Source organism: Lactuca serriola, chromosome 9 (genome assembly GCF_051521515.1).
Source record: "Lactuca serriola cultivar US96UC23 chromosome 9, Lser_US96UC23_V15, whole genome shotgun sequence".
In the NCBI taxonomy this organism is placed as follows: Eukaryota; Viridiplantae; Streptophyta; class Magnoliopsida; order Asterales; family Asteraceae; genus Lactuca; species Lactuca serriola.
Window position 1 is genome coordinate 146,769,534 of NC_136416.1, and position 72,089 is coordinate 146,841,622.

Here is a 72,089-nt window from a genome sequence, read left to right on the forward strand (position 1 = left end):
TTTTCTTCAGTATCATCACTTTATTGCACGTTCCTCGAATAATCTTTCTATTTTTCATGTTTATCAACATAGAAAACAATGTTGTTGCCCTTTTACTTCATCTGTCACTAAAACTACTAGTTTATTTCAGTTGATTCACTCGTATTTATTTACATCCCCTTTTATAAGTGTTAGTGGTTATAAATATCATATTATGTACTTGGATGATGTTTATCATTTTTATTGGTTTTACCATTGCATGTTAAGTCTTTGGTTTTTGATATCTTTTTCACCTTTCATAAGTATTTTCAAAATTAATTTAAAAATGACATACAGGTTTTTAATATGACAATGTGTAACACCCATCACTTTGGCTATTTTAAATAACCTTTAATAAAATATTTTCAAAACATTTTTCAGAGTTTTAGTTTGCGGAAAATAGTCCTATAACATAAATTCCCAAAAATAAGGTTCAGAAAATGGGACAGTGTAACAATAGTTATAAAAATAACGTTTTAACAAGTCTTTCCAAACCTTTTGTTGATGAATTGGTCAGGTTATAAGAAGTGTAGTGAGTACAATTCTAGGGTTAGACATTATATGGATAACATATGAATGAACACTCAATTCATATTAAAATGTACAAACCTGTACCTTATCAAAATCAACAAAAGATTATTGAAACTTAAGTTAGGGGATAAAACACATTTCCATACATGTCAATTATCATATAAACTTCACAACTAAATAAACAATAAAAACTAATTGTAACAAAATTAGACATATCTCAACAATCAAAATCCAAACAATATCATATAGATCAATAAATACTAATGTGAGTTCAAAACATCATGCTTTGGAAGAAGTAAGTAACATTGCAACTTGATAAAAAAAATAGCATTTTAAGAATAAATCTTCTATGCAAGATGCTTCTAAAATCCAACCCAAGTCAATCTTAAGTCCAATTTATCACTATAAGTACTTTGAGTCCAATCTCTTCACCTTACCAATAATCACCACATAACATCACAGAACACCATATATCACCACAAAACACCACATATTATTGACATACTCTTTATGAGTCAGTACAAGTTATTATTACAGGATTTCCCTCATCTAATGATTGGGTAAGTCCCAACCCTTCCTAACATGAATTCATGCAATGAAGATTTTAGACTTAACAATATCAAATATCCGAACTCCAAATATAAATTCAAGTTATAATCAATCAAGGGTATGAGAACCGACATGAATCGAATTCAAGTTATAATAATTTGAGTCAATGGTATATAAACCCACAATCAAAGGCTAAGGGTGTAAAACCGATAATCAAAGTAAGAATGAAAACCATTGTAATTTAAACATCATTCAAAAACATGTACTTAATTAGTACGTCTCCGAATCATAACTATAATCTTCAAGAAAGGAAATCAAATTATAGATATATTAGCCAAATACAAGTCAAAATACATATATGATGGGGACACATATTTCAAGGTAAAAGTAGTCACTTAAGTCCAATGCTAGAAACACCATGTACTTCTTCACTTGAACAACACTTCTTTAAACTTATGCTTCCAAGTCAATACATAATATCATTATTATAAGGTTTCAAAATACTAAAACACCCATCGATGTCTTAACTCATCATTCTAAGATAACAATACTCCTTAAGTATCCCAATATGAGTTAAGGAGGCGAAAGAAGAGCGAATGAAAGAACTAGAACAAAAGAACAAAAAAATAGCAAAACGGAAAATAGGAAAACCCGTTGACGAACCGCGCTCCACCATGGGTCATGTCGTGTTTCTTGCAAAGCAGATCAAAGTTTTACCTTTATTTCTCATTTTGCCAACCAACTTGCAAATAAACGTCAAAAATGAATTCATTGACTCAATGGACTTAAAGAAAAGGCCATAAAAATTCAGTTGAACATAAGTAAGGATCCCTAATGGTTGATTTACTTGGGATAAACATCAAAAATCTAATTATTACACAAACTTCACCTTGAAGCTCAAAGAGCACATAAAGCTTAATTTGCACCAAAATCACTATGTATGAAAGATGGATTACAACCAAATGATCTAATACAAATATTGAAACTTAAAACATACAAAAATCATGAAGTCAAGGAAGCTTAGAAGTTAATCCATGATTAACATTGGGATCAAATCTTCACATGAACTCCAAACAAGCTTGGCATAAACAACATTCCAAGAAAACTTTGATCATGGAGGGAAGAACATGGTTGATTCGTGAATGAGAAAGGAGGATGGGAGAAAGGGATTAAACGCTCATAACTTTATTCGACTTGGCAAGATAGGTCTCTTCTTACAAATATCTCTTAAAAATGGCTCCAAACTAACTAAAGAACCAAAAGTAATTCACATATGGTCCCTCCCCATAAAAATCATTCCAAAATTAGTCCTAACACTTAATTGGTCAATTCTTCTTTTCCTTACTCTAGCTTTCATGCTCACCCCCTCAACTAAGTTAGACTCCATTTAGATGTTTCTCTATCGATCATCACTCTCTTTCACTGTAGCTGAACCTCTTAATGTGAGTTAAGTATCCCAATACGTGTTAAGGAGGCCAAAGAAGAGCGAATGAAAGAACTAGAATAAAAGAACTCAAAAATAGCAAAGTGAAAAATGGGAAAACCCGATGACGAACCGCGCTCCGCCATGGGTTGTGTCGTGTTTCTTGCAAAGAAGATCAAAGTTTTACCTTTATTTCTCATTTTGCCAACCAACTTGCATATAAACGTAAAAAACTGAATTCATTGACTCAATGGACTTCAAAAAATGGTCAAAAAAAATCAGTTGAACATAAGAAAGGATCCCTAATGGTTGATTTCCTTGGCATACACATCAAAAATCTAATTATTACACAAACTTCACCTTGAAGCTCAAAGAGCACATAAAGCTTAATTCGCACCAAAGTCACTATGTATGAAAGATGGATTACAACCAAATGATCTAATACTAATATAGAAACTTGAAACATACAAAAATCATGAAGTCATGGAAGCTTTGAACTTAATCCATGATTAACATTGGGCTAAAATCTTCACATGAACTCCAAACAAGCTTGGCATAAACAACATTCCAAGAAAACTTTATCATGGAGGGAAGAACATGGTTGATTCATTAATGAGAAAGGAGGAGGAAAGAAAGGGATTAAATGCTCGTAACTTTATTCGATTTGGCAAGATAGGTCTCTTCTTACAAATATCTCTTCACAATGGCTCCAAACTAACTAAAGAACCTAAAATAACTCACATATTGTCTCTCCACATAAAAATCTTTCCAAAATTAGTCCAAACACTTAATTGGTCAACTCTTCTTTTCCTTACCGTAGATTTCACGCTCCCTTCCTCAACTAAGTTAGAATCCTTTTAGATGTTTCTCTATCAATCCTCATTCCCTCTCACTATAGCTGAACTTTTCAATATGAGTGTAGTAACCCAATACGAGTTAAGGAGGCCAAAGAAGAGCGAATGAAAGAACTACAATAAAAGAAATCAAAAATAGCAAACGCACCGTGCTCCGCCATGGGTTGTGTCGTGTTTCTTTTAAAGCATATCAAAGTTTTACATTTATTTCTCATTTTGCCATCCAACTTGCAAATAAGCATAAAAAATGAATTCATTGACTCAATGTGTGACATCCCCATTTTCACGGCCAGAAAAGACCGATTTTGTTTATGCTTTATAAAAATCAGAGTACCTCTTTTAATAAAAATGTTGCAGAATTTGTTCCCAGTAAAACATGATAAATACGAGTGTGTCCAAATAATCATAAAAATTTCCCTAGACTCTACTAGGACTTCTTCCATGCGTATCTTCAATCATCAATTCTGCTTCACCTCGGTTGGTGATGGAAATTCCAGATGATAGGAAAACTTTAGGAATTACACCAATCGTTCTATCATCCCACCAATCAAATGTGTACATTCAGATGTATTGTACTTCTCTAGACGTACTGCTATTTTATCAGACGTATTCTAAACGCAAGATACCTCTCTTATGATATCTTCCGATAAGTATCATTCACTATCGTAAGCCATCTCATTTCCTCTATTTTCTCAGTCTATCATGGTTCGCATCACTTCCTGAACTTCTGTCATTGTGATAGGTTCGGGTGCAGGTCCAACGACCGATGCATGTCCCAACACATTCTTAGGCTCAGGTTGTGATCTTCCTCGGATATTTCCTAGTTTGTCTTCACCATGACGTTTTCTACACCCAAGCAGACGTTCGGTGTACCGAGGCGAGAATTTTAAGATAGGAATTTATTTACGATAGACATATAGATCTCCTTGTCACCCCAAAAAGTTATATGTCAGTCCTAATACCATAATCAAACGTATAAAAATCTGATCAGATAAAATTTCCTTATCCAGTCGGCAACAGACCATAGATCCAAACAAATAATAGCATATAAGACATATTTATAGCTATAACATAAAAGTTTTAGCACATAAAACATTTTAGACATCTCTCCTAAAATGAACTAGTGCTTGTGTCTAAATTATAGCAGACACTCATCTCACAATCATCGCTTAGCATTCTATGTTTAAGTCTAGAAATTTCCTACAAATTCCTAGTTCGCTTAAACTAATGCTCTGATACCAACTGTGACATCCCCATTTTCACGGCCAGAAAAGACCGATTTTGTTTATGCTTTATAAAAATCAGAGTACCTCTTTTAATAAAAATGTTGCGGAATTTGTTCCCAGTAAAACATGATAAATACGTTATCAAAGCATTTCCAAAGAAAAGTATTGTTATTCATTTTAAAACATTGGGATGTAATCATCAATATAGACACATAAGCATAAACGGAACTTACATTTATTTACACTAGTGATCTACATCTCTTTAATCTCTCAGTGTAATGTGACTTCATATCAACACCTATGACATAAATAAACTGAGTGGGTCAGGTTGGGAAACCTGGTGAGTACATAGGGTTTTCAACCCACAATAATATAATTATTATGTTTAATACAATCAAACAATCAACCCAATTACCCATCCCCATTATCTTCTTTACTCTTAAGGATCTATCCTAAGAGTCATCTATTCGTTTATTCCGAAGTCCCTTGCTTCCAGGGTTATAGGACTGGCACTAAATCCATAGCTGTCAATACTCTTTCATAAAGCACTAATTCCATAGCTGGTATAGTTTATTCATCGGGTAATAAATCCATAGCTACCAGTGTTTATCTAATAGGTACTAAGTCCATAGCTACCAATTCCTATCAGGGACTAAGTCCATAGCTACCAGTATTTGTCCAATAGGCACTAAGTCCATAGCTACCAATGTTTATAAGGCATTAAGTCTATAGCTGCCAAGGTTTACTCACATCATCTTTTATCTCTCATCATTCATCTACCCATGTCATACCCAACATATTCGTATATATAAAATACGTATACAGTTTAAATCATTTAAAACATGTATAAAAATCTTTCACCAGCATAGACAGCAAGTATTCAGACAATATGCACATATAGCACATAATTTATATTAAAATACTTCATATCTATGTGTAAGATAAAAGTAACTATGCACTCACTTGTTAAAGTGATGATTCCAAACTCGGGCAGCGCTTCGCTTTTAACAATTCTATTTTTCTTCGACGAAACCTAGTATTATTACCACTAGAGTTTAGTCTATTATTCGCCGAGACTAATTAATAGTCTAGCTATTATTACTATTATATAAGCGTTAAACAATACTTATATAACCCATAATAATAGCCCAATTACTTATTATTAGTTCTTAATAACGTTACTATAATTAAATAGAAGTTATATTAAAAATAACGTAGGCGTAGCTCACTTACAGCGGGTTTTATAGAAAACCGGGCATTGCTTGGAGCAGCAGTCCCGTGTGGAAAAGATCTTCTTCTCGGAGCCGTCAAGTACTCCGGGGCTTCCGCCTCGTGCTAGGGAGGTTCCCTAGGCTTTTCGGGGGGTTTCGGGGCTAGAGAGAGGTTCTAGAGAGAGAGAGAGTAAAAAGAAGAAAGAATAGGAAAGGTGTGAAGAAAATGAAGGTGAGAGAGGTTCTATTTATAGGGTGAAAATGGTTGAACTTGGTGCCACATATCACCATCAAGTGGCAAGACTTGGGGAGAAAGCAATGGCCAAGATTGTGACACATCACTCATTTTCGCACAGCACACTTCCAACTTCTAAAATCTGTAACTTTCACATACGACCTCCGTTTTTGACGTTCTTTATATCCACGCGTAGGTAAAAATACGATCTACAACTTTCATTTTGATTCTGACGGCTAGTTCTTGACAGATCTTAAATTTAACAGTACGAGGTGATTATACTGTTAAATGTCCGCGTAAAATTCATAACTTCTACATACGGACTCTGTTTTCGTCTGTCTTTTTACCGTTGAGTTCCTATTAATGAGATCTTCAATTCTCATTTAGGTCGTGTAGGACACAAACCACTCCATCTAAAATTCGAGTTTCGGGTTGTGCACTGCTAAGCCAAATCTTAGAAAATTCATAACTTACTCATACGAAGTCAGATTTGGGCGTTCTTTTTTTGTACGTTCTCGGTTTAACGAATACTACAACTTTTTTTTAGATCACTAAGGTTAAAAATTCCTTTATCAAAAATTCACTATTTACGTCTCCCGGTGTCGTGCCAGTTCCATCGCGAAACTTCGACGAGTCATAACTTCTTCGTTATAACTCGGATTTCGGCGTTCTTTATATGTACGGAAACCTTGTAACGTATCCTACAACTTGGTTAACATTATTTATTCTAAATAATCTTTTTCCGAAAAGTCATTTTCGACGCTTATTATCTCCAAATTAACTAGCCCGGATCTACGGGTGTTACAATTATCTCCCCCTTAGGATGATTACGTCCCGGAATCATCAATGAAACAGGGCTCACATGATGACTCCATACATTATCTCTTCATCCTAAGTAATAACCATAACTTTGATATTTCTTCAGACGATTATCTAACTCTAGGACTTCCTGATTGCAGGCGGTGCCCGATCTTGGACCGGCTCTCTATCTCATGTTAGACTTTCAGTCATGATCTTCATGTCACAATCTCAATCTTTATTGGAGACTCCTTCTTTAACAAACTTGAGATAAGTTTCTTCCTTCGATTATCATAATAGACCGATGGGTCAAGTTCTAATGGTCTCTCATCATATGATGCATTGCTTGGACTCAGATCTTTTAGAGTCAAGTTCCAGAACAGACTATACCTTCCTTCATGTTCTAATCATATCTTAAAAGGTAGCATTTCTAGCTACAAGCAACTTTTCGTGATACCTCTACTGATCGCTTTTCATTTCAATCTTCTGTCTTAAGTCAGATGTTACATCGAACTTGATTTTCTGAACCACATAACATACTCTACGTAGTCACACTCAATTTGATATGACCACTAGGGTCAGAATACCAATCATCTTCTTAGTCATTACCGAAACGATAGTAATGACATAATTAAATAAAACGGAATGAAATACTAACTTCTTGGAAACCTTATGACTTTCCCTGATCCAAGCGTGAGTCATGTGCTTCCAGTAGTATATGCATCTACTACCTTTCACACCTACTCATACTCGTCCCAAGTATTGTCTCGCAGTCCCTAAGTCCTAAAATCACAAAACAATTTAACACATACAAGTGTGTCCAAATAATCATAAAAATTTCCCTAGACTCTACTACGACTTCTTCCATGCGTATCTTCAATCATCAATTCTGCTTCAACTCGGTTGGTGATGGAAATTCCAGATGATAGGAAAACTTTAGGAATTACACCAATCGTTCTATCATCCCACCAATCAAATGTGTACATTCAGATGTATTGTACTTCTCTAGACGTACTGCTATTTTATCAAACGTATTCTAAAGGCAAGATACCTCTCTTATGATGTCTTCCGATAGGTATCATTCACTATCATAAGCCATCTCATTTCCTCTATTTTCTCAGTCTATCATGGTTCGCATCACTTCCTGAACCTCTGTCATTGTGATAGGTTCGGTTGCAGGTGCAACGACCGATGCATGTCCCAACACATTCTTAGGCTCAGGTTGTTATCTTCCTCTGATATTTCCTAGTCTGTCTTCACCGTGACGTTTTCTACACCCAAGAAGACGTTCGGTGTACCGGGGCGAGAATTTTAGGATAGGAAAGATTTTATTTACGATAGACATATAGATCTACTTGTCACACCGAAAAGTTATATGTCAGTCCTAATACCATAATCAAACGTATAAAAATCTGATCAGATAAAATTTCCTTATCCAGTCGGCAACAGACCATAGATCCAAACAAATAATAGCATATAAGGCATCTTTATAGCTATAACATAAAACTTTTAGCACATAAAACATTTTAGGCATCTTTCCTAAAATGAACTGGTGGTTGTGTCTAAAATATAGCAGACACTCATCTCACAATCATCGTTTAGCATTCTATGTTTAAGTCTAGAAAATTCCTACAAATTCCTAGTTCGCTTAAACTAATGCTGTGATACCAACTGTGACATCCCCATTTTCACGGCCAGAAAAGACAGATTTTGTTTATGCTTTATAAAAATCAGAGTACCTCTTTTAATAAAAATGTTGCGGAATTTGTTCCCAGTAAAACATGATAACTATGTTATCAAAGCATTTCCAAAGAAAAGTATTGTTATTCATTTTAAAACATTGGGATGTCATCGTCAATATAGAAACATAAGCATAAACGGAACTTACATTTATTTACACTAGTGATCTACATATCTTTAATCTCTCAGTGTAATGTGACTTCATATCAACACCTGTGACATAAATAAATTGAGTGGGTCAGGTTGGGAAACATGGTGAGTACATAGGGTTTTCAACCCACAATAATATAATTATTATGTTTAATACAATCAAACAATCAACCCAATTACCCATCCCCATTATCTTCTTTACTCTTAAGGATCTATCCTAAGAGTCATCTATTCGTTTATTCCGAAGTCCCTTGCTTCTAGGGTTATAGGACTGGCACTAAATCCATAGCTGCCAATACTCTTTCGTAAAGCACTAATTCCATAGCTGCTATAGTTTATTCATCGGGTAATAAATCCATAGCTACCAGTGTTTATCTAATAGGTAGTAAGTCCATAGCTACCAATTCCTATCAGGGACTAAGTCCATAGCTACCAATATTTGTCCAATAGGCACTAAACACATAGCTGCCAATGTTTACTGCCAATGTTTACTCACATCATATTTTATCTCTCATCATTCACCTACCCATTTCATACCCAACATATTCGTATATATAAAATACGTATACAGTTTAAATCATTTAAAACATGTATAAAAATCTTTCACCAGCATAGACAGCAAGTATTCAGACAATATGCACATATAGCACATAATTTATATTAAAATACTTCATCTCTATGTGTAAGATGAAAGTACCTATGCACTCACTTGCTAAAGTGATGATTCCAAACTCGGGCAGTGCTTCGCTTTTAACAATTTTATTTTCCTTCGACGAAACCTACTATTATTACCACTAGAGTTTAGTCTATTATTCGCCGAGACTAATTAATAGTCTAGCTATTATTACTATTATATAAGCGTTAAACAATACTTATATAACCCATAATAATAGCTCAATTACTTATTATTAGTTCTTAATAACATTACTATAATTAAATACAAGTTATATTAAAAATAACGTAGGCGTAGCTCACTTACAGCGGGTTTTATAGAAAACTGGGCATTGCTTGGAGCAGCAGTCCCGTGTGGAAAAGATCTTCTTCTCGGAGCCGTCAAGTACTCCGGGGCTTCCGCCTCGTGCTAGGGAGGTTCCCTAGGCTTTTCGGGGGGTTTCGGGGCTAGAGAGAGGTTCTAGAGAGAGAGAGAGTAAAAAGAAGAAAGAATAGGAAAGGTGTGAAGAAAATGAAGGTGAGAGAGGTTCTATTTATAGGGTGAAAATGGTTGAACTTGGTGCCACATATCACCATCAAGTGGCAAGACTTGGGGAGAAAGCAATGGCCAAGATTGTGACACATCACTCATTTTCGCACAGCACACTTCCAACTTCTAAAATCTGTAACTTTCACATACGACCTCCGTTTTTGACGTTCTTTATATCCACGCGTAGGTAAAAATACGATCTACAACTTTCATTTTGATTCTGACGGCTAGTTCTCGACAGATCTTAAATTTAACAATACGGGGAGATTATTCTGTTAAATGTCCACGTAAAATTCATAACTGCTACATACGGACTTTGTTTTCGTCTGTCTTTTTACCGTTGAGTTCCTATTAATGAAATCTTCAATTCTCATTTAGGTCGCGTAGGCCACAAACCGCTCCATCTAAAATTCAAGTTTCGGGCTGTGCACTACTAAGCCAAATCTTAGAAAATTCATAACTTCCTCATACGAAGTCAGATTTGGGCGTTCTTTTTTTGTACGTTCTCGGTTTAACGAGTACTTCAAATTTTATTTAGATCACTAAGGATAAAAAGTTATTTATCAAAAATTCACTATTTATGTTTCCCGGTGTCGTGCCGGTTCCATCTTGAAACTTCGACGAGTCATAACTTCTTCGTTATAACTCGGATTTCGACGTTCTTTATATGTACGGAAACCTTGTAAAGTATCCTACAACTTGGTCAAGATTATTTATTCTAAATAATCTTTTGCCGAAAAGTCATTTTCGACCCTTATTATCTCCAAATTGACTAGCCCGGATCTACGGGCGTTACACAATGGACATCAAAAAAAGGTCATAAAAATTCGGTTGTACATAAGAAAGGATCCCTAATGGTTGATTTCCTTGGGATAAACATTAAAAATCTAATTATTACACAAACTTCACCTTGAAGCTCAAAGAGCACAGAAAGCTTAATTTGCACCAAAATCACTATGTATGAAAGATGGATTACAACCAAATGATTTAATACTAATATACAAACTTAAAACATACAAAAATCATGAAGTCATGGAAGCTTGGAAAATAATCCACGATTAACATTAAGCTCAAATCATCACATGAACTACAAACAAGCTTGGCATAAACAACATTCCAAGAAAACTTTGATCATGGAAGGAAGAACATGGTTGATTCGTGAATGAGAAAGGAGGAGGAGAGAAAGGGATTAAATGTTAATAACTTTATTCTATTTGGCAAGATAGGTCTCTTCTTACAAATATCTCTTCAAAATGGCTACAAACTAACTAAAGAACCTAAAATAAGTCACGTATGGTCCTTCCCCATAAAAATCTTTCTAAAATTAGTCCTAACTTAGTTGTTCAACTCTTATTTTCCTTACTCTAGCTTTCATGGTCCCTTCCTCAACTAAGTTAGACTCCTTTTAGATGTTTCTTTATCGATCATCACTCTCTTTCACTGTAGCTGAACCTCTCGATATGATTTAAGGATCCCAATATGAGTTAAGAGGCCAAAGAAGAGCGAATGGAAGAACTAGAATAAAAGAACTCAAAAATAGCATAGTCGAAAATGGGAAAAAACACGTTGACGAACCGCGCTCCACCATGGGTCGTATCGTGTTTCTTGCAAAGCAGATCAAAGTTTTACCTTTATTTCTCATTTTGCCATCCAACTTGCAAATAAACGTAAAAAATGAATTCATTGACTCAATGGACTTCAAAAAAAAGGTCATAAAAATTGAGTTAAACATAAGAAAGGATCCTTAATGGTTGATTTCCTTGGGATAAACATCAATAATCTAATTATTACACAAACTTCACCTTGAAGCTCAAAGAGCACATAAAGCTTAATTTGCACCAAAATCACTATGTATGAAAGATGAATTACATCATAATAATATATCATAATAATATATCAGAGTACATCCTAGAAAATTCATAATGCGGAAAACATGAGTGTGTGTGTGTGTTACGCGGCTACCGCGCTAGCTCCTTTCCCTTATCTAAAGAGGTACCTGAAACCAAATAGTAAACTGTAAGTACAAAGCTTAGTGAGTTCCCCCACAATACCACACACCATACAATCATATAATGAACAACTAGGAGATACGGGCCTCGCCCACACTCATGGAGATACGGGCCTTGCCCACGCTCCGCTAGCTGGGAGATACGGGCCTCGTCCACACTCTACTATCTGGGAGATACTGGCCTCGCCCACACTCCGCTATCTGGGAAATACGAGCCTCGCCCACACTCCGCTATCTGAGAGATACGGGCCTCGCCCACACTCAGCTACTAAACCATAACATACAAGTATCACACAGACAACGAGTATAAACAATTCTACTACACTAGCATATATCATCATCAAACTCAACTATGAGATACGGGCTCTGCCCACACTCCAATACTATCATATCGTCTTTACGGGCCAGCCTTGGTGCCCTAGACTCGTTCCTACTGGAAGGAAACTCACCTCGAAAAGTAGTTGTTGAAAGTCTGCTTGCTAGACGTCTGACTGTTGCACCGGTAATCCTCCGGCTATAAATCCATAACATAGATTAGTCACTCATAAATACCCTTAGGTCAAATGACTGACATATACCTGGTCCAAGGTCAACTCCTTGGTCAAAGTCAACTTCCAGTTGACTGGACTCACCGAGTCATGGCACAGACTCGCCGAGTCCCTCTCCTATTAACCTAGTACTAACTTATCAAGTCCCTTTTCCACTCACTGAGTCACCCACAACTCACTACTTGGGACGATTGGACCGAATCACGATCCGACTCGCCGAGTTCGAGAACAACTCGTCGAGTCCCACGAGCAGATCTCCTACTCGATTCCAAATCCTCACCAGAGCATCCATCTGGAGGATTTGGGTTTCTAGGACAATTGCTACACGTTAAATTGCTAATTCCGCGTGCAGCTACGAAGGGTTGGACCTTCTACACTTAAACCCGTCTTAACTCAGTAATAGTTCATATGACTCGCCGAGTTTGAAGAACAACTCACCGAGTTCTAGGCAATCTTCATTGGACTCGCTGAGTTGTTTATCCAACTCGTCGAGTCTAAGACCATCTTCATAGAACTCGCCGAGTGCACTTTGGAACTCGTCGAGTCCCTTCAGCTCTCCTCCCATACAGACCAAATCTGAGACATGCAACGGTTCCAAACCATAGATCTAGGCTCCTAGGGCATGCTTATCACGTAAAGTTGCAAACTTTACGTGCATGCATGGCCCTATGAGCTCCAAAAGGCAATTCCAAGCTCTTTATGAGGTCATACACTCAATAGGGACCTTAATCACTTCAACCACAGAGACTTTATACTTCTAAGACGTCCATAAGGTCCAGATTTGAAGTCCTTTCAGCACATAGAACATAAACACATGGAGCTTGAGGTTTTAGGGCTTGAAAACCACTATTTAGTGACAAAAACGGGATCTAATGAAGTAGTGATCAAGATAGGAACTTTTCTACCTGAATGGAAGCTTCCCACAGTGTAGATTTCGGATCTACTCCCCCTTCTTGCACTCTTCAACCTCCTCCTTCTTCTCCTAAGCTCCAAAATTCCTTTACAAGGCCAAGATCACTCACAAGAGAAATATGGGGGCTAAGGTTTTGTTCTACAGCTCTCTGGAAGTGTTAGGGACAAAGGAGGCCAAGTTAGAGCGTTTAAATAGGGAGCAAACACCCGGTTTAGGGTTTTTGCCCAGACAGGGTCTACTAGACGAGTCTGGGAACCAACTCGCCGAGTCCACAGCTTAGACCCCGCAACTTATCCCGCTTCTACTCGGCGAGTTGGTCCTTCAACTGGCCGAGTCCAAGGCCAAAAATGCAATATTTAAAGAGTTATTTACAAAGAATACATACCAAGAACCAGGTGCTACAAATCTCTCCCACTTATTTTAGACTTCGTCCTCGAAGTCTGCTGCTCGTCCCTAAAACAGCTCGGGGTAGTGCTCCATCATCTTTTCCACCGGCTCCCAAGTCCACTCTGATCCTTTCCGGTGCTGCCATTTCACCTTCATGAGTTCCACCCTCTTGTTCCTCAAATCCTTCGACTTCCGGTCGAGGATCGTTATAGGCTGCTCGATGTAATTCAGGCTGCCATCAACCTGAATGTCCTCCAAGGGCACTACTGCTGAGTCGTCCACCAAACACTTCCGCAACTTAGAGAAATGGAAAGTGCTTTATATCTGACTGAGTTCGGATGGCAAATCCAGCCTAAATGCCACCTTGCCCACCCGGGCTATAACCCTTGACGGTCCAATATACCTTGGGCCCAACTTTCCCCGCTTCCTGAGTCGAGTGATGCCTTTCCAAGGCGACACTTTCAGGAGGACCATATCTCCGACCTGGAACTCCAGTTCTGATCGATGCTTATCGGCATAACTTTTCTACCGACTCTAAGCAGTTTGAAGCCTACTCCGGACCTGTTGAATCTTCTCTGTCGTCTTGAGCACCACTTCGGTGCTTCCCATGACCCTCTTGCCAACCTCTCCCCAACATATCGGGGTCCTACACCTCCTCCCATACAATATCTCGAAGGGAGGACGGTCTATGCTCGCATGATAGCTATTATTATACGAGAGCTCTGCCAATCGAAGGTAGGTATCCCAACTACCTCCGGAATCCAGAACACAAGCCCGCAACATATCCTCTAACGTTTGGATGGTCCGCTCAGTCTGACCATCCGTCTGCGGGTGAAAAGCAGTGCTGAAATGCAGACGAGTGCCCAACTCGTCATGAAACTTCTTCCAAAACCTGGAAGTAAAACGCAGATCCTGTCCGAAATCACTGACACTGGCACCCCGTGTCGTGCCACTATCTCCCTGATATAGATGTCGGCCAACTTTTCGGCCGAGATGCTCTCCTAAATCAGAATAAAATGGGCGCTCTTGGTCAATCGGTCCACGATAACCCATATCGAATCCACTCCTCGCGCGGACCTGGAAAGCTTCTTGATAAAATCCATCGTAATATCTTCCCATTTGCATAGCGGGATATCCAACGGCTGTATCTTACCGTGTGGTCTTTGGTGCTCGGCCTTGACCTTCCTGCAGGTCAAGCAACACTCCACGTACTAGGCTATATCCCACTTCATGCAGGGCCACCAATAATCTAGACGAAGATCCCTATACATCTTCATTGCCTCGGGATGAATGGAGAATCTAGACTTGTGTGCCTCTCCCATCAGAACCTGTCGCACGCCTCCATGGTACGGCACCCACACCGTACGGTGTAGTGTTAACAAACCTCGACTATCATAGTCGAAAGAGGATATCTGACCCACAATCTTCTCACTCTTCCGATGTTCCTCCTTCACCGCCTCCTGATGAGCCTCCCGAATCTGCTCCAGCAGCGGGGTCACCACTGTCATCCTCAGACAGACATCTCTGATCGGTGCTGCCTTGCGGCTAACCACATCGGCCACCACATTGGCCTTCCCCGGGTGGTAAAGTATCTCACAACCACAATCCTTCACCACATCAAGCCACCGGTGCTACCTCATGTTCAGATTTGGCTGATCCATAAGGTACCTCAAGCTCTAGTGGTCCGTGTAAATCGTACAGCGAACCCGTAGAGGTAATGACGCCAAATCTTGAGGGCGAACACCACAGCCCCCAGCTCCAAATCATGCGTCGGGTAGTTCTCCTCGTGAGGCTTCAGCTGCCTCGAGGCGTAAGCAATGACATGCCCTCTCTGCATCAATACCACGCCTAGAATTGAGATGGACGCGTCGCAATAAACAATGAAATCCACCACGCCCTCTGGTAGGGCTAAGATTGGCACCTCGCACAATCTCTGCCTCAACGTCTCAAACGCCGCCTGCTGCTCAGGCCCCCATAGGAAGACTACAACCTTCCTCGTTAGTCGCATCAAGGGTACAGCTATCTTGGAGAAATCCTGGATGAATCTCCGATAGTACCCTGCTAACCCCAGAAAACTCTGAATCTCAGATGGAGACTTCGGAACCTCCCACCTCATCACTGCCTATACCTTGGTTGGATCCACTGAAATCCCGTCTTGGTTGACAAGGTGCCCAAGAAATTGCATCTCGCATAACCAGAACTCACACTTGGAGAACTTAGCATATAAGCCCTCTTTCCTCAGGGTCTCCAACACCTCTCGTAGATGCCCCTCGTGCTCCTCCTGCATCTTGGAATAAACCAAGATGTCATCAATGAAAACTATCGCATACCGGTCCAGCATCGGTCTGCACACGCGGTTCATGAGGTCCATGAACACTGCAGGAGCATTGGTGAGCCCAAACGACATCACCATGAACTCATAATGGCCATAGCGCGTCCGAAACGCGGTCTTCTACACATCCTCCTCTCTGACCCTCATCTGATGATACCCCGAACGCAGATCAATCTTGGAGAACCAAGATGCTCCCTGAAGCTGGTCGAAGAGGTCATCAATCCTCGGGAGTGGGTAACGGTTCTTCACCGTCACCTTATTCAGCTCCCGGTAATCTATACACATCCGGTGCGACCTGTCCTTCTTTTTCACAAACAAAATCAGGGATCCCTAGGGAGAACTACTCGGTCTAATGAATCCCTTGTCTATCAGCTCCTGCAGCTGTGTAGACAACTCCTGCATCTCAGGAGGAGCCAAGCGATATGGTGCCTTGGCTATTGGAGCCGCACCAGGGACTAAGTCGATCCTGAACTCCACCTGTCGCTCCGGAGGTATTCCAGGCAACTCCTCGGGGAATACATCCGTAAACTCTCAAACCATGGGCACATCGCCCACTGTCGCCTTACCCGTCTCCCGGGCGTTCATGACATAAGCAACATATCCTACGCAACCCTGCTAAAGGTAACGCCTAGCTCTCGCTGCTGAGCATAAGGCTGGTCCTCGCTGTGGCCTCTCGCCCGGAATCACCAGCTCTCCCCCACTTGGGGTCCTAATCCGCACCAACTGCTGCGCGCAGTCTATCTTTGCCCCATTGGGGCTTAACCAATCCATACTGATAATAACCTTGTTCCCCCACAAAGGTATGGGAACCAGGTCGACCAGATACCGCTCCTCAAACAATCTCAATACACAATCCCGGAAGACCTCTGATGCTCGCACCGACCGGTCATCCGCAATCTCAACCTCTAGATAGCAATCCAACATGCCCGAGGACTCAGGAAACTTCTTGCTAAGCGCAAGAGAAATAAATGATCGGGTAGGCCCCGAATCAAACAACACCTGAACTGGGATACCGTTCACACGGAACAATCCTAAACAAAGCACATACATATAACATATCAAAATTACAGCAGCATAACATAAAGCATGAATAAAAATTATACCCGTCACCACATCGGGTGTGGCGCGTGCCTCCTCTGTAGTCAGCTGAAAGGCCCGGCTCCTCACCACTGGAGCCTCCGACTTGCCCTGCCGGCCATTTGTGATCATCAGGGTCGCTGGAGCTGGCGCCTTCACTGGCGCTGATGATGCTGTCAACTGGGGGCAATTGGCCCTCTTGTGGCCCCTCTGTTTGTAGTGGAAACACAACAACTCATATGTCTGAACAACCGAGGCAGGGGCAGTACAATCCCTACTAAAGTGTCCCGTCTTGCCGCACTTGTAGCAGCCCGACGATCCCAATCTACATGCTCCCTCATGCAACCTGCCGTATTTCCCACAGCGGCCCGATCCTCCTTGGCCTTTCGGCCTACCATCTGATCCCTTGGGCTTCTTCCCCGCAGCCCCAGCCACCTGCTTCGCCTCTGCCTTCCTCTTCCGGATATGCTCCAAATCAATCTCCCTCTCCCTTGCCCTGGCAATCATGGACTCCAGGGTAGGGCAAGCTGAAAAGCTAACATGCTCTCGGATGTCAACCTGTAGCATGTCATGATAGCGGGTCGTCCTCATATCCTTATCTCCCGCATACTGAGGCACCAGCAATGCCCTCTCCCGGAACTTGGCGGTGATCTCCGCCACAGTCTCTGTAGTCTATCTCATGTCCAATAACTCTCTGGCCAACTATTGAAGCTCTACCGCTGGCGCAAACTCTGCTCGGAACCAGGTCACAAAATCCGATCATGTCATAACTTCAACAGCCGAGGCTGCCAATGAGTCACCAACAGACTCCCACCAGTCTCTAGCTCTGTCTTTCAAACACCCTGCTGCGTATCTCACCTTCGACCCCTCAGGGCAGAAGCTGGTCAGCTGTGCGGACTTAATGTCCGCAATCCATCGTCTGGTAGCAATGGGGTCCTTCGCCCCATGGAAATCTGGTGCACCACTGCCCCTGAAGTCCTTAAAGGACAGTGTGCGAGATCCTGACTAGCCAGATGCCATGTCACTCCTGAACGCCCTAAGGCGATCCTCCATCAGCTCGACTATCCCTTCCTTGATCGACCCGAAGATGATAGGGGTCGACTCAAGGATGCCTCTAGTGATCTCTGATGCGATGAACTCGCATAGACTCTCATCCACTGGCTCGGACCCTAAACCCGAACCCGATCCCTCTCCCGAACTGCCAACTGCTGGCCTCGGACGTAGTACCACCATTCTGCAATACACCATAATAATCATCAGTGATACTAACACACTAGAGGGATTACATCTATCACAAGTTCCTTGGTCTTGCCTTAACCTTCCTTGACTCGAGTACGGATCCTCTGCTTTCAGTAGTACAGGCCCATACTACCTTCCACATCTATCCGTACTTTCCTCAAGGATTGTTTCGACTCCCCCAAGTAACTTCATCACTACTGCTCTCTGCTATCCTCAAGGCAGGAAACTATACTATCATACAATGCTAAGCTCACACTATCAGGCATAACCTATACATGCTACCCTACTGCTGTCTACTCAATACTAGCATGCAATTTTCATAAGCAGAAACACATATAGCAGGCACATAAGGCATCATTCCTAGATCCTTAGTCCTATACTAGCATGTTGTTCTATTGAAACTGATAAACATAACATATCTTGTATGGGTACTTTGGGGAATACTTACTTGAGCTCGGCCGGTCGCGCACATCAAACACTTCGTACTCATCCCAAAACCCTTTAGTTTACCTTTTGTAAAAATCATTTTCTTAGAAAAATTCTTTTATTCCCTCAATTTGAGTCCAGACACTCTCGAGGATGTGTCTGAATCCCTCAAACCAAGGCTCTGATACCAACTTGTAACATCCTAAAAATACAGGCCAAATTTTTTTTTTTTTTTTAAATAGGTCAATTCATAAAAACTTCGATATAAAAGTTTCTTAATAATGCTTCATGTCTGAAAACCAGCCACATCATAATAATATGTTAGAGTGCATCCCAGAAAATTCATAATGCGGAAAATATGAGTGTGTGTGTGTGATATGCCGCTACCACGCCAGCTTCTTTCCCTTATCTAAAGAGGTACCTGAAACCAAATAGTAAACTATAAGCACGAAGCTTAGTGAGTTCCCCCAAAATACCACATACCATACAATCATATAATGAACAATTAGGAGATACGGGCCTCGCCCACACTCATGGAGATACGGGCCTTGCCTACGCTCCACTAGCTGGGAGATACGGGCCTCGTCCACACTCTGCTATCTGGGAGATACAGGCCTCGCCCACACTCCGCTATCGGGGAGATACGAGCCTCGCCCACACTCCGCTATCTGAGAGATACGTGCGTCGCCCACACTCAGCTACTAAACCATAACATACAAGTATCACACAGACAACGAGTATAAACAATTCTACTACACTAGCATATATCATCATCAAACTCAACTATGAGATACGGGCTTTGCCCACACTCCGATACTATGATATCGTCTATACGGGCCGGCCTTGGTGCCCTAGACCTGTTCCTACTGGAAGGAAACACACCTCGAAAAGGAGCTGCTGAAAGTCTGGTTGCTAGACGTCTGACTGCTGCATCGGTAATCCTCCGGCTATAAATCCATAACATAGATTAGTCACTCATAAATACCCTTAGGTCAAATGACTGACCTACCCCTAGTCCAAGGTCAACTCCTTGGTCAAAGTCAACTTCCAGTTGACTGGACTCGCCGAGTCATGGCACAGACTCGTCGAGTCCCTTTCCTATTAACCCAGTACTAACTCATCAAGTCCCTCTACCACTCACTAAGTCACCCATAACTCACTATTTGGGATGATTGGACCGACTCGCGATTCGACTCGCCGAGTCCCACGAGCAAATCTCCTACTCAATTCCAAATCCTCACCAAAGCATCCATCTTGAGGATTTGGGTTTTTGGGACAATTGCTACATGTTAAATTGCTAATTCTGCGTGCAGCTACGAAGGGTTGGACCTTCTACACTTAAACCCGTGTTAACTCAGTAATAGTTCATATGACTCGCCGAGTTTGAAGAACAACTCGCCGAGTTCCAGGCAATCTTCATAGGACTCACCGAGTTGTTCATCCAACTCGTCGAGTCTAAGACCATCTTCATAGAACTCGCCGAGTCCTTTCAGCTCTCCTCCCATACAGACCAAATCTGAGACATGCAACGGTTCCAAACCATAGATCTAGGCTCCTAGGGCATGCTTATCACGTAAAGTTGCAAACTTTACGTGCATGCATGGCCCTATGAGCTCCAAAAGGCAATTCCAAGCTCTTTATGAGGTCATACACTCAATAGGGACCTTAATCACTTCAACCACAGAGGCTTTATACTTCTAAGACGTCCATAAGGTCTAGATTTGAAGTCCTTTCAGCACATAGAGCATAAACACATGGAGCTTGAGGTTTTAGGGCTTGAAAACCACTAATTAGGGACAAAAAGGGGATCTAATGAACTAGTGATCAAGACAGGAACAATTTTACCTGAATGGAAGCTTCCCACAGTGTAGATTTAGGATCTACTCCCCCTTCTTGCACTCTTCAACCTCCTCCTTCTTCTCCAAAGCTCCAAATTTCCTTTACAAGGCCAAGATCACTCACAAGAACAATATGTGGCCTAGGTTTTTGTTCTACAGCTCTCTGGAAGTGTTAGGGACAAAGGAGGCCAAGTTAGAGCGTTTAAATAGGGTGCAAACACCCGCGTTAGGGTTTTTGCCCAGACAGGGTCTACTCACTGAGTCCACAACTTAGACCCCGCGACTTATCCCGCTTCTACTCGGCGAGTTGGTTCTTCAACTCGCCGAGTCCAAGGCCAAAAATGCAGTATTTAAAGAGTTAATTACAAAGAATACGTACCAAGAACCAGGTGCTACAGATTAAATGCTAATAACTTTATTCGATTTGGCAAGATAGGTCTCTTCTTACAAATATCTCTTCAAAATTGCTACAAACTAACTAAAGAACCTAAAATAACTCACATATGGTCCTTCCCCATAAAAATCTTTCCAAAATTAGTCCTAACTTAATTGTTCAACTCTTATTTTCCTTACTCTAGCTTTCATGGTCCCTTCCTCAACTAAGTTAGACTCCTTTTAGATGTTTCTATATTGATCATCACTCTCTTTCACTGTAGTTGGACCTCTCAATATGATTTAAGGATCCCAATATGAGTTAAGAGGCCAAAGAAGTGCGAATGGAAGAACCAGAATAAACGAACTCAAAAATAGCAGAGTCGAAAATGGGAAAAAACATGTTGCCGAACCGCGCTCCACCATGGGTCGTATCGTGTTTCTTGCAAAGCAGATCAAAGTTTTACCTTTATTTCTCATTTTGCCATCCAACTTGCAAATAAACGTAAAAAATGAATTCATTGACTTAATGGACTTCAAAAAAAGGTCATAAAAATTGAGTTGAACATAAGAAAGGATCCCTAATGGTTGATTTCCTTGGGATAAACATCAAAAATCTAATTACTACACAAACTTCACCTTGAAGCTCAAAGAGCACATAAAGCTTAATTTACACCAAAATCACTATGTATGAAACATGGATTACAACCAAATGATCTAATACTAATATACAAACTTAAAACATACAAAAATCATGAAGTCATGGAAGCTTGGAACTTAATCCATGATTAACATTAAGCTCAAATCTTCACATGAACTACAAACAAGCTTGGCATAAACAACATTCCAAGAAAACTTTGATCATGGAGGGAAGAACATGGTTGATTCGTGAATGAGAAAGGAGGATGAGAGAAAGGGATTAAAGTCTCATAACTTTATTCGATTTGGCAAGATAGGTCACTTCTTACAAATATCTCTTCAAAATGGCTCCAAACTAACTAAAGAACCTAAAATAAATCACATATGGTCCTTCCCCATAAAAATCTTTCCAAAATTAGTCCTAACACTCAAGTCTTATTTTCCTTACTCTAGCTTTCATGCTCCCTTCCTCAACTAAGTTAAACTCCTTTTAGATGTGTCTCTATCGATCATCACTCTCTTTCATTGTAGTTGAACCTCTCACATCTACTGCTACTGGTTCTTCCGATGCTCCTAACACTACTACTGATTCATCTCCCTCTCGTACGTGAATATTAACACATTGTTAATAGTTTAACGGTTTTATGTGTTGTTTTTAGAACAGTTAGTGTCCGCCCTAGTGGTATTGCCACCTTTGTATTTTTTTCTTTAACATTATGGTATGGGTTCGACACAACACCTCCCCTTATTATTTTATTTTTTATGTCTCTATGTACAAAACTCATCCCACCCCAAATCCTGTGTCTCGAGTCCGCATTATCCAACATAAAACCCGCCATGCCTCAAATCTTAACACAAATAGGACCATACAACTTTTTATTTTAGTAGTACTCTTTTTTACAAATTTGTCCTAAGTTTTAAGTTTTCCAAAGAATTTTATCTAAACTATTTAAACAAAATTCCCTATCTATTTTCTACAATTATATATATATATATATATATATATATATATATATATTCTAAATTTGGTTTTATTTTAAAATAATATTTTTTACAGCTTTTTTTACCATCTTATTTTAGCTAACCTAGTTTTACGAATTCATTTATATAAAATTAATTATTTAAACATACTTTCATTTCTACAAACTGTTTAATATTTATTTCTATTCATGTTTTTTAAAGATTTTTTTTCATTTTTACTAATTAGTTTTCTTATTTATTTCATAAATTCTATTTTTATACATACACGATCCTAAAAATTAATATTTTTGCCTTTTATTTTTGTGGACCAAAAATAGATTCTTATTTTTGGCGTATAGTTATAACTGATGTATAATTATACATACACAAATTTCCAGACTGATTGCACTTTGATATATTCATATATATTCTAACAAAATCAAATTTCAGAAAGCATACATTACGTAATAGTAAAGGCCCATGGTTTACCCCGCCCCTTAAGAGGAGGTAGCCACTAGCCTCTTTAACAGGTTCCCATGATTTCCAGCTTTCAACTGCCATTATTTTCCATCTTTAGTAAGCAAACCGCCAATCTTCTTTGTTTTGTGTCTGGTGGGCCTATCCCACTTACTAATAAAAACCATTTATATATTATATATATATATATATATATATATATATATATATATTATATATATACAGATGTCAGTATAATTGATTGCAGTAGAGGAGTACTTGCCTCTTTAAGCTGAGATTGTAGGTGTGGACCTGTCATACCAGTCTCTCCTTCGACACTTCTCCAATCGATTCAAGTGGATGATCGAGGTTTTTGGAGAACTGGGTCCTCGATTTTCAAGAATAGTGATGGGTTTTTAGTGGCGTTTTCACTTGATCCGAAAAAAAGTTCCGTTCTTTTTAACTGCTTGAAGCTGTTCGCAGTTTTCCTGTGAACTGTTAGTAGATTGCGAAGTTCAGGTACTTTCAGTCTCTTTCTCTCTTCTTTCACTTGATAGATGTTTTATCTTTTGACTTACAACTTTTACGGGTTTCTGGTTTGGGTACTGTTGATTTCTTGTTTATCGCTTACTTTATTTGTTACTGAATGTGTAATTCATGTGGGTAATCTACAGTTCGTGTGGTCAATTCGAATTAGGTCCATTTACTGTCTTATTCAATTCCAATTTTGATTTTATACTTTTGGGTTTTCGTAGCATGTTATATGGCTTTAAGATTGTCTCAACTTAAGTGCAATGATTCTGTGGGCCATTTTTTTTACCAAAAATAAACCTAGAAATTAAAGCAAAACAGAGGTTCAAGATAGGGGAAAATGGGGGTTTTATCAAGAAAATATCATGAATTGGTGTTTGCTCATTTCAAGATAGGGGAAAACTGTTCTATTTACTTTATTTATATTACAAACATGGTTTTTGATTATCATATCGCTTTTCTGAGTTCCATCAGATAACATTTTTGGTCAAACAGCGATAATGGTAGTGATCTTTTTTCTTGGATTCCTCATCATAAATTACAATATGCGCCTCAATTGCTTCTTTTCAATGGTGGGGTTTTCAAGATTTGTTTTTTTATATCTTTATAACTTATTTTTACACTGTATACTCGACTTCATTCAAGCATGTTATATTGATTATTAGCAGTGGAGTGTTAATTCAAGACAATACACTTCTCTCTCTTTTCAGTGATTTGATATTAGTTCCTCTGTTCTATATACAGATCTGATCACAATGTCTACATCAAGGCCAAATGATCAATCTTCCACGAATTCCGCAAGATCAAAACACAGTGCAAGAATCATTCATCAAACAACAGTAGACGCGAAGCTCCACGCTGATTTTGAAGAATCCGGCGACTCATTTGACTACTCAACATCCATCCACGTCACCAGCACGGTGGCTGGCGGCGAGCAGCCTCGCTCCGACAAGGTAACCACCGCGTATCTCCACCACATTCAAAAGGGCAAACTAATTCAACCATTCGGATGCTTATTAGCCCTTGATGAAAAAACATTCAAAGTCATCGCCTACAGTGAAAACGCACCCGAAATGCTCACAATGGTCAGCCATGCAGTTCCCAGTGTCGGTGAAAATCCACTTCTTGGAATCGGCACCGATGTGAGAACCATTTTCGCAGGTCCCAGTGCTAATGCTTTGTATAAGGCGTTAGGCTTCGGGGAAGTTTCTTTACTAAATCCGATTTTGGTTCATTGTAAAACCTCCGGGAAGCCGTTTTATGCAATCATTCATCGAGTCACCGGAAGTTTGATCATAGACTTTGAACCCGTTATGCCTAATGAAGTCCCCATGACTGCTGCTGGGGCCCTCCAATCCTACAAACATGCAGCGAAAGCCATTGCTAGGTTACAATCACTCCCTAGTGGTAGCATCGAACGACTATGTGACACCATGGTTCAAGAAGTTTTTGAGCTCACGGGTTATGATCGGGTGATGGCTTATAAGTTTCACGACGATGATCATGGTGAGGTGGTGGCTGAGATTACAAAACCAGGGCTCGATCCTTACCTTGGGTTACATTATCCGGCGACTGACATCCCTCAAGCTGCAAGATTCTTGTTCATGAAGAACAAAGTTCGAATGATTTGTGATTGTAGAGCAAAACACGTGAAAGTACTCCAAGATAAGAAGTTACCTTTCGATTTGACGTTATGTGGGTCCACACTCCGGGCCCCACATAGTTGCCATTTACAGTATATGGACAACATGACGTCCATAGCTTCTTTAGTAATGGCGGTGGTTATAAATGACATGAATGATGAAATCGATAGCCCCGATCCTCAAAAAAGAAAGAAGTTATGGGGATTAGTTGTTTGCCATAACACCACTCCAAGATTCGTCCCTTTTCCACTACGTTACGCGTGTGAATTTCTTGCTCAAGTTTTCGCAATTCACATCAACAAAGAAATAGAACTAGAACACCAAATTCTTGAGAAGAACATCTTGAGAACACAAACGCTTTTGTGTGATTTACTAATGCGAGATGCTCCATTAGGTATTGTTGCACAAAGTCCAAACATTATGGATCTTGTGAAATGTGATGGAGCTGCTCTTTTGTACAAGAATAAAGTATACCGAATGGGTGTTAGCCCAACTGAATCTCAAGTTTTTGATATTGTTTCTTGGCTCTATGAGTATCACATGGATTCAACCGGATTGAGCACCGATAGTTTATATGATGCGGGTTATCCGGGAGCTCTTGCTCTTGGTGACATAGTTTGTGGTATGGCATCCGTGAGAATAACCGAAAAAGATATTCTTTTTTGGTTTAGATCGAATACGGCTTCGGAAATTAGATGGGGTGGAGCGAAACACGAGAAGGGTGAGAAAGATGATGGGAAAAGAATGCATCCTCGGTCGTCTTTTAAGGCTTTTTTGGAAGTTGTGAAAACAAGGAGTTATCCATGGAAAGATTTTGAGATGGATGCGATCCATTCGTTGCAACTTATTATGAGGAATGCTTTGAAAGAGAATGAAGTTGCGGATTTGAAAACGAATGTGATTCAAAGTGGTTTCAATGAGCTTAAAATTGATGGGATGCAAGAATTAGAAGCGGTTACTAGTGAGATGGTGAGGTTGATTGAAACGGCTTCGGTTCCGATTCTTGCGGTTGATGTTGACGGTTTGATAAACGGGTGGAATACGAAAATTGCTGAGTTGACCGGGTTGCCTGTGGAAAACGCTATTGGGACCCATTTGTTAACACTTGTTGAAGAATCTTCGGTTAAAACCGTGCAAAAGATGCTGAATCTTGCGTTGGAAGGTATTCTCTTTCAACCGTGTTTTTTTTTTCTCTCTAATTGAGTGTTGAATGGAAAAGTAACGTAATGATGTTTGAAAAATATTTGAGAAAAGGGCTAAATGCGAAAAATAGCACCGTACTTTTATTTATTTGTATATTATAGCATCCTACTTTGATTTCGATATTTTCTTATTAAGGAATTGTAGTTTGAAAAATCCACTTTGTGAAATCTTTCTACTTTTAATCTTTTTTGTATTTGGAAATTATACTTTCGAAATTTTACCCTATAGTAGTGAAAATTGCTTTGTAAATCGATGATATTGCTATAAACCGGTTGATTTTTCAAAGTACACTGTTATAATAAACTAATCAATAAAAGTAAATTCCTTTTTCTTGCATTTAACCTTGCGAAAGTGATAGTACATTTTAGAAATTGAAGAAAAAGTAAATGATAAATTTTGGGAAAAGGTAAAAGTTAACAGGGAAAGTTTATTTTCTTTAACTTTATGTTTTAATCTGTTCAAAACTAAATGTTAATTTCTTTCTCATTTAAATACATAAGAAACACCTACATAGACAATTCCATTCTTCAAAATCGGTATATACATGTATAATCATATATGATCTTCATTACCTTTGTGGTTTCTATATATTCAGGAAAAGAAGAAACCGGTGTCCAATTCGAAATCAAAACACACGAATCAAAGAAAGAATCCGGACCAATCACACTTGTAGTCAACGCATGTGCAAGCCGAGACATACACGAAAGTGTTGTAGGCGTATGTTGTATTGCACAAGATATAACTCACCAAAAAACCATAATGGACAAATTCACTCGAATAGAAGGAGATTACAAAGCCATTGTGCACAACCCAAATCCACTAATCCCACCAATCTTTGGAACCGATGAATTCGGTTGGTGTTCTGAGTGGAATCAAGCCATGACCGAGTTATCGGGGCTTTCAAGAGGAGAAGTCATTGACAAAATGCTTCTTGGAGAAGTTTTCGGGACCCAATCAGCATGTTGTCGTGTTAGTAACCAAGATGCATTCATCAATCTCAGCATTGTTCTTAACAAAGCAATGACAAGTCAAGAATCGGAAAAGATTTCATTTGGGTTTTTTGCTAAAAGTGGGAAGTATGTAGATTGCGTGCTATGTGTGAGTAAAAGGGTGGATAATGAGGGTACAGTTACTGGGCTTTTCTGCTTCTTGCAACTTGCAAGTAGAGACCTTCAACAAGCTCTTCATTTTCAGAGAATGTCGGAGAAAATTGCAGCTAAAAGACTTAAAGCTTTAGCGTATATAAGAAGACAGATTAAAAATCCGCTTTCTGGGATTATACATTCGAGGAAAATGATGGAGGATACTGAGCTTGGAGATGAGCAAAGGGAGCTTCTTCACACTAGTGCTTTGTGTCAGAGACAACTTAATAAAGTACTTGATGACACTGATCTTGATAGGATTGTTGATGGGTATGTGATTAAACATCATGTTTTTTAATTTATTGTGGAGAATTTCGTTGAAAAATGTTGATTTATGGAAATGTTTGCAGGTATTTGGATCTTGAAATGACCGAGTTTACACTCCAGAAAATCTTGGGTGCGTGTATAAGTCAAGTGATGACAAAGAGCAATGTGATGGGTATTCAAATAGTGAACAATGTACCTGAGGAAATGTTGTCAGAAAAACTTTTTGGGGATAGTGTGAGACTTCAACAAGTTCTTGCAGATTTCATGTCACTATCTGTTTCTTGTACGCCAGCTGGCGGCCTCCTGTTTATTTGGGCCAAATTAACTAAAGATCATTTGGCAAAATCAGTCCAGCTTGTCAATTTAGAACTCAGGTATCTTCTTTTAGACTCCATAATATGTTAACCACGACACTACAGAACAGAACAGGTTGTACTGTGTTTGACACGTATCACAATATTAACTAGTTTTGTGCCGTGTAACAAATGCAGCTTAATGGTTCAATTGATTCTTGACCTAGCTAAGTGTGTTGATTTGAACTCTTTTTTTTTGGTAGGATAACACATACAGGAGGTGGGGTCCCTGAGGAGCTGTTAAGGCAGATGTTTGGAACAAGTGTAGATGCAACTGAAGAGGGAATAAGTTTGGTGATTAGCAGAAACCTGTTGAAGCTCATGAGTGGAGATGTGCAGTACCTGCGGGAGGCAACAAAGTCGACTTTCATCATTTCTGTTGAACTTGCGGCTGCGGGTACCAAGAAGTTGTGAACAACTTTGTTCTTTGTTCGGTGGCTCATTCAAGAATCAATGTTTACATGTTAATTTTCAGTTTGAGTTTGTGTTTATGTTGTGGTGGTGGTGTTAGTGTGCAACTGTAATCAAGGACTTTGTTGCCTTTTCGAATAATTGTAAGTCATGGTGTTTGAGGTTGGTTTATAGTGCAGTTCTTGTTAGTTTATCCAATATTAGTGAGACATCGTCATCTCTCTCTCTCTCTCTCTCTCTCTCTCTCTCTCTCTCTCTCTCTCTCTCTCTCTCTCTCTCTCTCTCTCTCTCTCTCTCTCTCTGTGTGTGTGTGTGTGTGTGTGTGTGTTGGAGAGTAAACCAATGACTTCACATATAAATCTTAAATGGTATTAGTAGTGTCTTGCACCTTTTTAACAAATCATATTCTATCATTATCGAACCTTCCTCCGTGAAGAGTATTATGTATCACATATTGATACGACACATGACACGGTCTAACAAGATATTAAGTTTTTCCATCATATTCTATAATCATCGAACCCAAAACTCCTCTAATACTTTTAACCACTTGGAATTTTTTTGAACTACAACATCCTGCTATTATTACGTTTAACCATTTCAATTTTTTGAACTACAACATGTTGCTATGCTCTTAGAGTTTTGTAACATCCTCATCTAGGGGTTAGATGTTTAGCGATTTTAGTGAAAATAAAAAACTTTCTTTAAAATAAATAATTTACTAATTATTATAACAATAAAAATAATAAATAATGTGATATTATTAATTAAAAAAAAATAATATATGATTACATAATAAAGTTAAGAAAAAGGGTTAAATATGACAACTTTCTGAAAGACAGGTTTGACTAAATGAATTGACCAAATTAAATGAATATAACCTAAATGCCACATGATGTGGTGAGAAAGGCCAATTGATGAAACATTTTAATATCTAGATGGAAATTAGGGGAAGAAAGTACCAAATAATTAAACTAAGCGATTTGAGGGACTAAATGTGACATAACCCCATAAATTTGAAACTATATAAGAGAGGTGTTCTCATCCAGAGAGGGGAATGGAGAAGAGCATGCCGATTTTGATCTCAATCTGGAGATTGTAGATGAATCTTAAGGAGAATTGAAGAAGGAAATCAACATCTACAACCACCATGTTTTTGGAGGTAGCATATTCTTTTAATTTCTACTAAAATTTGGAATTAATGTTTGATAATTTACATTGAATTTTTTCCAGTAGTATGTGGGTGTTGATTCAAGTAAAGAATACGGTTTTAGCACCAAACCTTACATATGTGTGTTTGATTCAACATTTGAAGGAGTTTTGGGTACCGAAATCCTTAATCCAAGATCCTTTATGAAACTCGAATTTCACCATCAAGATGAAGTTTTGTCTACAATTTGGTGTTAGGAACATGTGGTAAGTTATCAAGGGAACATGTGAACCCCTAATATCATGATTTGAGTTGTAAATTGACATTAATAACTTGTACACTATCTCAAAGATCCATCCATAGGAGAGTCGTGGTGATTTGTGATGATTTAGTTTTAATGATTGAATTAACTTTGTTCTATTGATTATAAAACAAATTTCAAGTTCAATCATAGTAATCCGTATGAATCTCATAATTTGGATCCATTGCGTTTATGTATTGATCTAGGAATTCAATGGAATCCATGAGATTTTGGATTATATGATGGACATGTTGGTTAATTGATGTTTAATTAGATTGGAAATGATTTTGCAAGAAAATGAGGTTTGAGTTGCATCGACTCTAGGATCACCTATTCCAACTCTTACACTCAATGAAAATGAGAAATCCATGGTGAAATGGGTAATCTAAGAGATTATTAAGTTTATGGAAGGTTTATTAAGAACTTATTAATGGAATAGTATAGATTGGTGTAAATTAAAAAAAATGTTGTGTTTTATTCAAAATATCGTCTTCTAAAAACACTAAATACAGCAACGGAAGTTTGTAACGTCCCAATTTCACAATGAAATTTTTTATTATTAATTAATTATAAAGCAATCATTATAAAACCAAGTTGATAAAATCATATGTTCCAATAGATAATCATCCAAATCAAAGTGTCAAAACAACACATATTCATAAGATGCCCACGAGAGTGTACATTTATGCCTTTCCCTTTCCCCAATCCTTAGAAGTATCCCAAACATTTAAATCCATAATTGTAAACCAAAATTTAATGAGTTTCCTAAAATATCAAACATAACGTAGTACAACTAAATATATATAACAACAATGGGTGACTTTCAACCCCAAGTCCTCAACAACTCAAATACAACATATATGGGCCCACAACGATACTTAGTCATCATTGACTCAATTAGAGAATACTTCTTACAAGATGAGAACTAGAATTCTTGGTGACATATACTTGTTGGTGAATATATTATAAAGAAATTATGTTTTGAGTTTTTACCATATTTATCAATTTCCTAATTGCCAAGTGAGATCCAAGTGTTCAAAAGTTGCCATCTAAACATCTTATGGTTGTTTTATGATCGTTATAACTCATGTAAATGAATCCATTATGGTTTTGTTTTAAAATGGTATTCAAATAATAGTTATTTTAAAGTCGCTTTGGGGTTTATAAATTTTTTTATTAAAAAAACTGTTTTTATCTTGACAAAACCCAACCTGAGACACAATCATTTTTTTGTTTTAAACAATGATATCCGCCTTAATTTGCTGGTCTTAAAGGAGCTCACAGGTTGATTTCTTTTTCTTACACTTCGTGGATGGCCCAACAACCATTTTTTGATAACAAAGATATAGCAAAGTGAATGATTTAGTATAGCTTTGTTACAAGTAATGTTATGTTTTAACAAGTTTGTACAATAATTAGTAGTTAGATAACGTGGTACGTGAGAATTAATTAAGTGTCCAAGTTAAACAGTAGTAATTGAAGAGAATGTTGTTACGTAATAACAGTTTTAAATGAGAGTTGGATGGATTATAAATATCGATTTTTTACATTATTTTAAGTGGGACTCAATTCTATAAGAATATTTTTAATTACACAAAAAGAACAATTAGAAAAAATAAAAATAAATAACAACTCCTTTTATTACATCACTTTCTAAGGAAAAGCTAAGAAACAAAAGACAAAACTTCAAAAATATCAAGTTTAATCCATAAGTTCAAAAAACCTAACAGATGGTCCCTATGGTTTCAAAACTTTTAACATTTGGTCCTTCCGGCTAACTCCGTTACCATTTAGCCGTTAAGTCAGGGGTATTTTTGTCATTTCACTGCACAAGGATCATTTATGAGGTTTTTAATTACTTTTTTTAAATAAATAAATAAATAATATTTAATATGCAAGGGTGTCCACCTCTCTCTCTCTCTCTCCCACCCCCCCCCCCCATTTTTGTTCCATCATCTAATTGACCTTATAAACGACCCCAAATCCACTGCGACCCAATTCATTTTCATAGGAGAAGTTTTTGGTTACGTTTTTGAGAACTTGAACAAAGAAGGTGAATCGATGCCTGTTCCAAGTCCTTTGGTGGGAGTAGGTGATGATGTCATTACTGGTGCAGGTACCGAAGCATTGTGCTTCTTTGCCCTAGTCTTCTTCTTTCTAGGCACCAAAGCAGTAACTATAAAAGTCGAAGCAATCACTGGAGTTGGAGGAGACGAGAACGAAGATTAATTTTGATTTTAGGTCAGGGGTGACCAATCTCTGCAACAGGAACGTAAACGATTGGTGGAGCTATCGTAGAATTCTCTTTGTGCGATTTCACAAGACAACACCCAACTCTTTGAGATTTAAACGACGTCAGGTCTTTTAATACATGTTTGATGTTGGTTTTGGTTTTAATTTCATCAATTTTGGTTTTGAATTGTTTGATGTTGATTTTGGTTTGGATCTTACTATAGATTTCAAGAATGATTTTGATTTTAGGTTAGAGGTGACCATTGGTGTTTTCCCTTTTGTATATGAACAAATCGATTCCAAAAATGGTTTGTATAAGGGTAGGTAACTGTTGGGAGATAAGGTAAAAGAATGGGGTGATGTTTTCTAATCGTGATTGCAATAATGTATCTAATTTTTTCCATGTTTCTTTTTTCACATCGAACCAACAATTGACACACTTGTTTCTTTTTCAGCAATAGTGGAGGGCTTCTTGATGGATACTTTCTTGATGGGAGGGGAAGAAAGGTGAAGAGATGAGGTTGTCGCAATCGATATGGCGCCTTGTCAGGGGGTGTTTGCCTAGGATTAACCGCCGAAGGCGATGGTGGTGAAGAACAAACTAGTTCGGCAGAGCTCTCATGGAGATTTAGACAGTTGGTTCTTATGATTAACAAACCAACAAAACAAAGAGGGTGAACAACAAACCTAGAAAAACGAGAGAGAGAGAGAGAGAGAGGGGGGGGGGAGAGAGACCCTTTTATATTTCATTTTTTCTTTTTCTTTTTTTCAAAAAAAAAAAAGTAACTAAAAACCTCATAAATGGTCCCTATGTATGACGAAAATGCTCCTGACTTAACGACTAAATGGTAACGGATTTAGCCGGAAAGACCAAATGTTAAAAGTTTTGAAACCACAGGGACCATCTGTGAGGTTTTTTGAACTTAGAGATTAAACTTGATATTTTTGAAAACCACAAAGACCATTTTTGAAGTTTTGTCGAAACAAAATTTGTCTTGCCCTATTTAATTTGTGAGGACAAATTTCAATGTTACACACCAGTTTTTCTCAGTATAAAACATATTTAGAGGGTTGTACAAATAACATTTTAGAACATAAATTGTTACGCCCTCCGTCCCAATATTATTGTCCACAGACAAAAAGCACACAAATTAAGAAAAGCATTAATTACTACTAATTTTATATAATAAAATGACAGTTTTATCCTTATTTTGCATTTAATGTTTCATTAAATATTTAGTTGGTTAAGTAATAATGAGGAGGTATTTTGATAAAAATGTTATTTATTTTTAAAGATGGACTATTATTTTGAGGCAAACCAAAAAGGATAGATGGACTATAATTTTGGGACGGAAGGAGTATTTATTAAATGAATTTCATTTCATAAGGACCATTTCACACACCCATTTTTGAAGGACACCTTGTTAGCTTATAGGAACTATATATGAAATGCCAAAATGACCTTTTTATTTTATAGTGCTCATAGGTATTTTACGGAATGCTCTACAAAACGAATGGTTATTGACGGAAAACTTTATTTTTGATCTAATTCGTAGAAGAAACTTAAAAGAGTAGTTATTTCAGTTTCTTTATAAATTATCTTTTATACTGGGCCATCAATAAAATCAAAGTAGTTGGGAAAGGTTAGTGAACAAAATTATTTCCAATTATCTGGGTTGGTTGTCGGCCAAAGTGGTTAACCAACCCTCAATTGACATTGGCGTTTTATATCTGCAATCATAATAATTCAATCATTTAGGAATGCATCTAGAGAGTCATGATTACGCTTTACGTACATTTATTTATTTTAATTGCCAACTAATTAATATATAAACATTATGAATTTCAAAAATTGGCTATGAATCATTGAACATGACGTTTAGATACAAAAAAGAACGAAAAAAAATGAGTGTGCTTATTGATAAAATCATATATCTGAAAGCCCTGGAACACATGTCTGTTCCACAACCCTTTATTGAGGATAGAACAAAACCAATCAAAACCTTATAAATCCAACACGTGGGTGTTAAGGTCTTTAGTTCTTTGGTGCAAATTTGGCCTTTATTTTCTCCACCTCTTTCGTTCCAATCTGGAATGCCTTAGTCAACACAACATCTTCCACCGCCGGAGATGACCCAAACAAAGCGTCTGCCGCCCTTTGGGTGCCCGGCAGCTGGCTGTTGAAGGCAGCAATTACAGCTGCAGGAACTTTACCGTTGTTTATCTGGAAGTGAATTAAGCCTCTAGGGAACGTAAACACTTCACCCATCTTGATTGTCTTGGTGAATAGTTTGTTCGCTGTAGTTATGAATCCCACATCCAGTTCTCCGGTCAACACAAACACTATCTCGGCGGCTCTTGGGTGGGTGTGCGGTGGGTTCAGGCCACCTGGTGCGTAGTCAATACGAGCCATGGACACGCCAAAGGTGTTTAGCCCCGGGAGCTGTGTGACGAAGGCTGGTGTAACGGTTGCGCCGAATGTGTTGTTGGTAAGCGCCGCCTTAGCTAACCCCGGAAAGAAGAAATCGTCGGCTGTTATGTTGCTTTTGCATGGGAATCCATTTAGTTTTATATCTGGTTTTTGTTCAAGAATACAAGAATAATGTTTAACTTCTCATCCAATAACAAAACAAATTATGCAAACGTTTCAAACGGTATAAGCGGAATCCCAAAACCATGAATTATGTCGAGAATTAAATGCCCGATGTTAATGAAAAAAAAATAGTGGGACATGATGAATATACGTTTATGAGAAGTACGCGCGATATACTACAAAGAATGTGGACATGTGGTGGTTTATTCTTGAAAGGCATGAACAACCACCAAAATATAACATTGACTTGGACTTTATGAAAGTTTAACCTTTTTTTCCGCATCCACTATTTGACCAAGAACATGATGAGCCATAGCTCAAACAATTAAGGTTTGTTTTAGAATCTAAAGGGGGCGTTTTGACATATGCATGGAAACTCAAATCGTGAAGATTAAGTTGAAATGAAGTACCTGAGGCAAGATCTGCAACACAGACATCTTGAAGCAAGTCAGGGTCTGCCGAGACGAAGGAAGACAAGAAGATAGGCATCATGATGCTGATCACCAACAACGCATAGGTGCTAGTAGCCATTGCAAATCTTGATCAATCGGAATAAAAAATAGACCCCTTTCACTTTCTATTGGGGAAGATGAAATGATTGTTAATTTGAGAAAGAATTTTAGGTGGGTTTGAGAGAAATGGAGATGGAAAGATGATCGTATTTAAAGTGGGGTGAGGGAGGAGACATTTTGAAAGCATATTCAGATCGGTGGCTTGTCCCTTTCAGTTCTAGGAAATAATGTCTAGTTGTGTCTTATACTTCCAGCTTTATTAAATTTATGTTTCAAGGAAAGTAGGAATGTCATTTTTTGAATTGGTCTTCAAATTATCGTCAAAGCGAAATTTAAAAGGCTTTCTATTTTGTTATTTGAATTGCAATATTAAAAAGGATAGCAATATATACAACCGTTTACAAACAACTATTCAAATTGTTTTTTTAGATAACAAATTAAATTGAATTTAATGTTTTAAAATGGAAATAATTTTTTTATGCTTTTTTACCTGCATTTTTTTTCTTAATTTTTATTCACAATTTTTAATTGGCTCACAATTATTTACCAAACAAATTATTTTTAAGAGAAATTAAATATTATTCTATTTTTTATTCCTACCAATCTTTTTACCCATTTAAATAATAACATGCGTCGCATTAGTATATTAAAATATCATTAAATAAACATTAAATGTTATACATGTCATAATTTAATTGGGTAGGTAAATTTATAGGAAAAAAAAATAAAAAGATATTTAATTCACAATACAGTAACAAATTATATTTTTGGTTTGAAATGTTATACTATAACTTACACACCTATTATAGTTATTATATCTGGTAGTATAACGGTCTACATTATAGTAGTTATATCGGATAAAATAGTTATAATTGGTAAAATAGTCAAACTCTTTTTTTTTGCAAATTCCTTCAAAAATTACTTTTTTATTTTTTCACATATTTATTTTTTAAGATTTTTTTCTACAATTTATATTAGGATAAATTACACCAATCGTCCATCGTGCATATGCAAAAAACACGTTTAATCCTTATTTTCAAAAATTAACCCGGACTGTCCCTCTTTAGTTTAAATTTCCATGCTTCATCCTTTACGAGACATAAAATGACTATTATGCCCTTTTGTATTTTTTTTCCATTTAATTTAATATTATAATTATTATTTTTAATTTAAAAATAAAAGAAAAAGAAATAGGGCCCCACTTTATACCCCCACCTCAACACCTTAAACCCATCACTGACTTCCTACCTCCTCCTTTGTTGGGATACACCACTATCGGAACACCCTTGTCGCACCCATGTTCATCATCGCAAACCGCAACCAACATCCACTTTAAATCTCACCTTCAAAATCGGAAAGCCCAACTCATTCGAAAACCACTTTCATGCAACATGCACCATTCAAACATCATCTATTCATTGCCTCCAATTAACAACTACCACCTGCCTTATACCACCCACGAAGCCAACCATCTTCATCCAAATCATCCCCTGTAAACACCTGGAAACTATCTTAAACACCGCTTGGAATGTGATCACCTCTTCATCACTATCGTCGATATAGAAGATTTGGGTTTGATCTGAACCTGGTTCTGTATCTGGATCTCCATCCTCTTTGATTTATAAGTTTAGGGTTTAGTTGGGTTTCAATTGCAGGTTTAGGGTTCGTTTATTGAGGTTTGAGTGATAACTGCTGGTCTGTGTGAGAGAGCGAGAGATATGACCGATTGAATACAAAGAAGAAGAAGAAATAAAATTGGGGAAAGGATAAATTACAACATCCTTCTCTTTTTTCGATCTTTTGATTTGTTGCAAATCGAGAACAGTAAAAACAAGTGGCAAATTAGGGTTGAGTGGAGATATGAGATGGTGGTGTCGATTGTGGTGTTGCTAATGAGTCCATCGACGATGGTGGTGTTGTTGATGATTCCATGTACAGTTCCTTCTTGAGTTCAAGGGTTTGATAGAGGCGATCGATGGAGGAGGAAGTTCGATTGGTCTGATTTTGGTTTCTCTCTTTGGGGTGAAGGTGAAGGTGGGGATGATGGGGCTTCGTCAGCGTCAGGAGTGGCTGAGAATAAGGGGACAAAGGTAGAGGAAGATATAGGAGGGGGAAGCGGGAAGGGGTGGGTACCTGTGTGTATACTTATTGTTTTTTTCTTTTTGTATAATCTAAAACAAATAAACAAATAAAAAGAAAATTAAAAAGGAAATAAATAAGGGCAAGATGATCTATTTATGTCTAGAGGGACGAAACGTGCAAGTTTTAAACGAACGAGGGACGGTCCGAGTTAAGTTTTGAAAATAGAGACTAAACACGCTTTTTGACATATGCATGAGAGACGATTGGTGTAATTTACCCTTTATATCAAAAAACCAAGAACTTTCTCCACAAATTTTTTGTACCACCTCCTAAATTTTTTGTTTTAAACTTTTTTTTTAACAAAGCTACATTGCTGTTTTTTTAACACTTCTTCAAACTTTTTATTATATTTTTACATCTATTTTGTCATTACATTTTTACAAGTTTTTATGCAACCTTTACAAACATTTTTTACAATTGTTTTAATATATATATATATATATATATATATATATATATATATATATATATATACTTTTTTCTTTCTTTGGCAACTATTGTACAATGCTTTTGAAGTATTTTATAACGTTTTACACTTTATATAACTTTAATATTATTAATTTTTAAATTTTATCTCTGTAGTTTTAATATATATGTAACATCTTGATTTCCAAGTATTTCCAATATTGACCTTTGCTTTTTGAATTTGTTGCGAAACTCGTCCCTAATGGCATTTTCGTAAATTTTTGGGCAGGCTGGCGTACGCTGGGTGTACGTGACCAGGGTGCAAACCCTAAATTTTACGGTTTAGACCCTATTTAAGCATCATTATAGCCTCATACCCCTCCATAACTCCAGCCACCATTCTTCATTGACATCATTTCAAAACCCTAAAGTGTGTGTGGTGGTTGTCGAGGCCAACACAAATAATAACCCTAAATATTACACACTAAAATAGTGTATAGTGGTAAAGGGATCGAATCCACGGAGATTGGTTCAATTTATAACTCTATGAAAAATCTCTTTGTAAAAATACTTGTAAAATGACAATAAAAATAAAATGGGGGGTTTTGGTGTTTTGAAATACTTGAAACAAACTAGAATTAACTATGATTTAAATAGACAAATGCAACAAAAATAAGAGTTTGATGTAAAATCAATAAGGGAGAGATGGTTAACTTAAAGTTTTCTCACTTTGACTTTTGATGAACATATCATTAGAATCCAATGGTGCAATACTTTGATTTAAATCCTTAATTTGGCTATAGTAATCCAAGGAGCTTGAGATTACCTAGACTTTTCTTAATTATTGAAATGGCTAGAGAAGCTCATAACAATTTCCTTAGTCAAAGTCACTAATTCCAAATAGCATGTAATTAGTGAAAGTCAACTAGCATTAAGAACCAAAAAGTCACCAAATCCAAGAGGGGTCAAATGCTTTCACCACCATGTTGGAGGAAATGTTTTTATGATTGTGTGAAGCAAAAACAACACAAAAATCATTTGTTGCTTGCTAATTTGAGGATCTTTTACTTAATCAAGAAATTAGCCAACTAATCACCACAAACACATTTAAACTCATGAACTAAAACATACAAGTAGTGATAAGATGTTAAAACACAAAACATTCCCATAAAGACTTAAGAACATGTTCATGGATTCTTCAACATTCAACAAAAGTTCAAAGGATTAACCAAAAGTCAACCAAGATTAGTTTAGCCAAGCATGGCTAAACTCAAAGAAACAAAGTTAGAGAAAATTGTACCAAACATTAAGCAAGAATCAAGAGGTAAAAATATGATGTTCTTCAAGTGTTCTTGGCCTTCCAAAGTCTTCAAAACTCCAGAGAGAATCTCCAAAAATCGGATGTCCAAGAGTCTCCAAAAGATGGGCACAAACCTTCCTCAAATAGCTCAAAAGAAGAATTTTCGAAACTGCCCCTGCAGGAGGTTGCGCGACCCGCATGCTGTTGCGCGGGTGGTCCCTGGATGTAACATCTTTGAGGTTTTGGGCCTCCATAGCTTAGCCCACTTAGCCCAGATCGAATCCAATCACCTCCTAGCCCATTTTCTTCAAGTTTTTCTTCATTTTAAGCCCAATTTGACCTCTCCAAATCCTCCAAAGCTCGTGCACTCTCCCAATTAAAAATCTACGTACGCTTGAATAAACTCCCGCATCTTGCAAATTTAAAGTTTATTTCTCTCCAATCCTTCAAATAACCATCAAGCTCGCTCCATGCATAATCTCCACAATCACCAAGCCTAACATCATTTTTGTCTACCAAATCTCATCGCTTCCCATACGTCCCGAACACTCCCGCTCCGCTAGACCCGAAAACCTGCAATTATGCTCACAAGATTCGAAAGTACCCGAAATAGTCATAAAATAACAAAAGGGAAAATATGCATGGAAATTATCTAAATTATGAATGAAATATGCTAAAATAAACTATAAAAAGAAGTAAACAAAACTAACTATCAGTGTGTGTGTGTGTGTGCATTTTGAAGCTTGGAGTGTCTGTTGATACCATTTTGCTACTCTTGGTGGTGAAGGAAGAGCTTTGAAGTTTTAGTGTTTCACTCAAGAGCTTAGATCCAACATCTATATTCCCTTGTACACCTTCTGGAGGTATAAAGCTCCAACCTTGATGAGTATTTCATACAAATTTTGTTTTAGCTTAAAGTTGGCACCTTTTTGTCCCAAATGCTGATCCTTGTAAGTATGGAGTACTCCAAGATGTTTAAGTTGTCATTTCAAATGTTATAGGGTGTGTTAAGTCATAAAAATATGATCTTGGGCATTATCTTCTTCTCATGCATGTTATAGGTTGTCTTAATGGGTAAAGAGGCTAGGGTTTTTGTTGTTAAGCTCTTATTAGCCATGCAAAACCATAAAGTTGAAAACTTTATGGTTAAGAACACCTTTTATGGTCTAGATCTGGATTTTGGACGTAAGTGCTTAAAGATTAAGCACTTAATGGGTTGAGCTGGTGGCAGCCACTTACATGGGGGGGGGGGGGGTACAAAAAGGTACATTGTGTGTACGTGGTTAACCCTTCAAAGTTTGGTCAAACGCTCAGTATGCCCCATGTACGTGTTGAGTACGCCTATCTTACTCACCGAGTTGACCCGGTTGACTCAGCTGACATTTACTTGGTTTTTACCAAGGTTGACCTAGGGGTATTTTAGGTATTTTGATCTAAATTCTAAGTTTTGGTCACTGTATTTGTAAAGGTGACTAGTAGAGTTGATTTCGAAGCAACGTGCTATTTCTGTTTTCGCATCTGTTTGTGAGTTGAGTTTTCTCATTGTATCCATGGGTTGAAGGCACCAATGTCGGCCCATTATTCAGTTGTATAGAATGTTAGTTGCTATGTGATGTATACTTGTTTCTATGATCAGGTTGAAATATACCCAAGACGAGGCCCACTATGGTATGTTGGGTTGAAATATACCCTATGGCGGGGCCCACTATGGTATTTCGGCTTGAAATATACCCCAAGGTAGAGCCTAGTATGGCATGTTCGGGTTGAAATATACCCCGAAGAGACGCCCCAAGGCGGGGTCTATAGTTGTTTGTGGGGTTAAAATATACCTAGGGTGGGACCCATATTCATATGTTTGGTATGTGGTATTTTGAGGAACTCACTATGATTTGTGCTTATAGTTTATGTTTATGGTTTCAGGTAATTCCGATTCGAAAGGGTAGGGCCCGGCGTGATGGCACAACATCCTCCCCTCATGATTTCCGCAATTTTAATAATTATACTATGATGTTTTAAATATTATGATTTGGTGTTGGATTTTGAAACAATTAATGAATGTTTGGATAGACTCCCAAATGAAAATTTTTATTACTATTTTTAGGTTGTTACAAGTTGGTATCAGAGCCTTGTTTTGAGGGATTCAGACACACTTTAAAGTGTTTCAGAACTCAAACTGATGAAATTATATTTTTTTTAAGAAAAATGAAACTGAACTTCTAAAAATATTTTGCTGAGAAAAGGGGTGTGATGCGTGCAATCAGTCGAGCTCAAGTAAGCGGTTCCCAAGATTACCCATACCTACGTATTATGAGTAGTATGTTTGATATGAGAAATGCATGCTAGATTAGGGCTACGGATACCTTCAGGAATCATATGATAAAATTACATGATTTGTGTGATGCCTTATAGCATAGGAGGATGTTTGGTATCAGAGCCTTGTTTTGAGGGATTCAGACACACTTTAAAGTGTTTCAAAACTCAAACTGATGAAATTATATTTTTTTTAAGAAAAATGAAACTGAACTTCTAAAAAGATTTTGCTGAGAAAAGGGGTGTGATGCGTGCAATCAGTCGAGCTCAAGTAAGCGGTTCCCAAGATTACCCATACCTACGTATTATGAGTAGTATGTTTGATATGAGAAATGCATGCTAGATTAGGGCTAAGGATACCTTCAGGAATCATATGATAAAATTACCTGATTTGTGTGATGCCTTATAGCATAGGAGGATTGGATGATATGTATTACTTGGAATTAATATCGGCTCAGTTAATTGCTAAGTGTATGCTTTCAAAGTTGTATACGATTAGGATTATATAGCCCGAAAATGATCAATTTGGCCATATTTCTTGTTCCTTGTTTGGTTATGGAATTAGGGTAGAATCAGCATTTGACAGTCTTTGTGATCCTGTTTTGTGTATAACTTGCATGTATAAGAAAACCAACGGTGTTGATTGAGGTTCTTGGTATTACGAGCGGTGGGAGTTGAAACTTCCTAGGAGAGCCTAGGATATGTATGTTGTTTAGCATAGGATTCGTAAATGGTTTTAGTGTGGTGATTTAGAGGAATCAACACTACTCTTGAGGAAGGTACGGGTAGGTGTGAAAAGGTAGTATTGGGCTTACTGTAAGTTGTAGCGTCTAAAAACTTAGAACCAAAAATTTTCATTTTTATATTAACTAAAACATCAACCAAACATCTTTATCAATCCATAAGAAAATCGTTGTGTATCCATAATCATCCAAAAGTACATCAGAGTCAAATAAGTGTAAAATCATGGTGTTTGCAATGCAATCATCCCAAGCTCTTCCCATTCGATCCAGAAGTACCAGAAACATAAACCGATAACCAAAAACACAAAGCTTAGTGAGTTCCCCAAAATAATGCATATGATACATATATGCCAGCTCAAGGTTGTGCCAGGTTTATTTCACCCTCGGGTCTATTTGACCCCCAAGTCTACTTCAACTCATACGCCAACTCTAGCTGTGTCGGTCTATTTCACCTCTAGGTGTATTTCACCCCTAGTCTATTTCAACTCATATGTTAGCACAAGGCTGTAACGGGTCTATTTCACCCTCGGGTCTATTTCAGCTCACATGCATATAGCAAACAGGCATACATGCATACAATACATACAACAGGAGTCACAAAGACTACAAGCACATACAATCCCTAGTGTCCTACAGTATAGTGTGCAAAATCACCTCAGTCTACTATTAGTCAAATACATTCTCGGGCTACTGAACCGGAGAATCCCCCCACTAACCAACCAAATAAATCCCCAACTAATAATTAGGTCATAAACCATAACCGAGAATGTAGTTCATTTGTAGTGCCACTATGTTTGGCCCAATGCCCTTGCACAAACATAATGGCACTAAAAGCCCGATAGTGGCCCAATTCATAAAGTACACCCAAAGCCCAATATGGGCCTAGATCCAAGAAGGCCCAAAGTCAGAAAGTTTAGTGGCCGAATAAGACCCAAAACCCTAATAGTCTAAAAATAGCCCAAACTACAAAATCCCATGACCAAGCCAAATATATTACACGTACAAGAAGTATGCCCGACGTACTATGCGGCTAGCCTGATGGAGGACTCAAACCGTACGCTTGTGTACCCCCGACGTACGCATAAATTAAGCACTTTTTGCTTACAACTAGACATCCAAACTTCGGAACCAAGCCTTGGGAACGTCTTAATTCATAAAGTCATTAACTTGGAGCCTTTGCATGGCTCAAAAGAACTTAAACCCTAGATTTAGCATCCTACTTCCACTAAATGGACATAAACACATGCATGGTTGATCTTTTACCATCAAGATGCTAAATTTATGGATGAGGGACCTCAAAAACATCAAGAGAAGCAACTCCTAACTCTTGGAGTGGAAGAATCTCACTAGATCTCATTCATGGGACCAAAAGTGACCAAAACTCCATAAAGACTAGATCTAAGGACCCAATAGTTAGAATAGGGTGAGTTATTAGATAGAATAGTGTAAATGCCTGCATGGTTGGGTTTAACTTTCCCATCCTTCACATCTTGCTGGTACTTTGGGCAGTTCCGCTTCTAATGCGACTTTTCATGGAAATAGAAGCATTCAGCCTCTTTTGGGTTAGAAGAAGGAGTGACAAAACCTTTCTTGGTTCCACTTGAAAAAGAGCCATCAAGGGTCCTAGCCTTGGTACCCTTTGAAGAGTTCTTCCTTTTCTTCCCTCTACCTTTCCCGATTGCCATGACAGGGGCGGAGTTTGGAGTATGAGTAGGTGTGTTAACAACCAACTTACCTTTAAGACCTGTTTCTACGGTCTTTAAGAGTCCCTGAAGTTTGCTGAGTGTGACTTCTTCCTTATTCATGTGGTATGTCATGTGTAATTGATCATAACACGAGGGTAAGGAGTCCAAAGTGATATCTATTGCAAGCTCCTCAGGGAAGTCCACATTAAGCTTCAGCAAAAGACCCACATACCTTTGCATTTTCTGCATGTGGCTCCTGACGGATTCTCCGTCCTTCATCCTGGTTGTTATCATGGAGGAGATTATTTCATACCGCTCCTGACGAGCACTTTGATAGTATCTTTCCATCATATCTTGGTGCATCTCAAAAGGGTAGTAGTCCTCATAGGACTTCTGGAGTTCAGCTGTCATGGTGGCCATCATGATGCATGCCACTTTGGTGGCATCTCTTTCATGAGTCCGGAAGTTAGTGATCTCCTGGGGAGTAGCAGTGGACTCATCGATCTCCTTTAGCTCCTTGTCGAGGACATATTCCTTGTCCTCGTAACGAGTCACCATCCTGATGTTCCGGATCCAATCCATAAAGTTGGAACCATCGAAGATGACCCTCCCACATAGGTTCATGAGGGAGAAGGAGCCAGTAGGGTTTGAGCTAGAAGCTGTGTGGATGGAAGACGTCTGAAAAAGAAGAGAACAAGTTTAGTTTAGATATAAAGATAGTCCTTAATAAAACACCCAAATGTAATATTAAGGCTAGGATCCAATCACAATATATCATAACTTACAAGAGGTATTCCGTAATATAATCTATAACATATTAGGTTTTAATTGGTTCTTAGAAATTCCTAGATTCTTTTGAGATTCAATGAAATTTTCAAAGGCATGTTTCAATCTCGAGTGTGCCCTCCAAGTTTTGTGACTGGGATACCGAGGATCACAAAATGAGGTGTGAAGTAACCATGCAAATCACTTGGTACCCTTAATGTCTATCACTCAATCGATGTGTCGGTTAACCATGCACGCTCCACCGATACTATGATAAACCTTAAGTCACCCTTTACTTACCTTGTTAAGTCTAGGTTGGTGTGCCGGTTAACCAAACACGCTACACTAACGACTTAAACAGAGTGTAAAGTGTAATTTCATGGATTAGCACCTTATTCACATTTACCTAAAGTAACTAAGATTGGGAATTTAATAAAACATTTAGTTACTTTATAATATTCATGATACTTTTAATGAGAATTTATAAGTCCTTGTCCTACCCGTTCGGCTAACGACTCTCCACTGATCAAGGAAGGGGTGGGTGAGAGTGGACACCCATTAAACTGCCATTTTATAGGCAACAACCTTATACCCCCTTATAGACCGCTTCGTGAATGAGGCCTACTAATGGCAAGTCTTGTAACTTTACAAAACCTTCCAAATTCATAACTCATGAGTTATTAAAATAAAGACTCTTCATTTTATAACTTATGTGTTCTTTTAATGGTTTTTAACACAAAGAAACTTTTGGTTATCCATAACTTGAGGACAAGTTATGGACTCCATTAAAATACATAAAGATCATGAATTAAGCATTTGAACAAGTGATTCCTATGATCTATCAAAAACTCATAAGAACATGAACATCCATATCCAAATTTCAAGAACATATGAACACATATAATCATGTAATTTTGATATTAGCCATTGTAAATGGATTAGAACAAGCATTACACCATCAAAAACAAGTTTTACAACACGAAAACAATTTAGGGTAATGTTTCTAGTCCATTTCCAGCAGCAAAAATCGAAATTATGCACTCTCCCTGGCCAACTCGTCGAGTGCACGAACTAACTCGCCAAGTTAGTTGCATTTTCATGACTAATCGAGTCCCCTGTGCAGACAGCTCAAAAATTGAATTTTTCCACTATTTTGCATCAAGTATTTAACAAACAAGCCTAGTCTCTGATACCACTAACGGGTTTTGAGAATTCTAACACCCCTAAGTGTACATGCAACCCTAGAAAACCTTGGATCTATGTTTGTATAAAATACATGCAAAATATGATTTCCAAGGTTCATAATCCTATCTAGCATACATAGGGAACCTTTAATCTAAAAGATGGCTAGAATTACATACCTTGTAGTTGATTTGATTCCTTGAAAACCTTGAGAGCCTAGAACCCCAAGTGTGATGCCTCAAATGCTTCACACAACGTCAAATGCTTTGGAATAACTTAAGAGAATGTATAACACTTGTATAAATTGGCTTGCCCTCTCTAGTTCTTAGTGTAGCCGATTTTGGTGAGTATTATGTTCCTTATATAGTGTGTCACATCTGAGGTTACACCATGTAAACCCTAATGTGACATGAATCTTCATTTCCATGACCCATGGGTTTGTAACTCCTATGGAGCATCATATGGGTTTAACCCAACTTGATAATCCAAGGAGACTTTTAACCCACTATACAAGTTATGGATGATTTACATAATCAACCCATACATCTAGTTAGTTATCTTTTGATCACTTAATTAATTCCAAATTAATTCTTGATCAATACTAATTAGATAATACTATTAATATATTAGAACTTATAATATATTAATAAACCACAAGTGTTGTTTCTCTCATTTAGTCTATCCAAATTCATGATGCCATGCAACCCAAATGGACCATGCTGGTTCAGGTCAAGTACATACCAAATATAGTTATGGACTTAGACACCTTATCCAACAGAGAGTCCATCACGGCCTAGTTGCAGAAGATGCAAAGGTTTGTGGACCGCTTGCTGAAGTTGAATGTGAACTGCGATGAAGAGTTGGCCATTGATATGATCCTACACTCATTGCCTCCTTGTTATGACCAGTTTCGTATGACTTGTCATATGAACAAGGAGGAGGTCACTCTAATCAAGCTTCAAGGCCTACTGAGAGCTGCTTAAAGTAGTTTGAAAGGCAAATTTGTTGTTCCTACTCCATTACAACTGCTGTTGCCCCTGTTCTAGCAATTGGACATAGGAAAGGGAAGAAGAGGAAGGTTTCTTCTAAGAGCCGCAAGGGAAAGTCCCATGATGGATCCTCTTCTAGTGGGACCAAAGTTGGTTCTGCCACTCCCTCTACCAACCAAAAGGAAGCAGAGTGTTTCCATTGTCATGAAAAAGGGCACTGGAAGCAAATCTTCCCCAAGTACTTGCAAGAAATCAAGGATGGGAAGATAAAGCCTACGCACGCAGGTATTTACAATATTCTGTCTAATAACTCATCATATGCTAATTCTTGGGTCCTTGATACAAGTTGTGGTTATCACATTTGTTCTTATTTGTAGGGACTAAAAAGAAGTTGGGATGTGGAGCACAGGAAGATAAACTTCATCTTGGGGAATAGGAAAATGTCACCTGTCACCAAGATTCGAGTTTATTCTTTATTTTTTAGTAGTGGGTTAGAATTAGATTTGAATAATTGTTTCTACTTGGCCGATATGGAGAGAAACATTGTTTCCTTTCATGGTTTGTATAAACAAGGTTTTAGATTTTCATTTGATAATGAAATTGGCTCTATTAATGCTTTTTATAATGGTATATTTTATTTTAAAGCATTTACTTGTAATGGTATATATGAAACTGTGATGGTTGTAGACAACTTAGGAAATAATGTATTGCACATCGATCCATCCAATGGTTTGGACAAGGAATGCTTGTGGCATTTTCGTCTTGGACATCTCAACAAGAAGCACATAGCCCAACTCCAAAAGTATGGAGTCTTGGAGTCATTCGACTTGAAGTTGGATGACACTTGCGAATCTTGTTTGCTTGAGAAGATGACCAAGTCACCCTTCATTGGTACTTGTGAAAGGGGTGAGGGTTTGTTGGATCTCACACACACCGATGTGTGTAGAACCTTCAGAACCACCACAAGGGATGATAACCGCTTCTATGTGAATTTTACTGATGATTACAACAGATATGGCTATGTCTACTTAATCAAGCATAAGTCAGAAACCTTTGAAAAGTTCAAAGAGTTTAAACAAGAAATGGAGAATCAGCTGGGCAGGAAGATAAAGATGCTCTGATCCGATCGGGGTGGTGAGTATCTTAGTATCGAGTTCCACGACTATCTTAAGGAATGTGGAATTGTTTCATAATTGACGCAACCTAGGACACCACAGCTTAATGGTGTGGCTGAGAGGCGCAATCGAACCTTGGTTAATATGGTTCGTTCCATGATGAGTCAAACTTCTTTACCTATATAATTATGGGGGTATGCCTTAGAGATTACCGCCCATATCCTTAATCTGGTCCCAACTAAGAAGGTTGCCAAAACACCTCACGAAAAGTGAACAGGGAAGGTTCCCTCGTTAGCACATATCAAGGTTTAGGGTTGCGAGGCTTTCATAAGACGAGAGACTCACGACAAACTCGAACCTCTAAGTGAGCGATGTATTTTCATCGGCTACCTGCAAAAGTCCTTTGGATATCTATTCTATAAACCGAGTGACAATGTTGTCTTCATTTCGAGGAAAAGGGTTTTCTGCGAAAGAGAACTCATATGCCAAGAGGATAGTGGGAGGCAAATTGACCTTGAAGAGCTTCAAGAGTTAAGTGATGAAGGAACCTCAAACACCAGCACTCAACCTAAGGAGGAAACTCCTGTTGAACCTGTTGACGAGTCGTTACCTCTTCGACATTCCTTTCGAGTTAGGATGTCACCGGAGTTTCATGGTTTTCATATTACTATCGAAGGTGATATGTTTATCAGTGATATCATACTGGTAAGTTTTGATGAGCCATCTAACTACAAGGAGCCATGGCAGGCCCGGAGTTTGCAAAATGGAAAGAGGAGATAAATAGCGAGATTCAGTCCATGTATGACAATCAAGTTTGGAACTTGGTTGACAATGTACCAGGTCGTAAGACAGTCGGGTGCAAATGGATCTTCAAGAAGAAGATCAACATGGATGGAAAAGTACACACATATAAGGCACAATTGGTTGTGAAGGGCTTTACTCAAACTCATGGAGTTGACTATGATGAGACCTTCTCACCACTAGTGAAGATTAAATCTATAAGGGTTATGCTAGCCGTAGTTGCATTTCATGATTATGAAATATGGCAAATGGATGTCAAACCCGCTTTCCTTAATGGAAAGTTGGTTGAAGATGTTTACATGAGTCAGCCAGAGGGTTTTGTCAATGCAAAGTACCCTAATAGAGTGTGTAAGCTTGATAAATCCATTTATGGATTGAAACAAGCATCTCACATATGGAATCTTTGTTTTGATGAGAAAGTCAAAGAGATTGGATTTTCAAGAAGTGAGGATGAGTCTTGTGTATATGTCAAAGCTAGTGGGAGTATAGTTAGCTTTTTGGTGTTGTATGTGGATGACATACTTCTCATAGGAAATGACATCCCAAACTTGTAGGAGATTAAGTCCTGGATTGGGAAGTGTTTCACAATGAAGAACCTTGGAGAAGCTGCTTATATTCTAAGGATAAGGATATTGAGAAACAGGAGTAAAAGACTAATAGGACTTAGTCAAAGTACCTACTTGGACAAGGTGTTGAACCGTTTCAACATGGAGAATTCCCAGAAAGGTGACTTGGCTATCCAAAGAAATACCAAACTGAGTATGACTTAGAGTCCGAGTACAGAGGCTGAGACAGCAGAAATGAGTCGAGTACCATATGCTTTAGCAGTTGGCTCGATCATGTATGCTATGACCTGTACTCACCCTGATGTGGCCTTTGCTTTGAGCATGGTCAGCAGATATCAAGGGAATCCTGGTAAAGCTTACTGGACTGAGGTAAAGAGCATTCTTAAGTACCTACGAAGGACTAACGACTGGGTCCTTACCCTCGGTGGGAGTGATGACTTAAGAGTGACAAGGTATTGACACTAGCTTTCAGACGGACAAAGACAATTTCCGCTCTCATTCGGGCTGGGTATTTACCATGAATGGAGGAGCAATAACTTGTAAAATTTCCAAACAGGAGACTGTAGCTGACTCAACGTGTGAATCAGAGTCCATAGCAGCAAGCGAAGCGTCAAAGGAGGCGATATGGCTGAAGAACTTCATCGGAGATCTTGGAGTTGTACCAGCTATAAAGGAGCCTATGGAGATTTTCTGTGACAACGAGAGTGCGGTTACCTTAACCAAGGAACCAAGAGATCATGGTAGATCCAGGCACATCTACAGAAAATATCACTTCATAAGATATCAGATTGAAGAAGGACTTCTCGTAGTAAAGAGGTTATCGTCATAGGAGAACCCAGCAGATCCCCTTACAAAGGAACTCAGTAGGTTTAAGCACTTGCAACATGAAAGGAGCATTGGGCTAATGGACGATATTAGTTTTAATGATTAGATATTTGTTTAGAAACTTGAAATTGATAAAGTGTAATTGACATTTGATGATTAAATAAAAAGGAGTTTTATTTATGAATAAAGTTACTATCTTGTATCAATCATTTACTATTGTTTCATCTTGCATGTTTTGACTTCCAGAATAATAAGATTATTCAAACTATTCATAGTAGATCATAATTTGGAAGTAGGTATTGAGGCAAGACTGTCATGAATCTGGCTTGAAGATGTCTGAAGTTTTTAGATATAGCAAAAGTTGCTACAACATTTATGAGTACTCCTGAAATAAGATTTGAGTATTGGATTAAACCCACGCTCACCTGAATCACTTCATGGACTTTATCATGAGTGATTGTGAGCCGATAATATCGTATAAGTCTTCAAACCAAGATATCTGAGTTGTTGACTACAATTTGGTTGTGCATTGATAGTAAGAAAATGCATCGGTAACTTCATGTTATAAAACGTACAAGCATAGAAGTCGAAGTTTATTTGTTCCTTTTGATCCTTGGAGGATTGAAAGCAATATCTTGGGCCCCTCGAGGATGTTTTCTTGACTTATTTTTCGGGCCCGGTCATGACTTAATTGATGTGTTCAATTAACTTCAATGTCAAACAAATCAGAAATAGGGAAACAAATTGTTGGACAATAAGTATGACTATGTTCCATGCATTCGTCTGCATGATATCTTGAAGAACAAAGGATTGTGTGATCCCTTGTCTAAATGGTGCGTCAGAGTTCGACAACGGCTTGTAAGAGCTACGATTGTTAGTCGGTTTTAAGTCGTACTTGCAGTTATAGTTATTAGATTTACCTAAGTGGGAGATTGTTGGATTAGGTGTCTAAGCCCATAACTATAATTGGTATGTACTTGACCCAAGAGTAGCATGGTCCATTTGGGTTGCATTTCACCAGAATAATATGAGAATATGGACATTTGAGAAAGAGGTTAGTTATGATTCATTAATATATTATAGGTATAATATATTAATTCGGAAATCATATTATTTAAGTAGTATTGATCAAAAGAGACTAAGTAAATTAATGGGGACTAATTGTGCAAATTAGTGATACATATGGTTTGGGCTATTGATCCATGATGGACTAGGTTTATGTGAGAGTCCATGAAGAGTTAGGCCACATGAGTTATGGATCATAAGCCTAAGTGTACGAATTAAGGTTGCACATGACTCTTGGGATTCTGACACTATATATGTAACCCCTTAGACCCCAAAACCGGATGCATGTGTGACATTGCAAGGGTATAGCCGATTTTAGGGTTTCCAACCTCTCTATCAAGTAATCCGATTGTTGGTGGTGATTTATGAAGCATTTGAGGCATCACACTTGAGGTGCTAAATTATTAAAGGTCCAAGTAATACAAGCTACACAAAGAGGTAATCTTCTAACTAGTTTTTATGGTTCATATATCAAGTTACATGCTAGTTAGGCTTCATGCTTTGGAAAATTGTTTATTGCATGTATAACTAGAGAAAAATTAGATCCAAAGCATTCGGTTTGTATGTGCACCGTAGGAGTGTTGTTGTGCTCAAAACGCATCAGTAATGACCCAAAAATCAAATGTATAAATTTTATTTTTATTATAGTCAAAACACAAATATCTTCTAAATCCAAACATTCCAAAAACATGATTACGTAAAAACATTTATCAGAGTTCGTCCCAAAATCATATATTACGCAAGCATGGGTGTATGTGTTGTGATTAAGCCCGGCCCTTCCTTTCCAACCGATGATACCTGAAACCATAAACAAAACTGTAAGCACGAAGCTTAGTGAGTTCCCCAGAACATACCCCACATAATCCGCATAATCCACATAACCGTGTAAACCATATCAAACACATAGGTCATATCAATCACATAAGCAATATCAATCACATAAGCTATATCAATAACACAATCAACATAATCCATGCATACAAACATATAAGGATGCCCTAGAAACCCTCCAGGGTCTTACTTCGGGTGCCATGGGAACCCCCACATGGTCTTAGCCCAATGCCTCGGGAACCCCCTGAGGTCTTGACTACGGATGCCATGGAAACCCTCCAAGGTCTTATACCCTATTGCCTCGGGAACCCCCCGAGGTCTTTACTTAGGATGCCTTGGAAACCCTCCAAGGTCTTACATCTAAGTGCCTTAGGAACCCCCTGAGGTCTTTACTTAGGATGCCTTGGAAACCCTCCAAGGTTTTACACCCAAGTGCCTTGGGAACCCCCCGAGGTCTTTCATTCAAGTATCACAAAACAACTAGCATACCATATAACATGTAACCAACTAGTATGACACATATCACTACATCACTAGTGTACCACATATCACAAAATGGGTCGGCCTTGGTGCCTTCGAACCATTGGTATGGTGAGGAGACTCACCTCACACTGGAAGTCCTGCGGATAAAACCCTAGCTGTTGGATGACGGACTCTCGAACTGTACATATCAAAACAACACCCAATTAATAATTGGGTTCTAATACACAACCTAGCTTGATCCAAGCCCAAGGCCCAAACACACACTTTGAAGGCCCAAAAGTCAAACAATGAACCAAAGCCTAACATATGGCCTAATTTTCCAAATTGGACCCAAACCTTTACATGGTCTTACCCTAAGGTCCAACCATTTATTCTAGTCCCAAAACTTTGCATTCTGATGGTCCAATATCTTATAATCATCAAGGCCCAATTATGGCCCATCTATGGCCCAATTTTACAAATTGGGCCTAAACCCCTCACATGGGCCTTACCCTAAATCCCATCCAAATATTCTAGTCCTTATACTTGTTTTTGGATGACCCATCAATAGCCCAATCACCAAAGCCCAATAAAAAGGCCCAACTCAATGCCCAAGCAAAATTAGGGTTTTCACATAAAATGATTATTAGGGTCAAGTGTTCTTACTTAACCCATTAAGGACTTAATCCATTAAGTTCATCACTCTACTAGGTCAAACATACAATGTAGTTGGGATTAATTCATAATTCCAATCCAATGGTCTAAACATACGGGTCCCGACAATTCCAAATTAACATATCCAAAATTAGGTTTTGCTAAACCCTAATTAGGATTTCCAACCTAATGGTGCTCCAATTACTCCATTTGTTAAGCTTTTAGGTTAATTAATTTTTAATTAAGTCGAGCACCACCCACTACCACCATGGGTAGTGGTTGTCAATGGCGGGTCACAACGGCGGCCACCACCTCACGGTGGTGATGACAAATTTCCTTAATTATTCCGGCCAAGATACAATTGAACAACATAATATACAAATGAATACACACAAAATAACTCAGCCACCCTTGTGGCGGCAGGCGGTGGTTAGAGGCGACAGCCACCACCTCACGGTGGCGGTGGTGGCTTTTCTCATGAAGTTCGGCCAAGCAACGGTACACACGATACATCTTTTCCCAAAATATGACACAACCACTCACCTAGTGGTGTATGGCGACGACAGTGGCCTGAGATGGCGGCAACAACAGTGGCAAACAGTGGCAGCCACCATGGTTGGTGGTGATGATGGTTTTTATCGAGTTTTTTTGTCCAACGAGCACCCACATTACGATTAACAACCCAAGATACACACATACTTGTGATACAAGGGCTGAAACACACACAATAACCTCCCTCGGGGTGGCAGATGTTGACCGGAGCAGCAAAATAATTGCATAGGCGGCAGCGGCTGACGACAAATCTGAACGGACGCCGACGAAGAAGAAGCGATTGGGGCTGCCACGATCTCGTCGGAGTAGTCCAGCAGCGACAACAACACAACGGTGGTCGTTCGTTGGCGGCTCAGTCTTCAACAGGAATGACGACTCTTCGTCTTCTTCGACTGCCGAACGGCGATGAGAGTGACCACTAGCTAGTTGGCGGCTCACATTGCCGGCAAAGAGTATTGGTGCTTAACGGTGGTTCACGTTGGCAGTTATGGAAGGGAAGACAGTTAGAGATACAAGGATGGTGAAGGTGGCGACTGCAAAATTATAATGTAGGGTAGGGTTATGAACAAGGTGACGTGTTATATACCCGGTCATATGCAATTTCCCCCATAATTACACTTCCAGCCCTCCCATCTCAAATCCTTTCAATTTAAGTCTGGAATTTACCCCTTTAGCCCATGCCTTTATAAATCCTTTAATAATAAGTTCAAAAATTACCAATCATACCCTGACTTCTGAAATCCTTTTCAAAATAAATCTTGGAAATAAACTTTAACCCTCGAAAGTCAAAATTATATCGTTTGGCTCCCTGAAACCAACTCCTTGCTAAATATTATGGATTTTAGGGCCATTATAAAATAATATAAAATATAAATTTACATCTTGGGGTACCAGGTTTATTATTTAATTACTTTATTTCAAACAGAATGTTACAATATGTGGTACTTTTGGGAACTCACTAAGCATTATGCTTACGGTTTTTAGTTTATGTTTCAGGTACATCCGGTACTATGGACAAGGGCCCGACATGATGGCAACATCCCCCAAAGTTTTTCTGCATTGACAACTCTGATGTTAAAATAATATATTTACTTTGATTGGTTTTGGAACAACTCGTTTGTATGACTTGTTGATTTAAAAATGAAAATTTTACCTTGGATTTTCGCGACATTACATACAGAGCCTCGAGAAACAATGCTTTCGGTTTTAAAGTTCTGCCAGCGTAATGTCCGGTTTTCAGTCAAACCACCGGTAAGTATAGGAATATGTACAACCACCATTCAAAAGGTGTCCATAATCTCTTGATCTTCTTGTTCACGTGCCATTGTTCTCAGTCTTGACCATAACGGAGGAATGACCTATCTCTACTGGTACTAATTCGTTCTATTTGGAGTTTCTTTTAAGGCCTCCATTTCTACTTCAACTACCATAATGGAGTTTCTTTTAACGCCTCCAAATTCCAATTACAAATCAATAAATAAGCAAATGAGAATAAAATATTAGGCTAATTTAAGGAGTCACGGAAAAGATGATAATTCATGACTGACATACTACTTATTCAAAGCTAGAAAACAAAAACATTCTCCACTCTTTCTCATTATTGTTGTTGCTAGTTAAGATGTCGGGTTAGAGATTGCACTGCTCTTTTGGGCTAGGACTAACTTGGGCTATTAGTGTTCGGGTTCGGTCTACAATGTGGGTTCTATCAGTTGAAGTACACTTCTTAAAAGTCATTTCAAACTCTTTAAAAAGCAATCCTCAAAGATAGAGAAGAAAAGGCTAAAGTTCCCTACATCTCATTATTACATAAGCAACTTAATCATATCTTATTCCACACACCAATTGAAAGTACATATTACATTAAAATTTCCATGAAGCATTTGGTAATAAAAGTTATTACAAATGATAAGAATATGATATGTGGGGTTGTTGTGTAAGACGTGAATAACGCCCACTGGAACGTCCATGGATTTTATCATCAACTTGATGAATTAATTTCAAGATATAAGACTTTCCTATTATAACAGGTTGTTCAAAAGGATCCCCTGTTCTTCCATCAAATATTCTGCTTTTTCCTGGAGACTCGGGTTCAAATATCCATGGATTCACTGTTTGCTTATTAGCTTCATATAATTCAGAAACACCAGTTTTCTCGAAGCATCTTGTTCATATCTCTCATCAAAATGCGCTATTCGATAATGTCTGTCTGGCAAACCCCGTGCTAACCCGAGTGAAGATTCAAATATTTGTCCTACATTCATTCGGGAAGATACTCTTAATGGGTTGAAGACCATATCAACATGTCTTCCATCTTGCAAATAAGACATATCTTGTCTTGGCAAAATTTTTGAAAAGATACCCTTATTTCTATGTCTTCCACCTACTTTTATTTCACGATTATTATAGTAGGGTGGTTCTCTCTCTCTCTCTCTCTCTCTCTATATATATATATATATATATATATATATATATATATATATATATATATATATATATATATATATATATATATATATATATATATATATATGGTCTTTTATTGTAGCATAACAGTATTTACTGTTGGTGAAAATGTGTCTATCAACTATAAATATATCAACCATAGATAAACTCCGGTGTCTAACGAAAATTTTAGTGTATAGAGTTATGTGTAAGTCATTCTAAAAGAAAAAAAGAACTAAAAATATTACAATATTAAAATGGTCCGATGTAGAATATACACCTTTATAATTCGGCCAATCAAAAGAAAATGGAGTAATTAGCAATTGTCGTTCAACAAGATTATTTCCTGCTATCCGGTTCATTATTGGTCGGGTGGTTTAACCAACCTCTTCATCTCACTGGTAATTACAAATTGGTATTTTCTATCTACAGTCATATGATACAATTCTATCATTTAGGAAAGCATTTAGAAAGTCATGATTAAACTTTTATATCCCCATGATATTTTAATTTAATTGCCAAAATAATATAAAAACGTTATGGATTAAAAAATAGTTTATGAATTATTGAACATGACGTGTAGTCGTGCAGACACGAAGCAGACTAAAGATAATGCCCGGTTTATTATAAAAAAATCAGATATCTAGGAGCCATGGAAATGTCTGTTTGCTCCTAAATGGCTAAATCCTTTATCGAAGAAACAACAAAACCAATAAAACCCATATAAATCAATTAAACACTTATGTACTTGTGAGTTTACTTCTTCGGAGCAAATCTCGATTTGATCTTCTCCACCTGTTTAGTTCCAACTTGGAATGCCTTAGTCAACACATGATCCTCCACCGTCGGAGACGACCCAAACAAAGCGTCTGCCGCCCTTTGCGTGCCCGGCAACTGGCTGTTGAAGCCAGCAATTACAGCTGCAGGAACTTTACCGTTGTTTATCTGGAAGTGAAGTAAGCCTCTGGGGAATACGAAGACTTCACCCATCTTTATGGTCTTGGTGAAGAGTTTGTTTGCTGTAGTTATGAATCCCACGTCCAGTTCTCCGGTCAACACAAACACTATCTCGGTGGCTCTCGGGTGGGTGTGTGGTGGGTTCAGGCCACCTGGTGCGTAGTCGATACGAGCCATGGACACGCCAAGGGTGTTTAGCCCCGGGAGTTGGGTGACGGAGGCTGGTGTAACGGTTGCGCCGAATGTGTTGTTGGTAAGCGCCGCCTTAGCTAACCCCGGAAAGAAGAAATCGTCGGCGGTTATGTTGCTTTTGCACGGGAACCCGTTCAGTTTTAAATCTGCGTATTTTACAAAAATTCATAAACGATTAATCTATCATCATATCATAAAATAAATGAATTACGTTAAGAATGAATTACGTTAGGAAGTAAATGCCCGATATTCATGGAGAAAATAGAAAAAAAAATGGATAATGACATAATATATGTCAAGAATGTGGTGGCTTATTCTTTAGGGCATATGCAACTGCTAAAAGATAAGTACATTGACTTGGACTTTTCAAAAGCTTAACGCTCTTTTCCATTTGCATCAACTATTTGACCAAGAACGTGATGAGTCATAGCTCAAAAATGGAGGTTTATTCTAGAATCTAAACGTGTTTTTGACATATGCGTTGAAACTCAAATCGTTTAGATGGTGTAGAGATGAAGTACCTGAGGCAAGATCTGCAACACAGACATCTTGAAGCAAGTCGGGGTCTGCAGAGACGAAGGAAGCCAAAAAGATGGGCATCAACATGCTAATCAGCAACACATAAGCACTAGCAGCCATGGCAAATTTATATAACTCAGAATAAAAAATAAAACCCTTTTCCACTTTGTATTGGGAAGGTGAAATTATTGATTGAGAGAGAATTAAAGGTTTGTTTGAGTGGGATGTGGAGATGGTGGTATTTAAAGTGGGTGGAGGGAGGAGACGTTTTGACAGCAGATTCAGATCGGTAGCTGGTTCCTTTCAATTCTTTATAAAATAATTTTTGGACGTGACTTATACTTTGGCTTTATTAAATTTATGCTTCAAGATATGTGGGAATTTCATTTTTTGAATCGGTCTTCGACTATCATTTTTTTAATTATTTATTATTAATATTATTATTTTTTTTAAACATTAAATATATTATATTACTCCTAAATTATTCTATGTCCATAACGAGACTTGAACCCTCCATTTAAAGGAGAGATGATGAAATCGAATACCGCTGAGCTAGAAGTCCTTTAGTCTTCGATTATAATCAACATCAACTTTTAAACCCTTTCTATATTTGCTTTTTGGATTCTATTTTATTATACATACAATTAAATCACAATACATCTTATGAACGGTTACTATTTTGCCATTCGAAGTTTTTCCACATTTCTTTGTTAATTCAGAATTTTGCACATTACCTTCTATAGATTGCCACTTTTGGTCCCTCCATTTTGTCTATCACTTTCTCCACCAATACATATGGTTCACACATCTGCGATGTGCCTTCATCTCCGTTTACACATCCCCAAACACAAATACCAGACCATTCTCAGGGAAACGACAACTCCTTAAGTTGAATATCTTTTCTCCCCAAATCGCTCTTTCTCTGAGTATCGTCACCCTCCACCGCCTCTTCCCACTTTCGTCGTCTTCCTCTACGCACCCTAGACAACCACCTTCGAGGATTTAGCGACTGATGACAAACTTTGGATCACCTCCTTCGTCTTCCAGTCAGATTACCACAGGATATTCATCTTCCAATCAGATGAGCATCCCCTTGCGCGCCCAACATATACACACAATTTCTCTCTGCAATCGATTTGATTTTGCTTCTGTTCCACTTTCATACTACACAATCGGTGTAACATCCAAAAATACAACCCAAAAATTTTTGTTTGAAAATATTACTAAACCATAATATCGAATCTCAAAAAATAAAAACCATGAATCATGTATCTCTAAATGTTATACTAAATTTATCAAATCAAAACTAGTGTCAAAATCATAACAAAATATTAGAGTCTAACTCCCAGGCTAAAATTGTGGTGTGTTCCATGCCATCATCCCGAGCCCTTCCCCTTGCTAGCTGAGGTACCTGAAACCAAAACTGAAACTGTAAGCACGAAGCTTAGTGAGCTCCCTTAAACTACCACATACCATACAATAACATATATAGCACATACCGGGCCTCACCCACTGCATCGTACCGAAGTCCGGAACTGCATCGGACCAACGTCCGGAACTGACTAGGGCCTTGCCCACTATATCGGACCAAAGTACGGAACTGACTAAGGTCTTGCCCACTGCATCGGACCGAAGTCCTGAACTGACTAGGGCCTTGCCCACTGCATCGGATCGAAGACTGGAACTGCATTGAACCGAAGTCTGGAACTGCCTAGGGTCTTGCCCACTGCATCGGACCGAAGTCCGGAACTGGCTGACCATAGCATAACATAATCAAAGCATGTAACATAAACGCATATACTGCATCGGAACATAGTCCGAAACACATAACACATAACACATAACATTCTTGTATCACAAAAACACCAAACATGTTGAACTACTGCATCGGACTGTAGTCTGGAACTACTGCTAACTAAACGGGCCAACATTGTGGCCGTAGACCCCTTCCTACTGGAAAAAAACTCACCTCGTAAGGCTGACTGCTGAAATGCTGATCGGGAACTGTCTGACTGCTGCTCCGGCAACTCCCCACATTTCCCATAAAGACACTTAATCAAATACTGATAACTAGTCTTAAGGTAAAATGAATATTTTACCCCTGGTTAAAGTCAACTTCCAGTTGAGCTGACTCGCCAAGTTGGGACGCCAACTCGTCGAGTCCCCTTTTCTATAACATCGGATCCTAATTCATCCAAGTCGCCGGGTCATATGAACAACTCGTCGAGTTCACCCTTATCATATGAGCACGTCCAGACTGCGACTCGCCGAGTTGTATGAACAACTCGTCGAGTCTGTTCTTGGGGCATGAAGAATGCTTTGGACTAGTCAATTTAGAGACGTAGATCAGGACTAGTCAATTTAGAGACGATAAGCATCAAAAATGACTTTTTGATAGAAGATTATTTAGAATGAATAATCTTAACTAAGTTGAAGTATATGTTAGAACGATTCCGTACATATAAAGAACGGCTAAATCCGAGTTATAACGAAGAAGTTATGACCTGTCAAAGTTTCGCGACAGAACCGGCACGACACAGCACGACGTAAAAAGTGAGTTTACGTTAGAGCGATATTTAGCCTTAGCGATCTAAACGAAAGTCGTAGAGTTCGTTAAACCGTGAGGGTGCATAAAAAGAACTTCCAAATCTGACTTCGTATGAGGAAGTTATGATTTTTCTAAGTTTCGACTTAGCGGTATGCAGCCCGAATACTCGATTTGAGATCCAGCGGTTTTTAGCCGAAACAATCTAAATGAGAATCGAAGATCTTGTTGATAGTACTGCAACGGTAAAAAGACAGACGAAAACGGACGTCGGATGAAGAAGTTATGAATTTATAACGGAGTTTTTCTGTCCTGGCCTACTAAAAATAAATAATAAAAATAAATTCAAAATTAGCTGACGGAGTCTAAATGAAAGTTGTAGAGCGTAGTCTCACCTATGCGTGGATATAAAGAACGTCGAAAACGGAGTTCGTATGAGAAAAATATGAATTTCAAAAGTTTTTAAATAATTAAGATATATAAATTTAATTATTTATTTCAGATATTATCCGAAGGGAGGGAGGAGTCATCGACCTGATCCATGTTACGCCCGCGTACCTCGGTCTTGCTTGGCCCAAATTCATCCACGTTCCACCACCGAGACTTCGCCACTTTGAGGCTGATCCGAACTACGCCCAACGTAATGCCTCGGTGCGCCCATCGTAGTCCGAGGATCAGACCCTATATAAAGGGTGCGAGAGCAGCCGGCCTTTTTGCTCCTTTTCCCTTCTCTCTCCCGTTTTGCATCGTTTTTCGTGCAAGAACTATCCCAAAGCCCCGGTATCATTCCCGAGCCCCGAAGCAAGTCCCGAAGCCTCGAAGATCCCGAGAAGTGAAATTCCCGAGCCGAAGCTCTGCCCGCGAGAAGCCCGGGTTTTATGAAGATCTCCCGGTTTCACCAAAGAATACTACTTCTACAAGCCGTAGCGCTGTCCGATCATCTTCTGATCAAGTGAGTGTATAGTTACTTTCTTTTAACACATAAATATAAAGTATTAGCTATGAAATACGTGCTATGTGTTATATATTATTTGTCTATTTGGGATGGGCTTGGAATTGATGTTTTTATACGGGTGTTAAATGATTTAACATGTGTTTGTATTTATATCTACAAAAATGTTGGGTAGAACATGGGTAGATGGAATAGTTGGTGACGGTGCGACTTCGTGCCTATTGAGTAAAGCCTTGGTGACGATGCGACTTCGTGCCTATTGAGTAAAGCTTTGGTGACCATGCGACTTCGTGCCTATTGAGTAAGCTTTGGTGACGATGCGACTTCGAGCCTATTTGAGTAAGCTTTGGTGACGATGCGACTTCGTGCCTATTTGATAAACCATGGTGACGATGTGACTTCGTGTCTGTTGAGTAAACCTTGGTGACTATGGAATTAGTGCCTGATAGCTATGGATTTAGTATCTGATAGATAAACTTTGGCAGCAATGGACTTCGTGTCAATTCCTTAGGTGAATCCTTAGGATTAAATGAATGAAGGATAGTTGGTTCTTAACGTAAAACCTTAAGAAATAAAGGAAATAATGGGGATCGGTATTTGGGTTGATTATTTGATAATTGAATAGTAAATGTATTATTGTGGGTTGAAAACCCTATATGCTCACCAGGCTCCCAAGCCTGACCCACTCAGTTTTCTTTGTATCACAGGTATCAATACGGAGACATATTTCACTGAGAGATTAAAGGAGATGTAAATCATTAGTGTAAATAAATGTAAGTTTTGTTTATGCTTATGTGTCTGTATCGGAACATGACATCCCGAAATTTTGTTATATAATGAAAATACTTTTCTTTAAGAAATGCTTTGATGAATTTCTATCATATTTTATTTTGGGAACAAATTCCGTAACAGTTTTCTTTAAACGATTACTTTGATTTTAAAAACAAAGGATAAAAAAATCGGTCTTTTCTGGCCGTGAAATTGAGGATGTCACAGTTGGTATCAGAGCATTAGTTTAAGCGAACTAGGAATTTTATAGGAAAATTTCTAGACTTAAACTTAGAATGCTAAGTGTGTCTAAAATATGTTAGGTGGTACACCTAAATTGACACATGCACTATTATAATATAGGAATGATGCCTAAAATGCTTTTATGTGATAAATGTTATATGTGTGCCATATATAATGTTATTTGTTCGGATCTATGGTCTGTTGCCGACCGGATCTGGAAACCTTATGTGTTTAGGATTCTAAGCGTACGATTACGATATTAGGACTAACATGTAAACGTTTCCGAGTGATAAGGATGATATATGTATCTATCGTGAATGAGGATCTAAATTCACCTTATTCGGTGTATAGATTAAGAATGGCAAGAACTAGAAGCGGAGTTGGAAACGCAAATGAGAACAGGAATCAACCACCAATGATTGAGCAAATACCTGTTGTAGTTGCAGCACCTGAGCCAATGACGATGGCTGGTGTACAAGCAATGATGCAGGCGATGTTGGATCGTCAAATGGAGGAGACCAGGCGGTTGCTTCGACAAAATCGTGAAAAACTGTCGATTCAAGTGGAAGAGCCCGAAGTAAATGGAGGGAATTCGAAGGGGGGGGACTACAGTGGGACCGTTGGTCAAACCAACCCACCAATAGTTCGCCAAAACAACCAGGATGGAGGAAATGATGGATGTGGATGCAAAGGATTTCATGGCATCCAAGCCACCGTGTCTTTCTGGGAGCCCGACACCGGTGCAAGTCATGGACTGGATCTCCGAGATAGAGACAATGTTTGAAAGTTGCGAGTGTAGCAACAGACAGAAGACCGCTCTTGCAATTCCTCTGTTAAAATCTGGAGTACTAAGCCGGTGGAAGTTATTAGCCGGTTTGATGCCCAAGGGGGAAGAGTTCGTGGTGCAACTAACAATGCAATACTGCTCTGAGCAGGATCTTCTGGAAATCAACAATGAGTTCCAGAATCTGAAGAAGGGAAAATTGAGCGTCACTGAATACACTACAAGATTTATGGAGAAGATGAAGCTTATTCCATACCTAATTCCAATTGAACTTTCCAAGGTCAACGATTTTGCGAATGGATTAGCAGCGAACATAGGTCCGATAGTCAAGCAAGCAACCACTCTGAAAGCCGCCATCTGGGCAGCCAAAAATGTTGAGAGCCAAATAAAAGTAAAGGGTTTGGAGAGAGCTGAAGTTGGAGAGAAAAGGAAACATGAAGGATCTTCAATGATCAACAAAGAAACGAAATTCTCGAAATCTAGAGGAAGAGATGAAGCTAAGTGGTGTGAGAAGTGTAAAAAGAAACACTTCGGGAAGTGTAGTGAGGAGACGACCTGCTCCAAATGTGGGAAGACAGGGCATTTCGCATACAAATGCACAACCAATAAGAAGGTGTGCGATGGATGTAACGAAGAAGGGCATATTTCTAGAGACTGCCCAAAGAAAAACGCACCGCCACAACCAAGGACATTCCAAATGCTCCTCGACAAAGCAGAAAAGGATGGGAGGATTAAAAGATGAAGACTTCATATCTATATATAAAGTCTGTATCAGGAAGTGTAATCTATTAGAGGCATAATATAAGGTGAACTTGAACCTTTGTGTAATCGTTTCAAGAAATAATATAAACCCTGGTTTTGTTATCTAATGTGTTGAATGATTATATGATTTATGTATGGTGACTTGGTTGATTGCAAGACAATACTTGGGACGAGTATGAGTAGGTGTGAATGGTAGTAGAGATATATACTACCGGAAGCACAGGACTCACGCTTGGATCAGGGAAAGTCACAAGGTTACCAAGAAGCTAGTAATTGATTCCGTTTTATTCATGTTTGTCATTACCCTTGTTTCAGTAATGGCTTAGGATGATGGTTATTCCGACCCTAGTGATCATATCAAATTGAGTCCGACTACGATGAGAGGTCATCGAGACACGACTCATCGGTCTGCTACAATAGATAAAGGAATGTATTATCCTAAGAAGAAGAAGGAGTCCACAATAAGGACTTATTTGGTAACTCGAAGCTTACGATTGAAAGTCGAACATAGTACGAAGAGCAGGTGCAAGATTGAGCATCACGGTGATTACTTAGGATGGAAGGATGATGTATGGAATCATTATACAAGCCCTATTTTGTTGATGATTCCGGGACGTAATCATCCTAAGGAGGAGATAATTGTAACGCCCATAGATCAAGGCTAGTCAGTTAGAGACGATAAGCGTCAAAAATGACTTTTTGATAGAAGATTATTCAGAATGAATAATCTTAACTAAGTTGAAGTATATGTTACAAGGATTCCGTACATATAAAGAACGCCGAAATCCGAGTTAACGAAGAAGTTATGACCTGTCAAAGTTTCACGACAGAACCGGCACGACACATCACGACGTAAAAAGTGAATTTACGTTAGAGCGATATTTAGCCTTAGCGATCTAAACGAAAGTCGTAGAGTTCGTTAAACCGTGAGCGTGCATTAAAAGAACGTCCAAATCTGACTTCGTATGAGGAGGTTATAATTTTTTTAAGTTTCGACTTAGCGGTATGCAGCCCGAATACTCGATTTGAGATCGAGCGGTTTTTAGCCGAAACAATCTAAACAAGAATCGAAGATCTCGTTGATAGTAGTGCAACGGTAAAAAGACAGACGAAAACGGACGTCGGATGAAGAAGTTATGAATTTATAACGGAGTTTTCCTATCCCGAACTACTAAAAATAAATAATAAAAATAAAGTCAAAATTAGCTAACGGAGTCTAAATGAAAGTTGTAGAGCGTAGTCTCACCTACGCGTGGATATAAAGAACGTTGAAAACGGATTTCGTATGAGAAAGATATGAATTTCGGAAGTTTTTAAATAATTAAGATATATAAATTTAAGTATTTATTTCGGATATTATCCGAAGGGAGGGAGGAGTCATCGACCTGATCCATGCTACGCCCCGCATCCGAAGGAGTTACGCCCCGCGTACCTCAGTCTTGCTTGGCCTAACTTCGTCCACGTTCCACCACCAAGACTTCGCCACCTGGAGCCTGATCCGAACTACGCCCAGCGTAATGCCTCGGTACGCCCAACGTAGTCCGAGGATCAGACCCTATATAAAGGATGCGAGGGCAACCGACCTTTTTGCTCCTTTTCCCTTCTCTCTCTCTCTCTCTCTCCCGTTTTGCATCATTTTTCGTGCAAGAACTATCCCGAAGTCCCGGTATCATTCCCGAGCCCCGAAGCAAGTCCCGAAGCCCCAAAGATCCCGAGAAGTGAAATTCCCTAGCCGAAGCTCTGCCCGCGAGAAGCCCGGGTTTTATGAAGATCTCCTGGTTTCACCAAAGAATACTACTTCTACAAGTCGTAGCGCTGTCCGATCATCTTCTGATCAAGTGAGTGTATAGTTATTTTCTTCTAACACATAAATATAAAGTATTAGCTATGAAATACGTGCTATGTGTTATATATTATTTGTCTATTTGGGATGGGCTTGGAATTGATGTTTTTATACGGGTGTTAAATGATTTAAACTGTGTTTGTATTTATATCTACAAAAATGTTGGGTAGAACATGGGTAGATGGAATAGTTGGTGACGGTGCGACTTCGTGCTTATTGAGTAAAGCCTTGGTGACGATGCGAATTTGTGCCTATTGAGTAAAGCCTTGGTGACGATGTGACTTCGTGCCTATTGATTAAGCTTTGGTGACGATGCGACTTTGTGCCTATTTGAGTAAGCTTTGGTGACGACGCGACTTCGTGCCTATTTGATAAACCATGGTGACGATGTGACTACGTTCCTGTTATGTAAACCTTGGTGACTTTGGAGTTAGCACCTGATAGCTATGGATTTAGTATCTAATAGATAAACTTTGGCATCAATGGACTTCGTGCCAATTCCTTAGGTAAATCCTTAGTAATAAATGAATGAAGGATAGTTGATTCTTAAGGTAAAACCTTAAGAAATAAAGGAAATAATGGGGATATGTATTTGGGTTGATTATTTAATAATTGAATAATAAATGTATTATTGTGGGTTGAAAACCCTATATGTTCACCAGGCTCCCAAGCTTGAGCCACTTAGTTTTCTTTGTATCACAGGTATCAATACGAAGACATATTTCACTGAGAGATTAAAGTAGATGTAAATCATTAGTGTAAATAAATGTAAGTTTTGTTTATGCTTATGTGTCTGTATCAGAACATGACATCCCGAAATTTTGTTATATAATGAAAATACTTTTCTTTAAGAAATGCTTTGATGAATTTCTATCATATTTTTTTTGGGAACAAATTCTGCAATAATTTTCTTTAAACGATTACTCTTATTTTAGAAACAAAGCATAAACAAATCGGTCTTTTCTGGCCGTGAAATTGGGGATGTCACACTCGCCGAGTCAGGGCGTAGACTCTTCGAGTCCCTCTACCTTCCAGATTCATACCCTCACTCACTGAATCGTTCCCACTCACTGGTTCAACCCTCAACTCTTAATCGGGGAAAAATTAGGGATTCGCGACCCGACTCGTCGAGTCTAATGAAAGACTCGCCGAGTCCCATGCATGTCATCAGTATACAGTTGATTCTAATCAATCTCAGTGCGTCCAATTCATAGATCTGGGCTTTTGAGTTGATATAACACGTAATTTTGCCAACTTTATGTGCATACACAAGGATATGAAGCTAAAACACCAAGATAACGTAATAATGGGAGCCTAGGGTTTGGAACAAGGCTTTGGTTGCATAAAGGTAGCTACTTTGAGCTCCTAGAGCTCCATAATATCGAGATGTACGGTTCATTTCCTAAGGGGAGTTCAATTCTCACGTTTGGATCTTGGAATGTCCCATAAGAAGCCTAAACAAGCATATATGAGGGTTTAATGGAAAAACAAGCAAGGTAAAAGCTTTATTACCAGAATATGTAGCAAATGATCACTAGATTCTGGATCTCCTTCTTCTCCTCCGGACCTTCTTTCCTTCCTTTCTCTTCCACGACTCCAAAATTGCACAAAACACTCAAATTAGGAAGGGATCACTCAATCTCAAAATGGAGAGCTAGGGTTTATAGAGAGAATGTTCTAGAGATGCTGGAGGATGGGATGCGGGGCCATAATGACGTTTAAATAGGGTACAAACCCTGAAATTAGGGCTTTATCCAAACCGGCCCCTCTTCCGGAACCTGATGACACCCTTCCAGGGTGACACTTTCAGGAGGACCATATCGCCTACCCGAATCTCCAAATCAGAACGCCTCCTATTGGTGTAGCTCTTCTGTCGACTCTGAGCAGTCTGGAGCCGGCTACGAACCTGCTGTATCAACTTTGTGGTCTTAAGCACCACCTCTATGCTCCCCATGACTCTCTGACCGACCTCGCCCAAATTTATTGGAGTCCTACACTGTTGGATTAGTGTCTAATCGCGTAACTATATTTGGTATGTACTTGACCCGGTTGTGCATGGTCCTTTTGGGTTGCCTTCTCCAAAGCAACTTGACAAGGCAATTTAAGGAGAGAGAGAGAGAGAGAGAGAGAGAGAATATTATGGTTTATTAATAGATTATATGAATAATATATTAAAGGAGAAATCATATTTATTTAATTGGTATTGGTCACAAGTTAATTAGGAATTAAGTTGGTGGCTAAAAGAGACTAATTGAATAAAGGGGTATAAACTGTCAAATGTATGATAGTTGAGTTTTTGGGCTGGGAAACCTAATGGACTATAGGGGGAATGCAATTATGATGGGGATCCATCATATTTTCGTCCTAGGCCTTATTCTAGAAGGTTCCATGGGCTGCTTGGTGGCTAAGCTGTCCATTAGGCTTTAGACTGAAACCCTAGCAGCCTGTAAGTATAAATAAGACCCCAGGCTTTGGAAATCGGCTACACCTACTTCTAAGAGAACCCTAGGGTCGATATCTAGAACCTCTCACCCTCTCTCATATTGCCTTCTTGCTTGTGGGGTTTGTTAACCATTAGAGGAGTTACAATTGTGACTCTAAGCTCAAGATCAAGAATATTACAAGGATTCAAGCCACTTGGAAGAGGTAAAACAATTAGATTTGTTTTCTTTATGATAATTTCGAATTATATATGATAGATCTAGTTTTGTAAATATTGGATTCAAAGCATGTACAATAGATAAACCTAGATCCAAGCTTTAGGGTTTGTATGAGCACATAGGATTGTTCTTATGCATAAAACCCATCAGTGGTATCAAAGTCTTGATTGGTTTAAGTTGTATGTGATGATTTAACTTTTTACTTGTTGAAAATCGATTTTTGTGCTATCTGTTTGATGAACTCGACGAGTTTCCATGAGGAACTCGACGAGTTCCAAAGTGGACTCGACGAGTTTCGACGTCTGACAGAAAGATTTTTGGGATTTTGTTGCTATTTTGTCATGGGATTAATGCCTAAATCATTTTTGAAATATAAAATCCGAATTTTATAATATATGCATGATTATCCTTGCCAAAACAATAGATAATTTCAAATCTTTTGAATATTAGTTGTTTATTTGATAAATATGGATTGTTTAAAGTTATTTGGTAATTATCTAATGACTAAAATAAGATTATGTCAAATATAGATAATTATGAAATTAATTGTTTAATTTAAAATTATTTGTTACTTGATCCCTTGTGTTTTGAAAAGTTCAAAACTTGCCCTCAGGTTTTGAAATTTGAATTTTGTGATTAAATGTTTAATTTTGAATAATTTAAATTTCAAACCCTTTGAATTTTACAAGTTTAAAATTCAACCCTATACTATTATATATTATTACAAGTGTAATATATATATATATATATATGTATGTATGTATAACTTAAACTGCTAGTCTTACCGTTAGTAGGCCTCATTCAAGAAGCCAGTCTATAAGGTGGGTATAAGGTTGCTGCCTATAAAATGACGCTTAATGGGTGTACACTCACACCCACCGCTTGCTTGACTGGTGGAGGGTCGTTAGCCGAATGGGTAGGATAGGGCAATCCTCTCCTCATTAAAAGTGTAATGTAAGATATAAAGTAACTACATGTTTTACAAATTCCCAATCTTAGTTATGCTAGGGTAAAATGTGAAAATGATGCTAATGCATGGAATTACACTTCTTACCCTTGTCAAACATTGGTGGAACGTGTGTGGTTAAACTGCACACTAATTTGGGGATAACATTGGTAGCGAAGGGTGACTCGATGTTTGTCATAGATCAATGGAGCATGTGTGGTTTACCGGCACATTGATTAGGTGATAGAGACATTAAGTGCATCATGTTGATTCGCATGGTTATTCATAACTTATTTGCGATCCTCCATATCCCAGTCACAAATTTGAAGTGCATATCGAGATTTAAACATGCCATTGAAAAGTTCAATGAATCTCAAAGATCTAGGAGTTTTCAGTACATTTAACCAAAATTCCTTTTCGTTTTTCATGGTGAGAATTAGTGAATTATCATTCACTTACCTTCAAATTATTTACTTTTAGAGTACGACATCCCTTTCTAAGTTGTAAATAATGTTGTTGGATCCTAACCCTAATTTCTCATTTAGGTGTTTAGTTAGGGATTAATTTCTAATCAAACTTTGTTCCTTTCTTTTTCAGATGTCTGCAAACAACAACAACAACAACAACGCTTCTGGGTCATTCTCGTTGATGAACCTGTGTCAGAAAGTGACATTTGATGGGTTAAACTTCAACGAGTGGATAAGGTATATTCGCATGATCACACGCTACGAGGACAAAGAATATGTCCTCGATGAAAAGCTTGAGAAGATCATCCCAGATGTTGCTACTCCTGAAGAGCTGGCCGCCTTTGAGGCCCACGAGCGTGATGCCACGAAAGTTCACTGCATCATGCTGGCCACCATGAAGCTCGAACTCCAAAAGTCCTATGAGGACATGTATCCGTATGAAATGCATCAGGATTTGCTGGACAGGTATCACCAGAGCGCGAGGCAAGAGCGCTATGAGATCATTACTAACATGATCACCGCTAAGATGGGGAGTGGATAATCCTTAACCTCTTATTTGCAGAAAATGCAGAGGTATGTTGATCATATTTTCAAACTTAATGTTAAGTTTGATGAGGATTTGGCTATCGACATAATCCTCCACTCCTTGCCCTCCTGCCACAACCAGTTTAGGATTACCTACCACATGAACAAGGAGGAGGTCTCCTTGAGCAAGCTCCAAGGACTTTTGAGGACTGCTGAGAGCAACCTCAAAGACAAATCCGTTGCACCATCCCCTACTGTGGCCGCTCCTGTGATGGAAATAGGTCAAGGAAAGGGTAAAAAGAGGAAGGCTCCATGTAAGATCCACCAAAAGGGGAAGCCCCGAGATGGTTCATCCTCAAGTGGGACCAAAGCTAGCCTTGCTAAACCCTCCTCCGATCCCAAAGAAGCAGATTGCTTCTATTGCCACCAAAAGGGCCACTGGAAGCAAAGCTGTCCTCAATATCTGCAAGATATAAGAGATAAGAAGATTAAGCCCACCTTTGCAAGTATGTATTATATTAAATCTAATAACTCATCATTTTCTACTTCATGGGTTCTTGATACAGGGTGTGGTTACCACATTTGTTCTGATATGCAGGGCCTAAGAAGAAGTAGGGAGGTGGAACATGGAAAGATGAACCTGATTATGGGAAACAGAAGATCGTCGCCTGTGACCAAAGTCGGTGTTTATTCTTTAGTGTTGAGTAATGGGTTAGGATAGATTTAAACAATTGATGTTATTCGCCAGATATGGCAAGAAACATTATTTCATTTCATGGGTTGTTTAGACAAGGTTTCAGATATTCTTTTGATAATAGTAATGGTTCTGGGGCGGAGGACGTCATGCACAGTATCACAACAATGAATAGTAGTAAACAAGCAACAACATCATCCATTGCATTAATAATATAATTTTAATACAAGTGTGCTCTGTCAAATTATAATAGACACTAAAGTATAAATCAAAATGAAAGATGTGTCTTGAACGAGCTCCATTTTCTCTAAACCTTGCATCGGTACCTGTCTACTATTGACCTGAGGATACAAGTTATTTTGAAAGAGAGTATCAGCTTTAAAGCTGGTGAGATCATAAGTATTTTAGTGTCTTAATTTGTATGTAAGTATTTGTACGTATATGATATGTAAGTATGTAAAAGTTTTGAGCCTCCTAGAAAACCATATGTTTCCTACTAAAAGTATCCTTCTACCAAGGCATGTAGTATCTGTGTGTGTCTCTTGTAAGAGTGTGTATTTTCCCAAATCCAACTATCATTAACCAAAAATATAGCTTTTACATTACCGTGCATCGTGTGAATGCTCACGAAGTGAATGTAATGGGAAAATGAAATAGTACTATGGTGTAGTATCAAATAACTACAACCGTACTAACTACCTTAAATATATTGTAATTTAAAGTAACATGTGATCGACCTGTATCCTGCTACCGGCTCTAGTAAAACGATGATGTAAGACGCCGTAAGAAATGACATTTGGCACCCGTAGACTTGCAAGTCCTACCCGTAGACTTGAGGTGTTATCCTTGTTCATCCACTTTGAAACTTTCCTTTCATAGGGTCTAGTTTTAACACCACCATCGTAAGCCTGGTTGACTCTAATGTCAGG

The 72,089-nt window shown here is 38.5% G+C and overlaps 3 protein-coding genes across 3 annotated transcripts; 1 reads left to right on the forward strand and 2 right to left on the reverse strand.

The window, feature by feature from the left end:
• The first annotated feature begins 23,384 nt into the window (after positions 1-23,384).
• Positions 23,385-28,879, forward strand: PHYA (phytochrome A). Its single transcript, XM_079020637.1, has 5 exons — positions 23,385-23,650; positions 24,407-26,467; positions 27,104-27,920; positions 28,001-28,291; positions 28,474-28,879. Exons 2-5 carry the CDS (start codon positions 24,418-24,420, stop codon positions 28,682-28,684), a joined length of 3,369 nt encoding a protein of 1,122 aa, XP_078876763.1. The 5' UTR covers positions 23,385-23,650; positions 24,407-24,417; the 3' UTR covers positions 28,685-28,879.
• Positions 28,880-34,207: 5,328 nt separating this feature from the next.
• Positions 34,208-35,610, reverse strand: LOC145074160 (germin-like protein 5-1). Its single transcript, XM_079020571.1, has 2 exons — positions 35,368-35,610; positions 34,208-34,938 (listed from the first exon to the last, which is right to left on the reverse strand). Exons 1-2 carry the CDS (start codon positions 35,486-35,488, stop codon positions 34,400-34,402), a joined length of 660 nt encoding a protein of 219 aa, XP_078876697.1. The 5' UTR covers positions 35,489-35,610; the 3' UTR covers positions 34,208-34,399.
• A 21,297-nt stretch (positions 35,611-56,907) lies between these two features.
• Positions 56,908-58,225, reverse strand: LOC145073426 (germin-like protein 5-1). The gene is made up of 2 exons (XM_079019975.1): positions 57,974-58,225; positions 56,908-57,598 (listed from the first exon to the last, which is right to left on the reverse strand). Exons 1-2 carry the CDS (start codon positions 58,089-58,091, stop codon positions 57,060-57,062), a joined length of 657 nt encoding a protein of 218 aa, XP_078876101.1. The 5' UTR covers positions 58,092-58,225; the 3' UTR covers positions 56,908-57,059.
• Between the last annotated feature and the right edge of the window lie 13,864 nt (positions 58,226-72,089).

Excerpts from the sequence above, each read along its gene's own strand:
- LOC145073426 (XM_079019975.1), bottom strand. The coding sequence starts at position 58,091 with ATGGCTGCTAGTGCTTATGTGTTGCTGATTAGCATGTTGATGCCCATC. Across the intron at positions 57,599-57,973 it reads TGTTGCAGATCTTGCCTCAG|ATTTAAAACTGAACGGGTTC; the intron begins GTACTTCATCTC and ends TAAAATACGCAG.
- PHYA (XM_079020637.1), top strand. The coding sequence starts at position 24,418 with ATGTCTACATCAAGGCCAAATGATCAATCTTCCACGAATTCCGCAAGA. Across the intron at positions 26,468-27,103 it reads GCTGAATCTTGCGTTGGAAG|GAAAAGAAGAAACCGGTGTC; the intron begins GTATTCTCTTTC and ends CTATATATTCAG. Across the intron at positions 27,921-28,000 it reads CTTGATAGGATTGTTGATGG|GTATTTGGATCTTGAAATGA; the intron begins GTATGTGATTAA and ends AAATGTTTGCAG.
- LOC145074160 (XM_079020571.1), bottom strand. The coding sequence starts at position 35,488 with ATGGCTACTAGCACCTATGCGTTGTTGGTGATCAGCATCATGATGCCT. Across the intron at positions 34,939-35,367 it reads TGTTGCAGATCTTGCCTCAG|ATATAAAACTAAATGGATTC; the intron begins GTACTTCATTTC and ends AACAAAAACCAG.